General features: G+C 35.8%; 2 protein-coding genes and 1 pseudogene across 2 annotated transcripts; 1 reads left to right on the forward strand and 2 right to left on the reverse strand.

The window, feature by feature from the left end:
- Window positions 1-17,462: 17,462 nt before the first annotated feature.
- Window positions 17,463-20,245, forward strand: LOC137744277 ((-)-germacrene D synthase-like; annotated as a pseudogene).
- A 5,433-nt stretch (window positions 20,246-25,678) lies between these two features.
- On the reverse strand, window positions 25,679-26,422 carry LOC137744278 (LRR receptor-like serine/threonine-protein kinase EFR). The gene is made up of 2 exons (XM_068484133.1): window positions 26,150-26,422; window positions 25,679-26,032 (listed from the first exon to the last, which is right to left on the reverse strand). Exons 1-2 carry the CDS (start codon window positions 26,420-26,422, stop codon window positions 25,679-25,681), a joined length of 627 nt encoding a protein of 208 aa, XP_068340234.1.
- Window positions 26,423-32,442: 6,020 nt separating this feature from the next.
- LOC137744877 (auxin transporter-like protein 2) lies at window positions 32,443-38,159 on the reverse strand. The gene is made up of 9 exons (XM_068484686.1): window positions 37,454-38,159; window positions 37,020-37,230; window positions 36,754-36,939; window positions 36,553-36,665; window positions 36,270-36,453; window positions 35,768-35,865; window positions 34,737-34,944; window positions 34,263-34,520; window positions 32,443-33,023 (listed from the first exon to the last, which is right to left on the reverse strand). The coding sequence occupies exons 2-9, from the start codon at window positions 37,188-37,190 to the stop codon at window positions 32,799-32,801; spliced, it is 1,443 nt and encodes a 480-aa protein (XP_068340787.1). The 5' UTR covers window positions 37,191-37,230; window positions 37,454-38,159; the 3' UTR covers window positions 32,443-32,798.
- Window positions 38,160-57,967: the final 19,808 nt, after the last annotated feature.

Here is a 57,967-nt window from a genome sequence, read left to right on the forward strand (position 1 = left end):
ATATAAAATGATTGGACCTGAAGTTCCACCATTAAAAAAGATCAGACCTGAAGTTCCTTGATCATCATTATATAAAAACAATCAGACCCAAAGTTCCTTGATCAAATCAAAACCCCAAGTTTTTGAATCAACTGAGAGCATCGGTTCCTCAATTAAAATAAAATGACGTCCATAAGCACCTTAGTCCACAAACTATTAAATGAGAACCATAAGTTCCTTGATTCGTGTAAATGAGGATCATAAGTTTCTTAATCTATGTACAAATTAAGTATGGGTATGAATTCCAAAAATATGAACATAAGGGTTCTAATGATGCCGATTTTGAAAATAAATTTCGAGTACATATGAATAATGTTTTGACCTGAAGTTCAAAATATGAATAATGTTAAGAACTTGAAATTTTAACATTTTGTGTAGACTTATGTTATATGTATTATGAGTTCATTATCGTAATTTCCGTCATACCTGAATTTCTTCCTTTTGGGAATAGATAATGGTGAACTTAGCAAAACCCGATTTTGTGACCTTCAGCATCTTACACAAGAGATACTTTCATGAATTCATAATGCTTGAGAACTTATGTGGAAGCATATGATATTAAAAAATATCTATACTTAAAGGTTCATTGAATCATATTCATGGAAGGGTTCCCATATATAACAAGCTAAAGTAGAAGCTTTCTGACATATATAAAATCAAATGGGAGAAGAAAAAAAAAAAATACATGACTTACAAAAACAAACAAATTGGTCGCCCCCCGCGGCACGGGGGGGGGGGGGGGGGAAGAGAAAAAAAAAATTATACATACACATGAGTTACAAAAACAAACAATTTTTTTTTTTTGGGGGGGGGGGGGAGGGGTTTGGGGGGGTGCTTCACATAGGTTGCTCATGTAAAACCTCAGTACTTGGCAGTACCCCAGAAGAAGGAGGCACTAGAGATTGTGTAATACCCTGAAAATTTTAAAGATATGAATTAGATAATATAATTATGAATATGTGGAGAAAATAAAAAATAAATCGATTTATGGTTATGAAAATAGAATTGGGAATTTTAAAGTTTTATTTATGGAAATTATTATAATTTCCGTTGTAAATTTTATCGATACGTGGGAAAAGGGAAAAAATGCCCTAGTGGTATAACGTAGATATACGATGACGTATTTTAGTCTCATATATCTTGTCGTATTTCTTAGCATAAGTTGAATTTTTTGGTGAGCCAGGGCGATCGACTGCCACTTGCAGCGGCGGGTGTGGCGGCGCACGGCCAAGGAGCTGACATTGTGTTTTTATGTGAATTTCGTTATTCTAATTAAGCTTTTGAGACCTAACTGCTAAGGTTTGAATATTAATACGATTGCGGTATATGTTGGATTAAATGAATATATTCGGATTTGGTTTGAATTTTGGAAATGTGAACTACGAAGGGCTTGATCTCTGTTTAGGGTACGTAGGCAGTCTAACGAGATGTTAGATGCAGCCATAAAACAAGTAAGATTAAATAATCAAGAATTAATTTCTGTTAAGAAGTTGAGTTATTAGAAGTAAATTTTGATTAATAGAAAGCCTAGGCACATGTCTTATAAATTAATTAGGTTTATGTTTATGTTTATTGAGAGGGAGTTAAGAAATTTAAATAAAGAATCGTGATTTAAAATTCTGCGAAATAAAGCAAAGTTTTTGGGCCGTCACCAATATCATTTCCCCAAATTAATATTTTCAGGCCTGGGGTGTGACAAAATGGTATCAGAGCAAATGATCTTATTCTACGAGATGCACTATTCTTGAGTCTTATTGGTGTGAATTATGACATGCATTGTGGTTGCATTAATTCATATTTTTAGGAATAGAGTGGCATTCATGTTTTATATGTGAAATACATATATAAATTGTATTATGATTGTGGTGCCAATTTCCTTGGTAAATATGATAGTTTCGTTAATGGGAATTGTGATATGCGTTTATATTGCATTATTTCATAAGTTCTATGAGTATGATGAAAATTATGTGAAATGCATATATTGGGAATTATGATGCTTTGAATTGAATTGAATGGGAATAGGAAAATTTTAAAATATCGTATTCACGTTATAGCTTTGAAGATGAGCATTTGATTAAAGTTTTGAATTAATCTTGAATTGAATCGATATTAGGCTATGCATTATGAAAATGTTGAATGTTAAGGTGATTGTGAGGTGGATAAGTAGACAGAGAATTTGTATTATACCTGGCACTTGAGAAATTGAATTGGGCAAAAAGACCCGTGGATATAAGGGTGGATATATGAATTGGGCAAAAAGGCCTGTGGATGTAAGGGTGGACATGTGAGATTGGGCGAAAAAGGCCCGTGAATGTGAAATGGGGCGAGAAAGGCCCGAGAATGTGAAATGGGGCGAAAAAGGCCCGTGAATGTGAAATTGGGCGGAAAATGCCCGTAGATGTGAAAAAAATAAAATAAAAAAGGAAGAAGAGGAAGAAGAAAAAAGAAAGTGTGATGTGTAATGGCTAGGTATATTACAATCTTTTCCAACCTACTAGTCACTGATTGAAATAAAAGAAAATGATGGTGAAATCATTGTTCTGTCAATGATAAGTGTGGATAGAAATTTTAAAATGTTATGGCCAACGATAAATGTGGTTGGAAATGTTAATATTTATGGAAGATATGGTGATTTGTTGAAGGGGAATGAAATTATAAATTGTGATTATGGTTTGCCATTATAATGAGAATGGTGGGTGGATATGAATTAAATTTTTTAGTTCGTTTAATATAAATGCTTTCCCAACTGAGTTTCTTCGTCTGATGAAAAGAATTGACGAGAAAAGTTGATAATTATAAACTTGATTGGTTTGGTGATACATGAATTGATTGCATAATCTGTTTTGGTGAGAAATTGGGAACAAATTGGTTGAATTATTACCATCTTATTCATTGTGTTGGAGTATGTGAAAGTTTATAAAAATTGCTGTTGCACAACTCAACCAATAAATGATCTTAATATCGATGTTTGTCTTACCATCATAACCCTGATTCAAAACAAATTGGTTGAATGTGGCATGTTGACTAAAGTTTTTGTAAGAAAGAGAATAACTGCAAAATATGACATAGGTATGCTCTGAAAACAAAACTAAAGGAATGTCAAATTTGTTTTTTTTTTTTTTTTTGGGCAAAATAAGCATATAAGAGTTGATATGGAAATAATTTGATCAATGACTCATAATTCGGTTCATTTGTGATCACTTGGTATTCTTCTTTCCATTACCTAGTGATGTGATTGGAAATTCCAATAATTTTGGTTGGAATTTTGGAACTTGATTTGTCAATTTTAATGGTTGGTTGAAATTTTAATATTTATTTAGCCAACAAGACTTATGGCTTAAGGTTGATATTATTTTGCCAATGAATGTGGCTAGAAATTTTGAGAAAGAATCGTGGTTACGGCTATGTATAGCCAATGATGGTGGATGGTTTATCAATGATTGTAATTATTATGTTAGTATCTATCTAACCAATAGTAAATGTGGTTTGGCAATTTAGTAATTATTTTAAGTTACGAGGACAGTGGCATGATGTGGGTTCTTATTTTGCCCATGGGAATGGTTAATTTTTTTTAATATTTATTATGCCAATAAAGGTGACCGGAAATCTGAGACTGTGAGTAAGCATCACGATTACTATTCGTTGGTTTAATTATTTACGGAGCATGAATAAAATTGTAGATTGGGATTATAATTATATTCACCATAAAAGAAATAGTGGAATTAGTTTTAATTTCTTTTCGTAACTTGGTGGTTGAAATCTCAAGGACGAGATTTATTTTAATTTGGGGGGGGGGGGGGTGAATGTAATACCCTAAAAAATTTAAAGATATGAATTAGATAATATAATTATGAATATGTGGAGAAAATAAAAAATAAATCGATTTATGGTTAATAGAATTGGGAATTTTAAAGTTTTATTTTTGGAAATTATTATAATTTACGTCATAAATTTTATCGATACGTGGGAAAAGGGAAAAAATGCCCTAGTGGTATAATGTAGATATACGAGGACGTATTTTATTCTCACATATCTTGTCGTATTTCTTAGCATAAGTTGAATTTTCCGGTGAGCCGAAGCGGCCGACTGCCATTTGCGACGGCGCACTGCCAAGGAGCCAACATTGTGTTTTTATGCAAATTTCGTTATTCTAATTATGCTTTTGAGACCTAACTGCTAAGGTTTGAATATTAATACGATTGCGGTATATGTTAGATTAAATGAATATATTTGGATTTGGTTTGAATTTTGGAAATATGAACAACGAACGGCTTGATCCCTGTTTAGGGTACATAGGCAGTCTAACGAGATGTTAGATGCAGCCATAAAACAAGTAAGATTAAATGTAACATCCCACATCACCCAGGGGAGTGATCCTTATATGTAATTCCCATCCTTACCTAGCATGAGGCCTTTTGGGAGCTCACTGGCTTCGGGTTCTATGGGAACTCCGAAGTTAAGCGAGTAGTGCGTAAGAGCACTCCCATGATGGGTGACCCACTGGGAAGTTCTCATGTGAGTTCCCAGAAACAAAACCGTGAGGGCATGGTCGGGGCCCAAAATGGACAATATCGTGTTACGGTGGTGGAGCGGGCCCGGGATGTGGTCGACCCTGGGCCAAGATGTAACAATTTGGTATCAGAGCCTCACCCTGGCCATGGTGTGCCGACGAGGATGTCGATCCCTTAAGGGGGGTGGATTGTAACATCCCACATCACCCAAGGGAGTGATCTTTATATTTAATTCTCATCCCTACCTAGCACGAGGCCTTTTGGGAGCTCATTGGCTTTGGGTTCCATGGGAACTCCGAAGTTAAGCGAGTAGCACACGAGAGCACTCCCATGATGGGTGACCCAATGGGAAGTTCTCGTGTGAGTTCCCAGAAAGAAAACCGTGAAGGCGTGGTCAAGGCCCAAAGCGGACAATATTGTGCTACGGTGGTGGAGCGGGCCGGGATATGACATTAAATAATCAAGAATTAATTTATGTTACGAAGTTGAGTTATTAGAAGTAAATTTTGACTAATAGAAAGCCTAGGCACATGCCTTATAAATTAATTATGTTTATGTTTATTGAGAAGGAGTTAAGGAATTTAAATAAAGAATCGTGATTTAAAATTCTGCAAAATAAAGCAAAGTTTTTGGGTCATCACCAATATCATTTCCCTAAATTAATATTTTTGGGCCCGGGGCATGACAGATTGATCATGTGACACCCAAACACTTGGCAAAACACTAGAAGGGGAAGGCATCAGTTCCCTTCAGAATCTAGCCACGAATCTCTGCTGATCACTTTGAATCCAACTTTCAGATTTCTGCAGCTAGTCGAGTTTCTTTTCATGCTCATCGAGTAAATATTTGCAAGTTTGTGCAACTCTTTATTCTAATGCTTGAGCTCTTTAATTTCTTGTCCAAGACTTGTTACCTCAGTCATTAATGTTTCGGCTTGGCGACATCAAGCAAGTAGACGTTGGTCCATGTTGGATACAAAACCTGCACATTGAACAGTGAAAGTCAAAAAGTCTTGACCAGCCAATTCATCAGACCTCTTTGAAAGTATTCTTATATCTCTGGGAGTGAGACGGTTCCTAACTACTACTGTAACCGTTATATCATCCCTCGTCACAGAGCCTCCAACTATAAAAGCCATTAGAAGATAAAAAGAATGGGCACCATAGATTATCCTCATCCAACACTCAAATCTAAACAAAGGTTGGATGGGCAAGCCATTTTTAGAAATGATGAAAGAAAAGGGTTAGATAGAGTGAAATCTTAGAAATACAACAGAGACAATTTTCATAAGTAGGTAATTTTCAAATCGTGCATGTTGGATACAATTGATACATCTACAAAATGAGAGACAACACGACCACTTGTTCAAAAGTCGAAGAGACACTGCTCTCTAAATTTCAAAAGCCGGATTTTCCTAAATAAAGTTCGTCAACATTTTGCGGATGCAATCTCAGCTTTCTGGTATCAAGGAAACTTTGTCAAAATGTCTCTTGCAAAGTTAAAACGCGTAAAGTTCACTATTCCAACTACACCACTATTACCAACAAGTGTGGGTGACAAGGTCACAACCCAACCACTACCTACTATTGGGAAATCCCTATATATGTCGACATTCGTCCTCTATGGCAAAGCACACCTCCAAAACACCTAACTTATCTTCCATACCGATAATGCATATGCAACCAAACCTCTCAACATATTCAGTCTTCCTTATCTCGAATACCTTAGGTCCCTCGAAATGCCAAACTCATTTTCTTAGCAAGAAACCCCTTTTGATTACATCAGCATCAAATCTTTCTACTGTTTATCTTCAAGAGTAAAAGTATGTCATATCATCAAGGTCGAAAGCAAGAGTATCTCATATAATGCTTTTTCCCTGTCTTTTCCTTTGCCTGTGCTTTTACCTGCAAGACAAGGAGAAAGAAAGCAATCAGAGAACCTAAAATCAAACTTCTTGTCAGGAACCGACTGCCTAAAACCTTTCTCTGATTGCTTACCTTGCATTGCTCTCAAGTAGTCATCTTCAACTGTGGTTGGAGTCGAGTCTCAAGTCACCAACACTGCAGAATAATTTGTACATTATTGGCTCTTTACACTGAAGCTACCAAGCATGGATGGTTCACCAAGAAGTGATGGACCATCCAAAGGCAAAGGTTGCGCACTATTTCTACCGTGCAAGAGACTGAAGCAAAAGGATTAACGATGAGCCCATAGATGTCTAAAGGGAGAAAATTGGTGGCTGACTGAGTGAATGGAAGACCAAAGTTCAATGATGGGAATCCTATTCATGGCCCCAAAAAACACTACCAGTTTACATAATTCACATGATGTACAAAAAGGTAATGAAAATTTCTAATTGATTACAAGTTACAAAGATACCATACGAATTGAAGTCTCAGTCAGACTATCCATAAACTTGGCACTACTAAACTGTTGCATGCCCAAAGTATGTCAATCGCCACATGGATTCAAGTTCCAAAAGGATAATCCATGGACTCGACAATTTTTATATATCTCATCCTGAAGCATAATCAATGTGTAGGTTCCAATGATTCAACTCCTTAGAAGTGGAGATTAAAAATCCAAGCTGTATAATGCTCTAGAGAAGGTTATGATCCAAATTCTCCAACAATTCATCTAATAAGAAATGACTGTCAGAGAAGAGACAATGTGAAGCCCCTTAAGAGGCAAGGATATCCAAAGATTTAAAATGCTTATAAATATGCATGCACATGAGAATTATGGGATCAAGAATTGATGATTACCAATGTTAATTTTCATTTTACAGTTGCTACTAAACTCATCAATGAGCTGTGTTGATATTGAACCACATTCTTTTGTTTGTTGACTAAAAAGAAAAACTATTGGCAAAAATGGCCAAAATGGAGAAATGCAATTTCATTACAATATATTAAGAATGTGGAAAAATAGACCTATAATACAAATCGCCAAATGATGTTGAACCTAGAAGGTTACATATAGGCATTTGTAATATAGTGACATACACTCACACAATATGACACAAGGTTTCCAATTGAAACCTGAAATTGTAATACACTCCTGGAAACATGATTTCTTATACTGAAGCTTGTTCATTTCAGTAGAGAATTATACATATGCCCGAAGCATATCTCCACAAGTAAATCCCTCAAGTATACATAGAAGCAAGTTGCTCTGTATAAATTCCAAAGAAGCATGTGTCATGAAGTGTAGAAAATCCCCGAAGAATTCAAATTGCTTGAAAAAAGCCCTGAAAGGGTAAAGCAAATCTCTTGCAAGAGTTGATATTAGATCGGAACTCTTAAAGAGTCTAGAAAGATTATAAAGTGTTGAAAGGAATATTGTCTCGAGCTGCAGATCGAATAATATGCCAACACATATCTTATCCAAAATGTTTATGGTATTAAAAAACCATATGGATTGAAGATCATGAGTTGAATACTCAAATGATTAACCAATATTTAGACACTAAAAAAGATCATTCATTCTCGTGAGGGAAATGATGAATTGATATTTGGTCCAAGAGTATCATATCTTAGTCAAGTATATGCCATACTGTATTTAATACAATACACTAAGTCAGATGTTACATTTCCTGTGACGCAGAATACCAACATATGGTATTAGAATGAAGTAAAGTTTATCTTTTGATAACTCTAGGAAATTATAGACATGTGCTTATTCTATTCCAAAGAACTCACTAATAGCCAAGGTCTTATTGGGCAAGCAAAAATCTAAATATCTCTCTAGCCTGCATACAAATTGCTCTTAGAAATGATTTGTATTTACATATGGAAATAAATTAATCCTACAACGATCAAGGAAGCAACATTCATTGCCACATCTTCATATCTCTCAAAAATACAAAAGTTTGGTTAAAACCTGTGGCCATTAAAATTTGGAGCGCATGTGAACCACCTTCAGAAGCAAACATTCCAACTATCATGAATGGTATCAGATTACATCAACATAGTAATCAATTAGTTTAAAGATTGAAATCAGGGGGAGAAACTTATCAGACGGAGCATCCAAAACATATCAAGGTTTTAACGAGGCAACCAAAATTGACATATGGCCATCCAAGGGGGAGTGTTGTAATATAATATGTGGATGGCCCACATGAAAAGTTTGTTACTATTCATCCAAAGAAAAATCAAATGGATTATTATTCATATGAAGAAAAATGGATGGATTACTAGTTATGCATAGTATTTCACTATTTGAGGAAAGTTTGTAAAGTGAATAGTGTTGCTATAGTAATCTTTTGTCTATAAGATGAAAGCATACGGAGGAAGGAAGAAGTGAGAAGAAGAACAAGAAAAGATGAGAGAAAAACATATGGAGGAAAGAAAGAGGAGTTATGGAGGAAATGAAGAGAAAAGGAAAAAAGAGAGATGCGGAAGAAATTATCAGTGAGCCAGGCTAGGGAGAAAAGAGAAAATAGTGAGAGTTATTTTGTACTCCCATTATTTCAGATAATGAAAGAAAGTACTATTGCTGCTCCGAGGATGTAGGCACACTTGTTGAACCTCGTAAATATTGTGTCTTATTTACCTTATATTTCATTACACACATACCATCGACTTTACAACATTCAACTCTAATAGCACAATAGAACATACATATATAGGAGTTGGTGCTAGAACTCAGATAGAGTTTGGGCACAGGGTTTAACATTTATTGGCTCCTAGTGTTGCTTTCGGTCTTAGTGCCGCAAGATGGCTTGAGAAAAAAAGAGGATAAACTTGCCACTATTGGAAGCTGGGAACATATAGTGTTTTTGTTTGAGCATGTGTGTAAGTTGCGCATTAATCTAAATTCTAAAGAATGATCTCCCCTTCACCAATGATTTCACGCACAAAGTGATAATGCATATCTATATGCTTAGTCATCACATGATAAACCTGATACTTAGCCAAATAAATGGCATTCTGACTATCACAATGCATCTCCACCTACTTCTGATCAACCCCTAAATCTCTAATAAGTCCCTATATCCAAATGGCCTCCTATAGCTTCATGAACTACCATATATTCAACCTTTGTAGTAAATAAAGCAACAAACGATTGCAAAATTGACCTCCAACAAGTTGACCCTTTAGCCATAGTAAACATAGCTTGTAGTAGACTTCATTTTATCCAAGTCACTTGCATAATCTGAATTAACATAACCGACTACAAAGTTGCCAATACTAGAGTCATCACTCTCAAAGCATATACCAACAACTCTAGTACCATGGAGATACCTCAACAACCACTTAGCTACATGTCAATGCTCTGATAATGCATACATCGACTCACTATACCAATTGCATGAGCAATATCTGGTCTAGATCATACCATTGCATGCATCAAACTACCAACCAAATTAGCATACGATATATTTTTTCATTTGCAGATTCTCTTTATCAATTTTAGGACATTATAGAGAACTCAATTTTCAAGGTATTGCCTTTGATTCAAGCACACCAAACCTTTTTCTCTATCTCTAATGATCACCATGCCAATGATCTTCTTTGCTTCACTAAGATCGTTCATCTCAAACTCATTCTTCATTTACTTATTCAATTTCTCAATCTCTTTGACATTCTCTGAGGCAATCAACATATCACCAACATATTTCAACAAATAAATGAAATACCCATCTTGCAAGCTCTTGAAGTACACACAATGATTATATTGACTTCTAGAATAATTTTGGCTTCTCATAAGTTTATCAAACCTCAAATACCTTGGAGATTGCTTCAAGCCATAAAGTGATTTCTTCAACTTGCAAAACAAATTCTCTTTCCCATTCACCTTATACCCATCCGGTTGGAACATATTATCTCTTCATTCAAATCACCATGTAGGAAAGTCGTCTTCACATCAAGTTGCACAAGCTCAAGATCATATTGTGCAACAAAAGCTAACATAATACAAATTGAGGAGTGCTTCACAATCGGAAAAAATATTTCATTGTATTCAATGCCCTTTTTTGTGCATACCTTTAGCAACTAATCTTGCTTTGAATCTCACATTGTTTTTCTCATCAACACCTTTCTTCTTGGCATACACCCATTTACAACTGATATCTTTCTTACCCTTAGGCAATTTAGCTAACCCCCAAGTCTTGTCCTTCAAGAGAGAATTCATCTCATTACCCATGGCATTGTACCACTTCTCCTTTTCTTCACTCTCAAATTGGATGGTATCTTATAAGTGATAATAGGAAGAGCGAAAGCAACATAGTCACTAAACCGTGCTGGCTCAGGAAGTCTTCTTCAACATGATTCTCAACAAGCAAAATTTCTCGATTTTTTTCTTCCACCTTGACCTCCACCGTTTCTTGGCAAAAGAAAATTTCAGTCTTCATCATTGTAGCTTCTTTTCTAATGATTGCTTGACTCGTCCTTGCCAAATACAATTTGTAGAAATCGGAAAAGAATAGCTTAACAATTAGATGCTTCAACCAACGCCAAGTTTGGATAGGATACTTACCTTGCTCTCGCCTATGATCTTGTATTTGATCCCACCATAAATGAACATTAGCATCTAAACGGGAAGCAACCATCTTCACCATCTTTATCTCCGGAATTGCTCAACCCACAAGAGAAAACCTTCAATGTAATCACTTCCCAAAAAAATAAGAATATCTTCAACTCAACTAGATGAGGTTAGCTAGGGTCAATTCCCTCTACACATACCACATCTATTGCCTCGCAATCAACGTCTCTTAAGGTATATCTTCTCCCATGATCAGTCGCCACTAGAATAAGGCAAATCCCTACTTTGATACCAATTGATGCAAGACGAAGCAAGAAGGATACAAATGTAAGCCCTCGAAGAACACGATTTATGGAGTCAACTAGATTTTGATTGAAAACCCAAATGTTGTTTTGTTTACTTGAATGTTTTTTTTTTTAATTGAAAGATAATCACAAATGAGAAGCCAAATGGCTTGAAAAATCCTCAATCATAGAATTAAACATCCAGGCACAAATACATATAGACCTAGAAAAATCAAAACCAAAATTTACCCAAATTATAGGTTGCAGAGTGCGGATGTGCAGGCAGAGGGCTGCTAGAGGCAAGTACCTACAAATTCAAAACCAAATTTAGAAAAAAAATGATAGAAAAAATTTTGAAAATAAACTTCAACCTATCAAATTGGGTTGAGCGTATGAAGGTGATCTACACTCTTTAACATTCATCCAGAAAGTTATGTACTTCCCATGTCCATCTGCTCATTGGCTTTTTTGGTCGCCACTAGCAGTGACAAAAATCGAAGGCAAAGAAATAGTAGCAAATTAAAATTAAAGTTTCACATTATGTGGATCTGGTTAAAACTGGGTGTCTAAGCTTGGCAACCAAATAACCGATTGAAGAAGAAAATCCAAAAGACAATTAAAGAAATGTAGGGAAACAAATAAGTACCTTGTTGTCTCCTGAAGAACTCAATAGAAAACTGAATCTCTCTTTCCCCAATTTGGGTCCTGTTATGTCAGAGAAAGGAGAGAGTTAGAGAACGAGCAGTAAAGGATACTGAGAGAGTAGCCAAGAAAGGAAGACGAAGAAGAGTGGTTGTCGCCATCACTGGCAACCACTAGAGGTTGGCCGTCGGAGTCGGGGTGAAAGAGTAAGCAAAGGGGAACTGAAGACGATCGGAATGGGTGAGAATTGAGTGAAATAGGTTTTACAATTTGGGGTTTTGATATTATTTCTTCGGTATATTTTTATTTTTTATTTTAATATTATATGTGACGAGTGGCATAACGTGGCCTTCTCTTTTGTTATGTGATGAAATTTAAAGATTCGTCACATATTAACATTTCATTCAGCGGTAAAATTTCCTGCCCAATAGTTTGTGACGAATTCAAAAGTTTATGTGGCACAAAGTATTTTGATGTCTAGTGAAAATTATTATGTGACGATTTCTAAAAAAGCATCATTTATTTTACCCTAATGTGATAAATTTTTGCATGCCACAAAAAATTTCGTCACCTAATCCATGTTTTCTTGTATTGATTCGAGATGCATTGTAGTCAAACATCATCAAACTGATCTATTGCAAATCAAAAGATCAACTTGCTAATATTTTCACCAAGGCTCTTCCCAAAGATCGATTTTGTGCACTCAGAGAGAAGCTTGGAGTTAAACCAGCTACCAGCTTAGAAGGGAGTGTTGGAGCATAAACATGGTAGCTGGTTCAATCATTCAAGGTTGCAGAAATGAGTTCGAAATTGCTCTGAAGTGTTGGAGTAGGTGTTTATCAAATTGTGTATTGAACGGACAAGATTAAAACATCTTCATAGAGTGCATCTTGCCACGTGTCCATTTTGTTAGAAATTAAGTGTTGCACGTGTTCATAGTCACGGTGCTGTGATGAAATCACAACGGCTATAAAGCCGAGTTTGTAGTCGAGTTTGGTGTAATCAAATCCAACGTGAATTGAAGAGAGCAACGTACTCTCCTATTTGAATGTTCTTCTCTAATATTCTCTCTGCAAATCCAGTTCAATTTCTTGTTGAATTGATCACCATTTTCTAGATAAATCTAGCTCAAAATAGCTCAAACACTAACAGGAAGAGAGTTGGTGTTGACGTGGTTGCCGGTTAGATTTTTATATTTTTCTTTAAATTTTTCATTCTACCGACAGGTGACGATGAGGCTATCATCACTATGGCAGAATCTCCGGGTCCTCCGTCGTCCCCAACTGTGAATTCTCCATCACAAACGTTTTCTCTGCGTCCACGTTTCTCACCAAATGTTTTGGCCACATGGGTGAGTCAGTGATATAATGGAGAGTGGAGAGCACCGGGCCACGAATGAGTCAGCGATAAAATGGAGAGTGGGGAGCACCAGGCCATGAATTTCACACAAAGAATGGAAGGCATAGGTTTATGCCATAGGGCCACAGCCCACAAGTGGATTGAAAGGTGACATATTTTGAAAGTGGGATCAGGGAGAGTATCACTACCTAATCACGCACAAAAATGGAAGGCGTAGGTTTATGCCAAAGGGCCACAACCCACAAGTGGATTGAAAGGAGGAAATTTGGAAAAATAACCAAAATTTGGACCTCATATAGAATTACAACCACACTTCTAAGTTTATGATAATTATAACAAAAAATTAATCGGAAATTACTAATCTATCCTTACTAGCTTGAAACTTCTCTTTTGCTCTTAACTGTGAAAAAACTCGTTGGCGAAGCTGACCCGCAAGTCATTGAACACAGACGGTGGCTGCTGCCATGACTACGATGTCGAGCCCAGTCTCCGTCTACTTAAATCTTGCGGTTCTTCTCCCTAATACCTTACCGACGTTGAGCTTCCTCCCTGTTATGACCACCATGTAGGTTCCGTTCCGCAAGCTCGACCTCTGTGTCTTCGACACTCACTACAGCTCCGCCCCACCCCACCTTCCTCTATTTTTTTTCTCCAACACACAATATAGATCCATCCCCCCACCCATACCATGTGGGTTCCAGATGGCCACATGCCCCATAAAACCATCACAAAAAGTGGCCACAAACACCTTTTTTCTTGAATTATTTTCCACCCAGCTAGAAAAATTGATTAGAATTTTTCACCCAAAATTATAAATTAAAAAAATGAAAAAGGTTGGGAGAGAAGAAGATGATGATGAAGAATCAAGTCCAACAGCTATCCAATACCAGATATGATAATCAGAGATAAAACTTAGATGGAAAATTTTGAAAATTTAGAAGAAAACCCAATACAACTCAACAATCATTTAATTTAGATACGAGTTTAAGAAGTTAACTTGATAATTCTATGTTCTAATTCTACCAATTTCTTCCTCCTCCTAGTTTCTTCTCCTTTGAATACCCAGAAGGTAAAAGTTGAAGCTTTTTAAGACTAGAGATGGAAAGAAAAAAGGCAAAGAGAGATAGAGAGGCAAAAACGCGTGTGAAGTGAATGATCCAAGGTTCAGCTTTTCAATCGCAACTCCCCGTCGGAGCTGACTTGGATGGAGATTGGTTACAAGTGGGTTTAGTTAAACAACATATTAAGTATTCAGTGATTCAGGGTATAGTAGTACTTTTATATTAAATTTTTGTTATAGTTATCATAAAATTAAAATCATAGCTATAATTCTATAAGAGGAATAAATTTCGGTTATATTTTCAAATTTCCCTTTGAAAGGTGGCTTATTCTGAAATTGGGCTGATTGTGGGATCTGGGAGAGAATCACTACCTAATCACGCACAAAAATGGAAGGCATAGGTTTATGCCAAAGGGCCACAACCCACAAGTTGATTGAAAGGTGACTTATTTTGAAATTGGGCTGATTGTGGGACTTTACATGTGCAGGAAAAGAGTGAATCACATGTTTATATCAAAAAAATAATTGCTTAACAAGCCACTTCAGAAACTAGTTTTGTTTTTTGTGTTCATGTTTATTCATTATCTTAGTGGTTTGTGTTGTGTCGATTCATTAAGCAGATAAGTAATACAATTCAAACTTAAACTTGACCTATTAAAATAATTAGTGGTTACCAACAATCAACAAGGCAGAAAATGACTCTCTATCACAGTGGTGGTAAAGAGTGTTGTCCTTGCACCATAATATGGATTTGAACCTCGTCGGCTTCCTAATCTAACAAATCTATCAGTTGATAAAAAAAAATAAAAAAAAATCAACAAGGTTAAAATATCCAGCTATAAGCATGTACTGTAAAAAGTTATTTAAAAGAGCCATGTTTTTAACAGGTTGAAACGGATATATGTGGGTAACACTAAATCAGTTTGTCAGTTCATGTCACTAACAACTCCACCCGTTTCAACCTAAACCCATTAAACCTCAATCTAAATATTTAATTTTTCGTATCGTATTATTTTGTGTCGTATTTAATGGGTTGTGTGCGATATTGTCAAGACTACCTTGCGTCAAAAAAGAATTGAAATCCAACCACATAAGAGGCATAAATGTAATATTAAATTTTCATATTAATATGACCTTGACAGAAAATTAACTCAAAAAAAGTTCATACGTAAAAGGAAAAAAACAAAAAACAAAAAAACTATCACATATAAAAATCGAGTAATGTTAGGTAAATTAATTTAAACTACATTTTCAAATTATAAATATATGTCACTAATAAGAAATAAGCACGTTAATTAATACTTAAGAAATAATCTAATCATGTTACTTAGTATTACGGTCTAGTCATATTCCTCTTCACTTGTAAGTGAGAAGTTTTAGGTTCGATTCTCGTCAAAGGCGAATTTGAACTACATTATTGCTAATCCATTGTGAGGCTTAGCCCACTCCCCAACTCCTTAGTATAGAAAATATCGTTTGTTCAAAAAAAATAAAAAATAATAATCCAATCATCAACAATCTCATCATATGGTTTATAAAAAATGTTTTTAAGCCTTTAATGAGAATCTAATCTAAAACCTTTCACTTACAAACATAGAGAAATATCAATACACCGTAGTACGTAGCAAGAGAATCTCAACTTGATTTTGTAAAAAAGTAAACACAAAATACTATTCGGTTTCAACCAGCCCTATTTGTAAACACCACTTTCTAGACTCCCCGTATGTCTCTCTCATTTTGGTATGCCCAAATAGAGTTTCTCAAATGGATAGGGAGACAAATATTCTTTTTTGGGTCCTTTTGGGTTTGGTCCCTAATTGTTAGACTGAAATCTTGTTTGTTTAAATATTTTTATTAAGGTCCTTAGCATCATTTAAGAAATTTAACTCATGCATTTATGCATTTAATGTCCTACAAATTATGAAATTTGAACAAATTCAAATTATATTTTAAAAATATAATAAATACTTAAAAATTAATTTTAGAGTAATATTGTTCTTCACAAAAATTATAGCAAAAAATAATATACCCACATAATTATCAACATATTTTAAAAAATAACTATTGATATATTTTAAAACGTAAAATAAATACATATAATTTGTCACATCCCGCCCCAGGGCGGATCACTTCCCGGGCCCGCTCCACCACCGTAGCACGATATTGTCCGCTTTGGGCTTACCATTCCCTCACGGTTTTGTTTTTGAGAACTCACGAGCAACTTCCCAGTGGGTCACCCATCCTGGGATTGCTCTAGCCTCCTTCTCGCTTAACTTCGGAGTTCCTACGGAACCCGAAGCCAGTGAGCTCCCAAAAGGCCTCGTGCTAGGTAGGGATGGGAATATACATTTAAGGATCACTCCCTTGGGCGATGTGGGATGTCACATAATTAGCATGGGCATGTTTAGCAAAATTAAAAATGGGTACAAATACAAATAAAAGTTTAAAAATATGGGCACAAAAAGGAATTAATATATGGATACAAATTAAAACTGAAAGGAAAATTTAGTACAAATTAAAAAAAAAAGGGTTGCAAATTAAAAATGGATGCAAACTAAAAATAAAAATATATGATAAAAATTTTAGCTATAAATAAAAATATACCAAATATGACGTTTGTAACACTAATAAATATATTTGGAAATAAAAAATATTTTATTATTAAAATAATAATGACGTTTATTAAAATCTAAGGATATTGATAAAAAGTTAAAAAATAATAAAATTTTAATTAATGGAGTATGAAAAATAGGATGAAATCTAATTTTTTTTCCTTTTTTGTTTTTTATTGAAGGACCCACAAATAAAAGATCAGATTTGTGAAGAGCATTAGATAAGAATTTACGAGCAAGTGGTTTATCAAAAAAAAAAAAATTACTCAGTCATGATAAAAAATAAAAAATAAAAGTTAAACTACCACGATGACCGGTAAAAATTTCTATAAATATTTTTATTTATGTCCGTGCGCTGGCTAGCCAGCGATATTATAAATAGCGAAGTTATGAAACTCCTCAACCCGCACCAGCACTTGATACATAAAGCATTAACACTTGGATGCTTCAAGTTTGAAATCTTTGAAATATGTCTTCTGTCGAGGTTCCACTATCTCAATCTTCAAACCCAAATGACACTTTTAATGTTCATCGGCCTAAGCCTTCAGCCACTTTTTCTCCCAGCATCTGGGGCGACCATTTTCTGTCATATGCTTCTTTGGTAAGACTTCTTTCCTAGTGCAATAAACCATTAATTTGATCCCTACATTATTATTATTCGACTGAAAGTTAAATTTGTAATTAAAAAAAAAACAATGGGAACTTTAACTCATCAAGAATGCTAATTTCATCTCTATATGATTCAAAATCATCTTATCTAACTTTCCTTCCCTCAACATTGCAAACATGTAACGAATCTAACTACCAAAGTTAAATTTACACTTTAGAAATTGACAGCATAAGGGTTATGCGTTTTCTAATGTGTTACCAGATGTATAATTATCTTATAATGTAGTCTATATCTTTTGTATTTGGAAACCTCCTCATTCAAACATATCATAAAGGTTATGCTTTTCTTTTTTCTTAAATCAATGTGATCGTCCGGAGGAAATGGATGCTGAACTTGAACAACATGTACAAGAACTGAAGGAAGAAGTGAGAAGGATGCTAATGACATCGCTTGAAAATGTTTCACAAAAGCTGAACTTCATTGATGACATTCAGCGCTTAGGTGTGTCTTACCATTTTGGAAATGAGATTGAACAAATTTTACAAAAAATTCACGCAAACTCTTATGATTTGGATGACCTGTACACTGATGCTCTTCATTTTCGATTGCTTAGACAACAAGGTTATAACGTTTCATGCGGTAAGTACTCTAGGATGGTGGTCCTGGTCGTTTTCTTTTTTCTTGAGGTTCTGTATTTTCCATTTTGTTGGTCATGCAGATATATTCAACCAGTTCAAGGACGGTGATGGAAAATTCAAGGAATCACTGGTCGATGATATTGTAGGACTATTAAGCCTGTATGAAGCCACACAACTTTGGATACATGGAGAGGGGATACCAGATGTGGCACTAACCTTCACCACCACTCATCTTGAATCGGCTACAGACCGTTTAAGCTCCCCACTGGCGAAACCAGTAACCCATGCCTTAAATCAGCAGCTCCGAAAGGGTTTACCAAGGGTTGAAGCAAGGTACTACTTGTCTGTCTACCAGGAACTAAGAGAATCGCCTAATGAAACTCTCCTAACGTTCGCTAAGTTGGATTTCAACCGACTGTAACGAGTCCATCAGAAAGAACTAAACGAACTCACAAGGTTAATTAATTACTCAACCGACCATATATATCACTTGCTAAAGCGTTGAATTCTCCACCTCTAGCTACTATATAATTATGTTTGTAACTCAGATGGTGGAAGGATTTGGACGTGCCAAACAAGCTACCTTTTGTCAGAGACAGATTGGTTGAGGTCTATTTCTGCTGGAGTTTGTCAGTCTACATTGAGCCTCAATATTCCTTCGCTAGGAGGACATCATGCAAAGTTACTGCTATAACATCCATTATTGATGACTTTTATGATGCTTATGGAACATACGAAGAACTAGAGCTCTTTACTGAAGCCATCGAGAGGTACAAATATATAATTAGTTGGAAATCATCTTATATATATAAACTATCTAACATTACATCACCATCCAATCAAAGAGGAAAAACTAACCTATTTACACACAGCTGATTTATATTACCTGATCAGGTGGGATTTTTCAGCCATGGATCAACTACCAGAGTATATGAAAGTCTGCTATCGGGCGTTGTTGGATATATACAGTGAAATTCATGAAAAGCTGGCGCGTGAGGGCAAATTATATCACATGCACCATGCAAGAGAAGCGGTACTAATCCCCAATATATATGTGCTTAGTTTTGAGTCTAAAGTTGTTCAAGGCCCGAAAAACGTGCTGCAAATACTTCACAATATGAATAGAAGCAAATAATTATTTAGATATAGTATTTAGATATCAACATGAATTAACAGTAGAAATGATTAAGAATTATTATAAACTCATGATCTGGTATGTGTCGGATGAAAAAACTAGTTAGAGGCTACTTCAATGAAGCCAAATTGTTCCGCCAGAAGCACATACCATCACTGGATGAGTACATGCCTGTATCACTCGTGACCAGCGCCTACCCGTTTCTAATAACCACATCCTTTGTTGGAATGGAAGAAGCTGCAATAGACTCCTTTGATTGGTTGTTAACTTCACCTCAAGCAGTAAAGGCTGCATCAACAGTTGGCAGACTCATGAATGACATAGTGAACCACAAGATACTTAATCGTATATGTAAATAGTATTAATAAGTATTGTCGAATGTAAAAAGTCTCACACTAAAAACCTGACAGAATAAAATATAACTCATATTAAGTGGTTTTATTTCTAAATTGCACCAAACTCTTTTGTGACAAAACCTACACATGCTGGGTTAACAAGCACGACTATTATGATTGCATTAATACTTATATTAATGGTCCCTTTTTAACTTAATCCTCATGCCTGACTAGTTTGAGCAAAAGAAAGAACATTTTGTCTCAGCTGTGAACTGCTACATGAAGAAATATGGTGCCACAGAAGAAGAAGCGATAATCGAACTTCAAAGACAAGTTAATAATGCATGGAAGGATATAAACGAAGCGTGCCTCCGGCCTACAGCTGTCCCCATGCCCCTGCTAATTCGCTTTCTTAATTTTTCTCGGGTCCCTGATGTTGTGTACAAGTGTGAAGATAGCTACACTAATCCTGAGGGTGTGCTAAAAGATTTTATAGTTTCTACACTAGTGGAATCCGTGGCTCTACAAGCCTAAAATATCGACTTATTGTGATGTTTCTTTCAAAGTACAGTCTCCAGCCCCCAAGTTGCCTACAAAAAATAAGGAGCTACCATCCGTTAAGACTATAAAAATCTAATTTGGGTTGTTCGTTTGCTTTCCATATGATTTTATTATCAATAAAAGAACTTCGATGCAGTTGGGAATAAATCATATATTAATTATTCTCAAATAGCACACTAGAACATGCATGTACATCTGTTGGTGCTAAAACTTGGACAGAGCTTGGGCACATGGTTCAACATGTATTTTTCCCTTTTTTCTTTTTTCTTTTTTTTTTCTTTCTTTTTTTTTTTTTTTTTTTTTTTGATTTTTGGTTGTCTTAGTGTCACGAGATGGCTCCAGAGAAAGTGATAATAAGCGTGCTACTGTTGGAAATTGTCAACAAACAATGTTTGTGCTTGAACATGTGTGTAAGTTGTGCATTTAATTTGGCTTCTGAATCAAATGATTGTGCACCGAGTAGGACACTAGTTTAGTTAAGTTCTTTTTTGTGCCTCAAGCTAATGAGGGCTTAATATTTAGTGTCACTTCGTGTATACTTGCCTAAAAGGTAAATAAAAGCGAAATAGAAACTAAAACGGAAACAAAATGTTATCATTTCATAATGAATTACAAACGTTCACAAAAGTAAAATCTAGGCCCATGGGTTGAACTGAATAATTTGAAATGTAAATTGACTGGAAATGTAAAGAAAGCAGTAAAACTCTTGCAAGATTCAGGCCATGAAGGGCGAGATAATGCTAAAGAACTCCACCTAGATCACTGGTGTCAGATTGGACTTGGGACAAAACATGCCCCTCAAAGAGGAAATTAGGTTCGTTGGAATTTTACACCAACCGAATCGTACAATAGGGTGGCAGAGCTGTAAATGTTTTAGATATCAAGGATCATAGGCAGTGTTTGTTTGAAGAAAGGTTTCGAAATTGTAGTTGACGAGCTAAGAGAGTTTTGCTTAAGAGCAATTGGGTTGATTGAAGAGACTCAAGGTTTTGTTTAATCGTAGAGATTGAATTTGACGAAGGTCCAAACCCTTTGAACCTTCACATCTCCAAAGTCATTGAGTTTATGTGGTTTTATGTTTGAGCTTCGAGCCATTGGGCTTCACATCTCCAAAGTCGTTCTCCTTATGTAATTTTGTGTAATACACGTAAATCTTCCCCTTACACACAATGGTGTAGTCAAGATTTTCAAATAATGGGGTTGTAATATCAACCAAAAAAGCTTTATTGAGCCATTTCGTAGAGCAACTAGTAGGCACTACCAATTCCTGTCATGATATGTCGAAAGTTTATTTCAACATATGTTGACAACTACTATTATTTGTAGATGCTTGTCAAGGGTGGATGCATGATATTGTAGAGTAATGTTGAAGACTATCAAGGTTTTTCAACTAAAGTATTTAATCAAGCAATTGATGCGCACAACAGAGTCACACACAAGAATGGAAAAAAGGAAGACAAATATGATAGAAAAAATGAAAGTAGTAGAATATGGGGTTGTAATTTGGTTTGCCTTAGTTGTTTATAAGAGTAAAAAACAATACACAAACAAATATACATGGGGTCTTGAAGTTGTTGGAATCAAAGACAACTAATGACCCTATTCTGGCTCTGTCATTGCTTACACATGGCTAAACATCGCTGCACGTTTTATATGTTTGTGTTCTTTGTGCTGCAAATATTTCCCATATCCATCAAAACTGAATTGGTCTTTCTTCTTTAAGTGTGTTTGTTTGGCCTCTGGGACTGGACTAGACTGTACTTATTAATGTAATCTTATGTTTGGCCTAAGCTGGGAGCCTGGGACTAACCTAAGACTAAAAAGGACTTGTGTGGACTAGAGAGCTCGCTAGAAGTTCCTGACAAGACAAACCACGCGACTAGCTAAGACCATCCTGGCTTTAGCCCCTTCTGCTTCGTCCCTCTCATCTGCTTCTTCTAGGCTTCGTTCTTTTTAGATCTGGATGGGATTTGCTTCAATCTGCAGATCGTTGGAGGAAACAGGCATCATAGCGGCGATTTGCTTCGGGCGTTGTCGTGACCGTCATGGATGCCAAGCTCTTGCAAGTTTCAATTCCCAACGCTTCGGCCCACAACGCATCTAGGCCTCCAAGACCCACTCTCGATTCGAACAATTTTTTCCGACCAAATCCCTGAAGAAAACTGCTCCATCCTCTCCAAGTTTCTTCTTCTTCTGCAACCTCTCCCATTAGGTAAAGACGATTGTTTTCACCTTTTGTTCATCAATTTTTAATTTTTTATATTTTATATTTTATTTACATTGGTTGTTTGGTGCTATGAAGCTGCTGATTATGGTCATAAAAATTGGGAAATTCTAAATAATCAAAGTATATGGTTTTCTGAAAATATAGTAAATTGGGATTGTATATGGTTTTGCTGATTGCATAATGTTCTTGTAAAGAAGGTGGTTCTATAATGTGCATTAATTGGGAACGACAAATAGATCAGAACAATGTTCTTAGATCCCACATTTTACATGTTTTTCAAACTTTGTGGAACAAATGGCTTTCTGCTGTTTGGTTTTGGATATATATTTTTGGTAGGTTGAATTCGGATTCAGAAGTTAATGTGCTTGGTGTGTCATATGGTATGAATTCGATAGTTGGGAAGTGGCAAAGATAGTTTCTTTCGTTGATTTTATGGATTTCGTTGAAAATCGAGGTTTTCGGTTAGAAATTAAGTTGAAACTTGAAAATGAGTTGATTATTCTGAGATAACTTATTGTCATGATCGGATGTGTATGAAATGATTGTTAAATTTCAATGATCCTGAAAATTATGTGCTTGTTGTATTAGGATTTTGAGAAACTAGACTTTATGAAGCTCATAGCCTTAGCTCAAAGGGTATTGGACTAGTTATGGAATTGGGTAGAACGAGGTTCAAATCATTAGTAAATAAAACGAGTTCTGTTTCTGCAGGGTTCAGATTTTGGTGGTTCGATGGAATGCTTTCCTTTTGTTTATATATTCCCAGTTGTGCATGAATGCCACGTATGTTAGCTGTAATATTCTTTAATTGGTTCGTTGCAGTGAGTACTCCATGCAGCTCAATGCTTCTCGTATTAAAGTTCTTCAGTCTCAAAATGATGTGGTCAACTCCATGAAGGAGGCAGCATCCAAGGAGCTTCTGAATGTGAGAGCCAAGTAAAATGATAATTATGTGTCCTATGAGAAAAGTAAAATGATAATTCAAATTTTGATTAGAAAAGTAGTATTAAGGACAAAGAATTGCGTGCCCCAGTATGTGATGCTCTTATCTATTTCCTATCCAGTCCACAGTTTGATGCAGATGCAAGGCTTTGGATGCAGACGCAGGGCTTTTTATTAGAAAAGTAGTAGTAAGGACAAAGAATTTAGATGCAAATTCAGAGCTTTGGAGTTTGAGTGTTGTTTTGATAAATTATTAATAAATAAATCGAAAAGCTTGGAGCTAAATTAATTAATTGTTTGTCTATATATGTACTTTGCAATGACTCTGCAATGGCCGTAGTCCGGTGCACTGGGTTCAGTTGTTTGTTTTGGCTCAGTTGTTCGTTTTTGTTTAGTTGTTTAGTTATTTGGGCTGACTCAAATGGTTCTATTAATATACTTGTGACATATCAATGATGATCATCTGTGCAATTTAGGATTGAGAATATAATCATGCACATAAATATAAGCACGCAAAGATTATATCACACACAATTGCTTTGTAATTTTGGGTAAGATTGTATTCAGCCACCATTGACCACTGATTCTACAAACTGAGACCAAGTAATTTTGTATCTTTGTATCTTTGTGTAAGGCTTACTTCTTGTATTGACTGTGCTTTTACTTACCTTCCATTGACCAGTTAATCTGATTGTGACTCTTTAATCTGCAGGGGTAGGGATGGGCAACAGTTATGACGGGCGAGTAAACGCGGTTATTTACCCATAACCGTTTATGTTCATACCCGCATAACCATACCCATAATCGTGTGCCCATTTAATCATAACCGTTTAACCATTTAATCATAACCATTTACCCGTTCACCCGTTTTTGAATCCATTTATCTTTTTTTTTTATCCATTTACCCATTTTTCACCCGTCTACATGTTTTTTTTTTTTAACAACTTGCAAATTACAAAACAAAAATTTGTCGATTTTCGTTTTCTGACAATTAAATATCGTTATAGGTATATTTTTGCATGCATTTTCCTATTTTAATCATTTAAGTCCTGGTACAATTCCAATAATTGAAATAATAGTTTACAAAACGATATTTTTCTGCTACACTCAAACAAGTCTTTAATTATAATCCATATGATTACAAAGGAAAGTTTCTAAACACAAAAAATAGTCATTATCTTGAATACTAAATGATTCAAAACACACATAATCATTACAAGTGTATTTTAGAGTTTGCTCAATGGTCCTACTAATTTTAGGGTTTGCTCAATAGTCCTACTAATTTTCGAGTGCTACGATTTCGGATCCGCACAGGAGGTTTTGGTTGAAGGACAGGTCCAAGGTGTGGTGGGAGAATTTGGGCCACCCAGATGTTTCAGAGGAGTTTCGAAAGGCGTTTCGGATGATCAAGGGAACGTTCGACATGATATGCACGAAGAAGCTGGAGCCGGCGGTTTTCAAGAACACAATGATTACACGTGTATTTTAGAGTTTGCTCAATAGTCCTACTAATTTTAGATTTCGCTCAATAGTTTTTAAATTTTACATGTATTAAATTAAATGAGTAAATGGATACTTATTATAACCGCATATAATACCTATAACTGATGGATACTTGTTATAACCTCAGGTATTATAACGGGTAATACTCATAACCGTCCATTTAATTTTCATAAATAAACGGTTATCACATGTGTTAAGATATCACAACATAACGAATATAATGAATATAATTTCAATCTTATAATTATCTCCGAGTATGGAAACTTGACCTTCTATGCCGTACTCTGCAGTTAAATACATGTGTTAAGATATCACAACATAACGAATATAATTTCAATCTTATTCAAGAGTGTTCTGATACTTTCTTTTCAGAAGAAGAAATCTATTTTAATTTGGTTCAATAAAAATTTGGCTTGTTAATAAGTCAGTAGGAAGAAGGAAAAAAAAAAAAACGAGAGTGATAATGGCTCATACCTTGGAGGAATATAGCTTACGGAACCTTTCAACCCGACTGACATTGTTTGACTTTGAGAGGGGTCATTCGATGATTCCAAGAGGAACCTTGTTAGTCCAAAGTCACCAACATGCGCTACAATATCTTCATCAAGAAGAACATTGCTGGGCTTAAGATCTCAATGAACAACGGACATTTCATAGTAGTGGTGGAGATAATCTAATGCGGAAGCAACATCAATGGCAATATTCTGTCTTTGAATAAGGCTTAATCTCTTAATCTAAGATTGCTCGTCATCTCCAGGATACAACCAGGAGTCTAAACTTCCCTTTTCCTTGAACTCGAAAACTAGACTTTTGAAGTCATTTTCCAGATTATCAATGCTCGAGCATGCAGTTACGATCTTCAGAATATTACGGTGCCTTATACTTCTTAAAGCTTTGCATTCATCAATAAAACTCTTGAAAGCTCCTAGTTGTTGAAGGTTTAATACCTTAACAGCAACTATCGTTCCATCACTCGGGATCACTCCTTTGTAAACAGAACCAAAACTTCCCAAACCAATCGAATTATCCACAGAGAACCCATTAGTTGATGCCAAAAGTTCAAAATAAGAGACATCTAATTTCCAATCCTTAAAAGAATGTGAAGTGGCCAGTCCACCTCATAACGTTTTCACCTTCGAATAAGTAGCAATAAAGCATGATAGAGCAATTATAAATGCAAGTGCACAAGCTGTAGGGATAAATACATTTTGGCAATTCCCGAGACTCGGAGGTCTGCTTCCCTCAAACCTATTCCCCTCCATGAAGAGCCTTGTGACTGAAGTCAAGTTGCGTAGCGTCGATGGGATTGTCCCAGAAAATTGGTTAAGTTTTAAATACAGCCCCTGCAACTTCTGAAGCTTACCGATCACATCAGGGACACTACCACCAAGATAGTTTTGTTCCATTCCTAGATTGGTCAAGTTTACAAGATTTGCAATGCCGATAGGGATGCTTCCACGTATTAAATTTCCCCCCATTGTAAAAATTATCAGTTTCGTCGAAAGATTGGCTATGGACTCTGGCAATTCTCCTCCAAAACAATTACGACTAAAACCTAAAACCTCAAGATTAGTGCAATTAGCCAAGAAGCTGAGTGAATTCAGGTCACCTGTTTTCCCACTTCCCAGCCTATTGTCATCAAAGTTTAGTTTAAACAAGCTTCTCAGACAGCAGGGAGTTTCCCCGTGAGGCCACTTTCGGCAAAATTAAGAATTCGAAGTTTAGAAGCATTTGACAATGAAATGTTGACACCACCAGAAAATTTCTCAAGATTAGGAAGCGTAGTCCCCACATTTTGTGGGAGCTCTCCCTGCAGCTGGTTCTGAGTAAATGTTATATAGTATAACGACGATATATTATAGATTGGAATTTTCCCGCCGAAAGAATTCGAAGTCAGGTTGAGATGCTGCAGGCCTAATAGACGTCCGATTTCTTGAGGAATTTCACCGTGAAAGTTTTTGCCTATCAAGTTGATTCCAGTAAGATAAGTAAGATTACCGATCAAAGGCGGTACAGAGCCTACCAATTTTTGAGCTTTCCAAATTCAAGATCATAACTCTTTTTTTAGCATGGTTGCACGTAACGCCAACCCAACTGCACAAATAGATCGAATCATTCCATGAGTCCATGATATGGAGAGGATCTTCTGTTATTCTACTCTTGAAGTCCAGCAAAGTGAGGTGATCAGATTTGTTTCCGAATGCGGATTCTGGGCACGTGATCGTGCATAAGAGAAAGAACCCGGGAAGGAATTTAAACAAAAATTTCGTATAGCAAATATATGAAAGCTTCTTTTGTTGTAAATACTGAATACAGATTTCGTTTTGCTTTTATTTTTATTTTATTTTTTTATTGTGGTTTGTTTGTTGAATTCAGTGTTTTAAAGAGGAGTCTGCTTCTTCATTATTGGGTTCATTGAGGAGCAGTGGCGGATTCAAGATTTCAAATTTGGGGGGTCCCAATTATAAAGGTCAAAAAAATTATAGACAAAAATAACATTGAAAAACTAAATATAATACATTTCATTCAAAAATCATATGCAAAACAATATTACAAATTATAAAATCATAATTCAGGCTTTACGAGGTTTCATAAGTTACTAGGAGTACCTAAGTTATTGATTATCTAAAATGAACTACTAAATTTAAAACACCGGTCAAATAAAACTCTCCCCAAACTCCTACCATCTTTCTAACCCAACACACCATTTTTCTCTTTTACTAGTTTCCAAACATCCACCTTCTCTCTCACTAAGAACAAAGTTGCCATACTCCACCAACCGCCTCCCTCCCCATTCTCTCGAAACCATGGCAGCTCCACCCCCAAATTTCACCAACCCATGACAGATCATATCCATCTTACTAACCTTATAAAGGAAATTTCACCCATAAGAAAAATTACTAAGATGGTTGAAATAATTTGGAGAAATTTGGGCTTATGTACTGCCCCTGCTAGACGACAGAGAAAGGTTGGAGGAGAAGCGGGTGGCACCGACGGATGAGACCATGGCAGAAGCAAGGAGGAGAGAGGCAGGAAGGGTCCCTATTTTCTTTCTTCTCCGTGCGCGGTCATTTTCTTCGAGAAGAAGACAACCACTTTAACCTAACCTACAACCTGCATAGACCTCATGCTCAAGTACAAGGGGTTCTCGAAAAATTTATAGCAGTGATTTAGGATCGCCGTCGAGTCCTAGAACCTCCCAGGTCCCTACGTGGAACTGTCCTTGTTGAGGAGATTTGATTTTTCTTTAGGAAGCAGTTAATGTGATCTACATTTATTTCCTATCAGCAGGTCCATCCACCAGAGAAATTCTTAAGTGCGGCTCGTGGCCGTCCACGACTCACAAAACACCCCTACTTTTATCTTGATCCCATCCCTTCGTGTTTGGTCACCGTCGGTGTCCTGGACGGGCCAAGAATCACTCACTTGGGACGCACGCAAAAGCTCGATTAAGACGTGTTAGGAAACGTTAAGGCCTACCATTTACTCAATTTGCATCACAACTTCTCAGCTTCTCTCAAATAATTAATATGGCCAAGATATTTCTAGCTCATCCGAGGCTACCATTTTGTTAAGAGTTTTATAATTTCTGTACACATAATAGACATTATATCGAAATGGTACCAGCCGTACATAATTATAGAAGGATTTGGCAGAAATATGTAAAATTATCCCACCTAAATGATTATTCCAGAATAAACTAGAAAATAAGCCCGTACGTTGCATCAGGAACCAACTGTTTCAGGTGTAACTGCTTGAACAAGACACATTTAACCTGAATAAATTCAACACAATCATGAATAAACAAAGGAACACATGAGTGAATGAGATCGATAAGATAAGCAGCTTGGTTTTTATATATATTCAACTGAGCTAACATGTAAAGACATTGCACAATTAGTAGGAAGAAACTGAACGTTCTTGATCCCAAAGATATGGTTGCCAAAAAAATTCTGTTTCCATAACAAACAGAAGCAACATGCAGTTCACATGTATTTTGCCATTGTAGTTAAGATGGTAAAATATGTGTCCTGCAAGGCAGGCACCTATTTCAGCAGTTGATACAAAAACATAGAAAGTGTTCAGTACTTGTTCAAGTAGCTAATTTTCCAAGCACAAATGTTCAAAGCCAAAAATATGCAGAAGCCCTATTTCCATATGAAACAGAAGAAATAGAAGCAACATGCAGTTCACACATATTTTCCCCCTGCAATTAAGATGGCAAAATATATGTCCTACAGGCTAGGCACCTGTTTTAGCAATTACCAAAAAACAAAAAAAGTGATATGTTCTTGTTGTCAAGCACACATGTTCAAACCCAAAAAGGCGGAAAGAACGGAATCACACCCTCAAATGCACCAATGCAGATAACACACTAATGCCCTTTCATACAAATTGTAGGCCAAGATGTGCAAAAAACAATTGCATATTCCTTGAAGGAAAATTTCTAAGCCTTTGTTATATTATGTATTAAGGAGAACCAAACTATATCCCCCAACACTAAATTTGTTGGAGTCACAATCCCCTTGGAAGGGTTGTAAAACTCAAAAGCTTATTGTCCAAAACCAAAACAATTTGTACACGTGCAATATATGCCTTACACTGGAAAAACGTCTAAAATCAAATACAAATTTGTAAATCACGTACATATTTTGTTTTACATTTTTATAATCAAGTAGCAAATAAAATTACAAATTTTCAATAGCCAGAGAGCAGAAATTAAGATGCAGAGATATCCGAAAACATAAAATATACTGTATGGAAGCTAACCGTAAAGGTTTGTGAAGCAAACTACGGCATGAGCTTTCTCTTGAACAAATTGGAGGTACTTTAGCCTCTATTCCTCCTTTTCAGTCAAAACAATTACAAAAACATAGTAGCTTAACGAAAAAATGCATGATGAAATGGATAGTTTTCATGCAGAGAGAGAAAGAGAGTACTTTAAATTTTTTTATATAGTATGAGTTAACTATAAAAATATGTCTAGTATTATATCTTAGGTACATGTATAATAATGCACAATTTGATGTGTGCGTAAGTAAATCTTTTAGGATTGTCAACTAGCTTAAAACATATTGGAAAATAATCAAAAGAAAGCACTTTTAGTTGGTTAACTATTACAAACAATGGAAATTAGTATGAAAGTACCAAACTAACTCCCAATTAAGACAAAAAGCCTGCTTGACCAAGTTTAATAAACCAACACAGATGAATTTAGCTATCATTATTGTTTGTAGCTTCATCTTCCGTCTTTTCTTGACTTTCTCAATTTCTCTCACTACAATCTCATTCATCATTCACTGAATTCAGATTTCAGATATAAATAGAGGACGCCTTATTGACTCTAATCCTCATTAACCAAGCTTAAATGCTACTATTTTGCTCAAATTAAATAAATTGTACCCCTCTCCCCCATTTTCAGCGCAATTCACCACCTAAACAATGCAGTAAAAAACCAAAAGAAGGGATAAAAGATTGTTACCTATGGTTAAATTTATTTACAATGAAAGATGTTTTAGCTTTTTGAAAGAAGTTTTACAAGAAAAGTATAAAATGGGTGAATCAAACTCTTGGAGCTCTTTGAACCACTTTATGAGCCTAAATGGTACAATTGAAAATGAAGAGTGTAATCAAACTTCATGAGCCTAATTGAAACAAATTAAAGAGTAAAAACAACACCAGCCCTTGAGAAAAACACTCGATTAACGACTTGACACAATCTGTTGAATTCAAATTATCACAAAGTTCACAAGTTTTTTTTACCCGAAAATTCACAAGTTTTAGCCTTGTCAAAATGTAGAAGCCCTTGAGTTAGTTCGAAGTGTGGAGGGAGGTAGGATGATGGATTAAGATTAAAATAGGTTCAGCATTCGAATCGCACCGATGTAACCAAAAAAGTGTAAGACAATGGAAGTGCTAATGAAAAAAATTAGTAATTGGGCCCATGTTTTGCAAGCGGTACACTTATTGTTGGAGAAGTTAATGGGAGGACTTTGTTGTTTTCAGTAAATTGGATGATTTTGTGAATTAGTTTTCTTAAAAAACTTGAAGAACACTCAGACTAACAATGGTAGAAAAGCTTTGGAGTACGTTGCTCCCTTGTATTCCTCTTAGATTTGATTACAGAAGCAAATGGAACTCGCACGCGCACACATGCTGTGGTGATTCGAATAGGACAAGAAATAACCATTGGAATTTCACATGCTCAGCTCGTGTGAGAGTGCTCACGTGCTCCACACGGAACAACTTATAAACATAACAAACTAGGACAAATGGCACACTTTTCATCGTTTAGATATATAATTCTAGCCGTCTATTACAAATAGCTTATAAGATTTAAACATTCAAACTAAGAGCACTTCGTTTCAATCCGAGCTGCACTATGATGCACTCCGGTCCCTTTGATCTTCATCAGCAACATCCTAATCAACCTAGTTATAATTGGCTGTCTACTACTCATTTTGCTCCCTTGGATAACTCTTCCCACAACAACTTCATCTACAATGCCATTGAAACAAGTCTACTCTCTGCTTGCTTGATGCAATTTCGATTTGTTATGCCTTGTATCCCAAGGAATTTGACATCGATCAGGTGGGGAACGAATGAGATCTTCATAAGTATTTTATTTACGTTTTAATATAGAGACTCTTCGTAAGCATGGCATATGATGAAATGTGCTTTTTGCTAAAGCCAAATTCAAGCTTTTTGGCGCAGAAATCAGATATCCCACAAATTCCAAAATTGCTTCATGTGTCAGGTTAAAAAAGGTGAATTTGGATGGTACAACATCATATGGTTCTAAGTTCCGGTGAGGAGTGCGGCGCTTTAAACCAGTTCCTTTTATGAAATCATTCAAATATCTAATATAACAATTACACAAAATACACTATCAAATTATATCAATCAAACTTTTTATGTGGTCAATTAATCAAAAATTAATAAGAAGCTTAAAGTTTATTGAGTTGAAACATATCACAATCACTCATTATTCTATAAAAACAATAAAATATACCACAATGCGTGCATGATTGACTTGAAATACCGACAATGACATTTCTTTAAACGCAAATTTCTCTGTCGCTAAGAAGGTTGATCGAGCATGAGTCTCTTAAAGTGGGATCATGCATGGTTGCATGTTCACAAGTTCTATGAAGGATAAAGTACAAGGAAGTAAACAGTGCACGTGATATAGGGGAATCCAAGTGCAACCCATGTGAAAGTCGGAGGGTACACGCCCTATTCTTCCTCAAAACGAAATCTAAGGTCAATGGGAGCCCATTAAAACATGTCCACATACAGCTTTTGAGATCAACCACGTGTGAACGAAAACCAGACAAAGCCCATAACGTTGCCATTTTACAAGGCACTTTGGAAACATGCTAGTAATAATGGCAAATGAAGGCCATGACACGAGGAACAACAAAATCTTACAATATCTCACATAAAAAGCTGAAACACAGCAGAAAAATAAAAACTAAGATTCTACAACACAGCGATGTATGAAATTAACCTTTGGATTTACATGGTTAAATTTTGACATTTTTAATCCACCCGAAGATATAGGGCAAAAGAACCCAAAGAAGGAAAATACCTAAAAACATACATACATATATCGATTTAATTAGCCTATGCTTTAATAGGAATGGAATCATCACAAATCCACACACTATATTATAACTAATTTAACAAAAAATAGAAAAAGGAAAAAGACGAAAAAACAAAAAAACAAAAAAACAAAATCCGGCACACATGAAATGTAGGGGGAAATATTACGACTTCCCCATGTATGGTACAAATATGAAGATTGAGAATTTTCCGACTGGGGAGAGGGAGAGTTCTGGAGGATATGAAGATTTAGTGATGGGGAGGAGCTGCGGCTGCTAGTGGTGGTTTTGGAGGCTGGCACTGATAGCACTTGGCAAACAGCCCAAACGTGTCGACTTGTTTCACAAAGTTGGTCATGCTGGCCCAGCCACCGAACCCGAACCCAATCACCAGAACCCACACCACTATGAAGGAGTTGATCACGTACATGGCAGTCCAGCTTCGTAAAAAGAAAGGTGGCTTCTCTGCAGCATTCTGCAAAAACACAGTAAAAAATTAACCGAAATCAATAAACCTTGGTTTTTAAGAAAGAACACTGCTCTGACTTCTTACTGTTAGTTATTCTTTTTATGTGTAAACGCATCAACCTGTGAATGGTTTATATTGTAAGGATTCCGTGCCGGAAATTTTGATTTTGTTTCCTATAAACTGGAATCAAACTCACAGAAACCGGAAAATTTGAGTCCAATTGTTGAGTGTTTTACATATGGCCCGTGACATTTGGACTCTCACAACTGTCATCACTACATAAACAATATTATTGGAATACCTAGAACAAATAAGCCTTTCGAACAAGGAGCCAAGTATTTTCCGTCCGTAAAACTGAACAGGGTTTTTGGGTTTAGTTTAGGATCCTTAAAATAATAGGAAACCTAATGAAAATGGCTTAAAAACTTTGATTTTTAACGATAAGAACAAAATAAAGGGTAAAATGAATAGTACCAGGATTAGTGTAAAAATATGATTTTTCGTTAAAATGAACAGTACCTGAAGCTTTTCGTTAAAGTTCTCAATAATAAGTCTATAAAGATTAGGTTTTTTTTTTTTTTTTTACGTTCAAGTTGTATTTCACTTGGACCAAAGTCAGCACCAAAGTGACCTAACTGGAGAAGAAAAGAGGCCTAATCAATCAAACAGCTCACCGGAAGGCAGAGGTACAACTCTTCCAACTGTAGCGTATAACTAAACGAAAGGGACTTCCCACCTATCTCAATTCTTCTCTTAACATTTCCAAATCCAAGTATTAAATGATCTTTGTACACTTGCTGCCCTTCTCATCCCCACTGCAACTATTGAAATATGGGTATCCCCATCGCGTGTCCTGGTGGAGGTGCCCGCTCAAACTACAATGTCTAAAATACCCCCACTCAATCTAGATAACTACAAGTCGCCACTAGACAAATCACTTCATTATTCCCATGCTTGATAGTAGCACTACGTGACGGTGACATGGTAATCTAAGGTTACAAGTTCAGAAGTGTTGTCACTAGACTGACCTATCGAGATATCTCCACTCAAATCAGTAGAGGTAACCAGAAGTGTTGTCACTAGACAAAGAACCAAACCACTCGCGCAAGATTGTACGGTGGTACCACTACTGACCTTACATGATAACCAAGGGTTACAAGTTCCGATTCCTCTGAACTTGTGTGTAAGAATTACATTACGTGACATGACCAATCGGAGTTAGGATTAGGAGGATATATATTTTACCTGTCTGGCAGAAGCTTTTCTGTAGGTGAGCATATGAGCTAAAGATGGGATGATGTAGACGGTGAAGCTAACCAAGAGAGCCCCAACTGCAGAGTTGATGGGCCCAAAGAAGGGGAAGATTATCGCCAAGAACCAAATTGGGATCACAACTGGAAGCCTAGCAAGTGCCCTCAAGCAAATGCTCTTTGTACCATGCATGCCAATCACCTTCTCCCACACAAAGTACAATGGTGTACATGCAAACCCAAATGTTATAAACTGCAAAACAATTCCCCAAAAATAGATATAATGTCAGTTCGCTGTAAAAGGCATATCATTCATTAGGGCAATTTAGTAAGGAAAGTGATTTCTGCACACCATTTTATCTCCATGCCTACACTTGAATTTTTTTGTCCTTTGAATTGAATTACAAACAAACGTGTGACAAATCATTTCTCATCGATAATTTAGTGTATGAAATGATTAAGGTCAAACCTGATGGATGAGCATCAGTATAACGGCGGCGTCACGCCAGCCGTTTTTGGGGAGGAGAGAGAAGGCGTTGGAATGGTTCAGGAGCTCATCACCAAAAGCCCAGTAGACAGAGGTCGCAGAAGGAAGTGTTAGTGTGAAAACGTACAGTGTGGCATACAAGTAAATGGACTTGAATTTCTGTGGCTTCCACATGGCATGCATAATTTCCCTGCAACAATAAAAATCCCCCCCCACATTTCACTGATCAGATTCCCCTCACATTAAAAAGGATTTAGATTTCACGATTACTTTACTCCAATTTTATAGCAATTAAAAGGTCAACAGGCACATGGGGAACATTGTTATAAAAATTAAAAACCTAGAAAGTTGACCAAAGGGCCCCCTCAGGCCACATCTTACTATAGCTGTTATGCAACTAAATAAACAAATTTCCAAATCCCTATCATACAATAATATTATATGACAATTAGCCCAAACCATGAAGGATGATCAGTATCTTGAAACAATAAAACAGTATGCTCGATCAGTTATACTTAAATTTGAATTTCTTTTTTCATTTAGAATAGAGTTTAAAATTAAATATCGCATTGCAAAATAACATGTATTCCCTCTATGGTGAAACTAAAACCGAGGAGATAGAAGTGCCCAATGAATTTTCTGTGCAATTTTCCTAGAGAAATGGGGATTTCGGATGGGGGGAAAAAATTGTTCTTTCTCCAAAAGCAAAAACAAAAGTAGATGGGATGATTTTGTCCGGATCTCGAAAACCGAGATGCCGGCAAAAGCTGCAAAGAGAAGCCGTGTAGAAACATGTGAAAGAGTAGGAGAAAAGGGTAATTATAATAAAAAAAAAATTAACGAAAAACTTTCTTATTTTTACAGACAATCATATATTTACAATAAAAAATTAATTCTTATACTATTAATTTTATCTTTTATTTTATCTTTTTCATTAAAATTCAAAATTTTCAAATCATTTTCATTAACTTTCCTTCATAATAAAAAGTAAAAAATAGAAGGAAAATGCTTACACAGTAACAGCATGGCCACCGAACGTGTATAGTATGTTGGTGGCTCCGGTGAAATACAGCACTAGCTTTGTGGGAGCTGTGTGTATCACACCTTCAACCTGCACAGCAATTTCACCAAAAAGCATAAAGCTTTTACCTTTTTTTATACCGAAAACGTAAAGAGAAATAAAACATCTTTGGAAAGCTGGTAATAATAGTGACTGTTTTAAGAGATGAGGACCATTGGAGAACAACTTCTCACGCCAGCTGACGGTATCTCAAAGCTCTAACTAATCACGAGCTGATGGTATCTCTCAAAGCTCTAACTGATCACGCACTACAATGTGTGATATGCTTGAGATGCTAATGTCGTGACATCCCAAGAAACATGACAGTATCTCAAACAATTAGGCACTATACATGTGATAGTGTGTAATACACTTGAAATATCACTAAGTGACACCGGTAAAGTGACATGACATCCCAGTCTCCCAGATGTCGTGAGTTTTGATGGACTTATTACCTGGCCATGAACAACAGCTGCAATGGTCAAGTACCAGGCCGTGTAAGTGGTCATTCCAAGTCCGAGAAAAGACCAAATCCGATAGTTATGGAAAGAAGGTATGAAAACTGTGGTGGCACAGCAAGCTCCGAAGATGTAGGTCCAAGTCCTCTTGTCCAAATGGTCGTTTATGTAATATATGTTACTGCTCCAATCAAAAAGCAGTAAAAGTGAGACATAACCCAGGTGAGATTTGATGGATTTGACGGTAAAATATATAGAAAAATAAGTAAAAAAAATTCACCTTGCACAAGCAATTAGCTGGATGACAGATCCAAAGAGGAGGAAAGTGCAGTTGAAAGCAAGCCCCACGGCTTTCCAGTAGGGGCCAAGCAACCCATCAAGAACTTCAAACCACTGCAACGAAAACATGGGATTTTAATTTAGGTTTATTTTATCACGCACACTTTCACTTTAATGCATTTTGGTGGACACCACGACGAACCTGAATAACGTGGTTCTTGAAGTTAACGTTCTCTTTCTCCTTCCGGTTTCTGTACTCCATGTACAGCACACTGATCAGATAAGCCGTCCAGCTTCCGAGGATTCCGTAGAATAGCTGCAGCAAGATGCCGGATAGAAACCCCAGCTGGGAGAACGAGTACGGCAGTGTCAAAAGCACTTGCGCCACCTGCAAAAGCCAGATGTAGTTAGAATCAGAAACTTCGTGAAACAACAAATCGAGAAAGCACTTTCTGGAGATGGGCTTACTTGATTGGAAGCGCAGCTGAACCAGGCGTCCCAAACGGAGCCTCCATGCCAGAGGAAGTTCTTGACATTAAACATGGAGGTGTTTTCGTCATCGTTTTCTTGGAGATGATCTTCTTTTCCTTCGTGGTCATTGGAGACTATTGCTTCCTCTGCTTGCTTCTGAGCCAACATTGTTCTCGGAACGCAACGTCTAAAATAAATCCAGGTAGATCTGAAACATATATAAAGACAGTAAATAAGACGAATTAAAAAGTTAAACCGAAAAGGGAAGTACAACATCAAAACGCACCCCCAGAAATAGAAAGCCATAAGAACCCCAGATCCAAAATCCCAGAAGAAAATTCCTTCCAAATTTTAATAAGACCGGTACTTCCACAGAATTTAAGTACAAAAAAGAAAACCCAGATTACAAAATTTGGGTTAAAGTCCCATACCTTGCTTGAATGTCACTTTCTCGATCTATGACTTTTTTTTGGGCAATGGATAAAGGGAGGGACTTGTAATTTAAATGCAGAGTTGATGGTGAGTCCGGTTTTTAAGAATTCTCCATTCCAAGAATTGGCAGCAGAGACGAAAGAGATTGAGTGGCCGGCCTTAAATGATTTAACAACAAAATCTGCAGCGAAAGATCTCTCTTTCTCTCTCTGTTTCTCTTTCTCTAGGTAGCTGCTACTTCTGCTTCTGCTTCTGTGTAACTTGTGAAAAAAGCCAGACTTTAATGCGCCACCAATTTGGTCAGAGTGCCGAATACGAAGACGGCGAGGAGCCCTCAAAAGCAGGAAAAAAGCAAAAAACACAATCACTTATGGAGAAAGTGCTCCAGAGGGTGCTGGCGAAGAAGAAAAGACCTTTTCGCTCCTATTCTAGTAAATGCATATACACTAAGCAATAAATATATTTTGCTATGCAATGTCTCTTTCCGTCTCCTTTGGATTAGAGAGAGGAAGAGAGAGGAGAGATGGAGGACCAGGAGAGAGAGTGTAAAAGGGAGAGGTGAAAGAGACGAAGCTCCCCAAATTCCCTGTATTCCAATAAGGATTCGATTCTTGGGGTGACAGAGAATTTGGATGGAGATCAAAGCGAAGAAGCGAGTGAGACGTTGTTCTGATCAGAAAGGACTGAGGGGCTCCATTAAACAATGCACCTTCCCTTTTATAGCCTCCCGGAGAATCGCTTCAACGGCTAAGATTGTATTTTAATCAATTTCATACCAAAAATAATACAAGAAAAATTCAACTTGTGGATGTATTCAATTAGAAGTTTAGAAAAGTTTACAAATTTATACATTATTTTAAAGGAAACTTTAACGAAAAGCTTTCGATACTATTCATTTTACTCTTTATTTTGTCCTTATCGTTAAAACTCAAAGTTTGTAAGTCGTTTTTATTAATTTTCCTTATTTTAAATGAATTTATAGAAGTTTACAGGTATTCAATCAAGATTTTAAAGAGTTTTATAAAAAAATTTAAAAATAGAAATGTATTCATTTTAAATTGAGTAATGCTAGGGAGACTTCTCCCCTCTCCCCATGAGATTTCGAAAGAATTGAATCAAAATTTTACATGAAATCTCTACAAATCAATTAAACTCCATAAAAATTCATAGATTTATAAATCTATTAAAATATCTTTAATTCCCAATTGAATACACCTTCCTAAATGTGTACGTAAAATTTTGGGTAAATTACATAAAACTACCTCAACTATTGGATTTGCAAAGTCATACCTTCAGTTGTCTGTCAATTTCTCTGTTAAATATTGACATAGCTTGAGACAGGGGACACTTTCTATTAAAAAATTATTTAAATATTAAAATAAAATAAAATACAATTATTTAAATATTTTTATAAAAAGAAGGTGGGACCCACCCACCTTCTTCCTATCCCCCCCACCTTCTTCCTATCCCCCCCCCCCCCCCCCCCCCCCCCCCAACCTTCTTCATATCTCATTCCCCGTTCATCAGCCGTTCAACGACACCAATCCCATCAAAGCTCAAACAAAAAATCAAACCCAATCCAAAATCAAATCTCATCATTCCACCCCCAGAACCCCCAAAAATCAAATCCAAAACCAAAATTTCATGACCTCCGAACCCATCAAGAATAAAATCGCATCCCACCTTCCTGAGCCATCACCATTCTGGGTTGTCAACAGAACAAATCGCATTCTGGGTCGTCAACGCCGATGTCATCTGCATCGCCCTCCTACGACTTGATCCTAAGCCGTCTACATATTCTCCGTCATTCTGTAAACCCTTCTGGCGTATGTGTTTTTCCTATGTGGGCCTCGAACCCGGACCTGGTCACTTCCGCATTGGCCTCTCGCTCTTCCATTCTTTGCTCTAGGTGTGGAGATTGGAATAGAACAGAGAAGACTGGAAGAGAAGGGGGAAAGACCGAGAGAGAAAAGGGGAGAGGTGTGGGGAGGTTAGTGGAAGAGGAGGATGAAGATGAAGGGGAGGGGGAAGAGCGCCATGGGAGGGAGGATGAGATGGAGGAAGAGAGGGCACGCGGCGGTGGGGTTTTGGAGTGAAGGGAAGAAGGGTGGGGGGGGGGACGGGTAGGATAGGAAAAAGGTGGATGGGTCCCACCTTCTTTCTATAAAAATATTTAAATAATTGTATTTAAATTTTTTTTAAATATTTGATTAATTTTTTTAATAGAAAGTGGGTCACGTTTCAAGTCACGTCAGCATTTTACAAAGGAATTGATAAACAACTGACGAAAGGTATAACATTGCAACAAATTCAAAGATAAGGTATGACATTGAAATTTTTTAAAGACGGGGTATGAAACTGTGACTGGCCCAATAGTTGAGGTAGTTTTATGTAATTTACCCTAAAATTTTCTAAACTAAATGACAAGGAAGTTGAGGATTAGAGTATTACTTAAGGGTTTAATTAACGTACTAATTTATTATTGGTGACTCATTATTTAGTTTGCAATTTATTTGTCTACCTAGTTTATTCTTGGTGACTCATTATTTAGTTTGCAATTTATTTGTCTACCTAACATTACTCTTTCAAATTTCAAACTAGTTCGCATATGTACACAGTTATGATTGAAAGTATTTTAACAGTTAAACGACTTAAATGGATTTAGAGGAATTTTATAATGTTTTATAGACTTTATGCAATCTGGCCTCAACTCCTAAGATTTCTAATGATTTCTCCCAAATTCACATAACTATATGGCACTCCATCAGACTCCATGAGTTTACTATTCTTCAAGAAAATTTCAAATCTCAATTGAATACACCACTATAGTGTACAATTATTTGTTGCATTTCTTTTCGTTTTTCATATTGCAAAAATAATTACATTCTAGAATATAAACAACACCACTTCAAAAGAATTGACAAAATAAAATATTTGTTAAATGTGTGTTTATTGACATTTCAAAATAGTTGATATGCGCTCATACTATAAGAGCATTTCCATTGATTGCCTTTGGCAAGGACAAGAGCAAGAGGAATGCAATTACTCGATCAACCTCCAGCAAGCCGAAAGAAATGAGGGCAAGTGATGGGGCAAGCCATGCCTGCCTAAATGATTGTACAATTTAAGTTCAGCCTTCCACCAACAGACATGGCTATCATCAGCATGACGTAAGCCACGATCTTTTCATTTTTTACAACTCACGTGTGCAACTTGTGGAGCCTGAAATAATCCTAAAAAATCTTAGAGGCAACATGTTAACTTTTGCTCAAGAAAGACAAGATAGCCCTCATTAAATGGGCAGGCTTCTTAGATACTCTCACACGCAGCTCAACAACCCTAAAGGTCTAAGCAACTGAATACGATTACCTACAGCTCACCTGCTTATGGTAAGGAAAAGTCAAAGCATTAAAGATAAGGATTAATTACCCAAATCCGATCTTTAATAAATTCCCAATTGAAGATTGACTTCATTCAAGTAAGTAATCCATAATTAAATCAATTAGGGATATTTACACCTTTATCCCAAGATATTATTTCATATTTAATATCTTGAAAATATTCTCTCCATAGACTTTGGCCAATAGAATGCCGCCATGTGTAGGGTAAAAACCCTACACCATGGTCAGCCCTCTCCCCCTATATATATCTCAAATTCTATCAAATTTTAGTAAACTTTTGCTACCCTAAAAGCCCTAAACATATTTGCTTTTCAAAGAAACTAACTTAGGCATCAGAGATCCATTGGCCTAATCCCCCCTCCACCTCGTGGGCGCATGAGGCTTAGGTATTTGACCAAAGGTGTTGATTGTTTTGCAGGTGCATTTTCATCAAAGCAAGAGAAGGTAGAAATTTACATTGACATAACCCACATGCAGAATTAGGGCGTGAGTCAACAAAACCTGCAGTGATATGTTCCCTGTTGCAGTAGCTTCAACAAAAGAGCCCAACAGCTCTATGACGTGGTGCAGTGAGAGTTGTTAGATTTTCAATTACCTGATGATTTGGGTTTTCAACAAAAAAAATTGAAAAAGTTATCGTTGTGCCACGTGGCACATTATGGTGTGTCAGGTTCAACAGTAAGAAAACAAGGAAAACATTTAATTTTAGTTATTTTATAAGTACCCAACTATTTTCTTCATTCTCAATACAACAACTCTTCAGGAAAAAAAAAAATACAACAACTCAATATCATTTTCCTACAAACTCATATTTTTTCAACTTTCCAAATCCGCTTGTTACCAAAAAAATTGAGTGGTAGAACAAATTGGTTGATCGGGGAAGATGTTGCTTCACTTTATGACACGATCACGGGAAATGAGATGACGATGCAATAAATGTGGAAAAAGATTCATGCATAATTTTTCAATCATCCAATGCACATCTCAGTCCAAGCAATCTCTATCAAGTACTCAAGTAAGTACAAACATCTACATAAAGAGTTGAAATCTTGACCAAAATCCCTAACAAAAGCTGAAGCAATTTATGGAAGTGGCAATAATCTAGCCAATGAGGTAATAATATTTTATTATTAATGAATTTCAAATGTAATCAATATGTTTTTTTTTTTTAGTAACTACTAATCATTCACACATCACAAATGTTGGAAAGTTGGAAGCAAACTCTGAAAGACAAATTATGTCATAAGTTGGATGCCTTAGCACCACGCATATGCCCTAGGTTATAAGCTACTGATATGCCCTAGCACCACGCATATGCCATAGGGAGTGGACTAAGCCTCACAATGGGCTAGCCATAATAATGTGGTTCAAATTTGATTTTTGCGAGAATCAAATCAAAGGCCTCTCACTTACAAGTGAAGAAGAATACCGCTAGATCATAGTACTAAGTGGCTTAACATCGTACTTAGTTATATTAAGTTAGAATTCGCAGTTTATTTTTAATTAATTATGCTTGTTGTAATACTATGTTTTGCTTTGTATTTGAAATTAAACTATCGGAGTTAAGTAGGGAGTTTTATTTTCAATGAACAAACTGACAAAGTTCACACTTAAACACACTTACAAGCATTGTTCTAAAAATCTCCACCTAGGCGCTAAGTGGCTTGCATTGTCACGATTCGTCCCTAGGCATATAAAAATTATGAAAGTGCACTTAGACCCGCTTAGGTGTTGGCCTAGCCCGCCTAGGCGCCCGTTTATCCCGCTTAAAGTAGCTTAAGTTGCAACTTTCACTTAGACAGAAAATCGATAACTTTCATTTTGTCTTTTATTTTGACAACAAAATGTAAGAAACTTGTTAAATACTTGGATGAAGACTCATTATATGTTTGTTCCCCATGTTTTCGATATGTTCTAATAATTTACAATCTATAGTACCATTTTATTTTGCAATTGATGTATCAAAATATAATTATTTGTTTTTTTTAGTATAATATTTAATAAATTTACTTAAATCCGCCTATTCCACCCAAACCCCAGCACGCCGCCCAACTAGCGACTAGTGTATTTTAGAACCTTACTTACAAGGCCTAATATATATTTGTGAAGATGGAGATAGAGGAGTATGGGTTATGATCGGAGGTGATTGGGGGACTGAATTTATAGGTTCACAACTTGTTAATTAATTATTAAATTATTAGACCTATTTCTAATTCTTTTTTATTTAGTTAGACTTATGGGTCCATTTATGTGCCACATCAGCACATAACTAAAATTTGACTTAATTACGACGGAAAGTCCACATTGATTTGAGACATCTATTTTAGGACTACATTGATCATTTTTTTTATTTTAGGGACCATCTTGATGGTGTGGGTCAATTTCATGGACCATTTGTGATTAAAAAAAAAAAAAAAAAACTTGTGATACCCATTTATGTGCTAAATCAACACATAACGAATTTTTGACAAAATTATGATGGAATGATCACATTGTTTCGTATCCCTTATTTTCATGGACTAAATTGATTAATTTTTCAATTTCAGAGATCATCTTAATAGTGTAAGTCAATTTCAAAGACCATTTGTGATATAACCCTATTTTTAATAATGGGCAGCACATTTTTTTTTTGGTCAAAGAGATTCATTAAAAAATGAGCGAGAGGTACAAAACTATTATAAAAGACCTAAGACCATCTCTAAAGGAGATGTCAAATATGTCAAATAAGATTAAAAAATATTTAGATGTGCTCCAATGGATATGTCATATATGATGTGGCATGTGAGTCATTTGACTTCTTATTTTCTAGTTGCCTTTTTTGACAGCAAACAAAGGAGTCAAATATATTTAATTGAATTTTTTAACACATGGGTCACATTAACAACAATAGAATAAAAACTAAAATTAATTTTGATCATTTTTTAAGGGAAACTAATGAAAAATGGCTTGAAACTTTGAGTTTTAATAATAAGGACAAAATAAAGGGTAAAGTGAATAATGTAAAAATGTAATTTTTTGTTAAAGTGAATAGTACCAAGAGTTTTTCTTTAAAGTTCCCTATTTTTTAATAGTTAATGTAACTCTAGGCCCAATAAAATAATAAATATTTGACATATTCATTGAAAAAGAAGAGAATTTAGTACTTGTATTCAATTTGTCACATCAGCCATCAAATAAAATTTTGACATATTATATTTGACATTTTCTTTAAAAATGCTCTAAACAACACACAGCTGAAGTTAGCAAGGACAAGGAAAACAGAGCACCATATGGTCAGGGAAGGAAAAAACATGATTATGATTTGTGCTTTTATTTTTCTTTGTATGACTCAGCCGTCTCGCGCACAAGTCTTAGCGACCAAGTCGGCTTGAGTCGTCCAAGCGGAGCCGTTGTGACTAGGTCGGCTTCCCGCGCGCATGAAGTGATGAACTCCAAACCCCACTTCCCGCCGGCTCATGATTGAAAAATCTCTCCTGGGCATTTTGATCCGACGGCTGGTAGAGGCCCACTATTGTTACCTGGTCCCACCTCATCACTACGTCCGTTTTCCTTCTTATGATTCAAGCTTTAATGAATTTCATAATTTATCAAACATAAAAGATATATATATTTTTTTTTTGAACCAAAAAAGATATATATTTATATATCTATATAAATATAGGATTATATTAAAATAAACCCTAGAGGCGCCGCTTCCCTTGCCAAACCCAGATCCTCCAAATCAAGTCTATCTTCAGTTGCCGGCCCTTACTCTTGGGTGGGGTCGGTAGCAACCTTATCTCCCCTTCCTTTTTCTCTTTCTCCTTCTTCCCTAAGCCCCATCTTCTTCCTTTTCTTTTTCTTTGGCTCCTATTTTCTTGTTGATATGCTTTGAGCTTGTCACATTTTCCTTGAGCTTTTGTCTCAATGTTTGGCAATCTTGTTGCAGATCTGAGTTTCACGTTTTTTCCTTCCCAAATTGCTGTTTCCAGTCACGAGCTCCTGCCCACTTAATTCGACTATTTGGCTCCTCGTGCTTCTTCTCTATAGACTTTGGTTGGAGGCGTGCCTTGGGTTTCAATGACTACTAAAGTGCATTTCGTACTATTTGGTAGGATTATTGAAGCGTTTTTTGTGCGGGTGGCTTGCCCACCCACATTTTCCGTTCATCCTTTCAGTTCGTTGGTTCTTCTTACCAATGGCGGCAGCTTGGCGATGGTGGTGCGGCTGTTTTGGTGGAAGAGACTATTTTTTCGTTTTCAAATCTAGGGTTTTCAATTTAGGCTTTATCTTGGGCTCAATTTTGAGGCTTGTTTACTTTACTTTTGTAATAGGCTGCACTTTTACTGGACTCTCTTCAGACTAACTTCACTTTGTATTAGTGTGTTTGATCTTTAATGAAATTTAGTTATTTGACCAAAAAAAAAATATATATATATATAGGATTATATTGCCTTTTGTGAAATCTTTGGTTCTTGTATATTTGGACATGATTTTATTCCTTCTCAGCCGATCTACGTCCTATTTGTCAATCGTCATAATATTACTTTACTAAAACCAAAACTTTCTCTACTGTTGTACGTAATGTGACTGTCCCGAGCACGTAACCAAATTTGCCAAACTTCATAAATATTGTATTTTTTTTTTTTATATTTCATTATACACATATCCTCAATTTCATAACATCAAGTCATATATTAACAACCTTATAAAATTAACAAAGTCTATCTCTATCATTATTTGCGAAAAAATTCTTATCAATCTAGGCCAACATATGGCCTCACGAATAGCCCGTCTCTAGCGCATTTACTGCCATGAACTCTCGAGGGCTTTTTTCAATACACTATAACTTATTGTTATTATCACTTTAAAATTTTTATTTTGCACTCTAAACTTTTTATATTTAAAAAAAAAATACACTTGTAAGAAGTGTAAAATAATTTTTTTTAAATGGCAATAGCAATTCCCAAACAAATCTATGAAATTAGAACTGGACTGTTTCCGTAAGGGTTAGCACAATCATGCAAAAAATCTTTGGAAAAAGCATCCAAATGGTGGAAGGCCGGAGAAGAATAATATAAATTTAGCTTAATTATTTCGAAACCCTTCAAATAAAATAAAAATAGTTGGGAAAGAAATGATGACATCAATATTATTAACAACTAAATTCTAAAACAAAAGGGATTTAATTGTCCACAAGTTGGCTATGGAAAACTATTTGCGAGTCTTTGTTCTTCTGCATGTTTTATGTACATCTAATAATTCTTAGTTACTTTCCTTCATTTGGCCTGACATTCTTAAATATACTTTTAGTTAATTGCAAGTCAAAAAGGAAAAAGTGGAAAAGCAAAGATACTATCAACAAAGAGAGTAAAAAGTAAAAAAACAAACAATATTACAATTTTAGTGATTCTTATTCCCATATAAGATGCTGCCTCGTTTTTAACTCACGTAAATATCGAGTTCAACAACAACAAACAACAACTAAATCTTATCTATTAAATGGGTCGGTTGTATGAATTATACAAAGTCACTACTTGGTTTTGCGTCAAACCTTTCATTAGCTCTAAGTACTTCATATCTCTTTTTAAAGTCTCTTTCCAAGTCTTCTTAGGCCTTTATCTACCCATTTTGCCTTGAGTCTCTATCTCATAGTCACATCAACTAACCAGAGCATTTGTAGGTGTTTGGCTCACATGTCCAAACAACCTTAATCGGTTTTCTCTCATCTTATCGTCAATTGAGTGTCCCTACTTTTCCTCAGATATTCTTGTCCTTAATCTTATTCTTTCTCGTGTGCCCACACATCCAACAAAACATTCTTATCTCTCTTACATTCAATTTTGAGAAATACCCAGAAATAGGACAATTTCTTAATCTTGGGATAGAAATAGGACATTTTGAATATGCATACGCCATGCACAACAATCGGATATAAATATGATTTTTTCTACACCTCGAAATGACTTAATTACCTTTGTATATAAATGGTATTTTTGTCCTATTTTCTGATTTTTCTCTCTATTCTCTCTCCCTCTCTTTTCTCTCACTTCTCCTTCATGCACTCTCTTTCCCATTCTTACTGTGCACACACAATGCACTGTTATCCTGACCAACATCATCCAAATCGAAGCCACCAACAATTTCATCTCGTCCTCACGAGTCCAAAACACCTAGCATTGTCACGAATCTCATCCCCGATCGTTGGGATCGAAACTCAAGCAGGCCGCAAGTTTTCTAGCCATTTTCCGGCAACATGAAAAACAATCAAGGCTTGAGACCACCACCACTGGACTCGCATCGAGGGTGGGAACAAAGCCCAGTCATTAAATGCTAGTGTTTTGTTAGATGAATTTTTCAAGATTTGCTCACAGTATGTACACGACATGCACATGATATGCTCACAAATTTAAGCCAACCCAAAAACCAGAGCTCACATATTTTTTTTTTTCGAAATCAGAAAAATGACATCATCACCTGTGATGTTACCACTATATACATTATTTGCACACTATATGCATATCATATGTATAGTACATGCATATCATATGCACAGAAATGGAGATCGAGCGACGAGCTATTTTTCGCATTAATAAGAAACTTTAATGGCAACCTATTGGTATAGTGGATACAATCAATACATAATTGTTATGTATATAAGGTTACAGTGGCAGTTTGAAAAGTCGTGTTACGTATATCAATCACCGCTTAAACCGTGCATGTGGAAAACATGATATTCGTTGTCATTATTTCATGGACTCGCATGATCCTTAACATCCTCTAAGTTTTTTCTTAATTTTGTTTTTTACCGAGGCCAACTAGGTTGTGGTCCTACTCACTGAATTTTAGGGCACAACATAAGTGCATAATAACTAGTGAACATTCTTGCTTCTTATATTACAATGTAGCCATCTACATCACATGCACATTACAGAAAAAATTTCAAAATTTTTTGCAATTGGACATTTGAACGAGAAATTGTTCCATCCCAGTTTTGTAGCACATCAAAACTTGAAATTTATTCCACAACCCATAAGCCCCAACATGAAACACAAACCCTAATTTAACTTCTAAGTATTAATTCATCTAATTTCGAAGAGAGTGCAGTCCAAAGAAAGGTGAGAAGAGTGAGCTGGGTTTTGGGTTGACCTCATACCTCTGATTTTGAACAAATGTATGCGAGAGAGAGGTGAGAAGAGAGTTGGGTTTTGTACCATATTTTCTATTTTGGCCGGAAAGTTACATTTTTTATGGCAATTGAAGCTTTGGCGGGCATAGTAAGGTAGGGTGTTTAGTTCCAAGTTCATTCATCAATGATTTATAGAATAAATGGGTTATTTGTAAGATGAATTAATACTTAGAAGTTAAATTAGGGTTTGTGGTTCATGTTGGGGCTTATGGGTTGTGGAATAAATTTCAAGTTTTGACATGCTACAAAATTGGGATGGAACAATTTCTGGTTCAAGTGTCCAATTGCAAACATTTGTGAAATTTTTTCCATAATGTGCATATGGTGTGTATGGCTACATTTTAATATGAAAAGTGGGAATGTTCACTAGTTATGATGCACATAGGGTGTGCCCTGGAATTTAGCGAGTATGACCACAACCTAGTTGGTCTCAGTGAAAAAAAAATTAAGAAAAAGCTTAGAGGACGTTAAGGATCATGCGTGTCCATGAAATAATGACAACGAGTATCATGTTTAACACGTGCACAGTTAAGCGGTGATTGATATTCGTAACAAGACTTTTCAAACTGCCACTATAATCTTATATATGTAGCAATTCTGTTTTAATTGTATCCAATATACCAATAGTTCACCGTTAAAGTTTCTTATTAATGTGAAAAATAGCTCGTTGCTTGATCTTCAGTTCTGTGCATATCATGTGCATGTACTGTATATATTATGACTATGTGGTGTGCATATAGTGTATATGGTTATCACGCCCTGGTCCTGACATACATCCAGGATCAACACGTGACGTCAATATTTGCATGTCTAACATACCCCATCCCCAGGATATGTACAAAGCACCACTCAAGGTTCGAATTGCGTAATAATTTTCATATATTTTATGGTTGCATCTAACCTTATTGTTAGACTGCCTACGTGCCCTAAATAGGGATCAAGCCATGTTCACCATTCACTACACTTGAACATTCATCGCATATCTCACTACGTCTCAACATAATACCACAATTCAAACATGTAGCACCTCAAGGAATATTTAACGAAGCACATAATATTCTCTAGTCATCTTGCCATTCACCCACACAAATGCATTCCAACACCATCCAATAATCACACCAATCAATAACACATACAATACACCAAAATGTAGGGCTAAAGCGACACAGTTTGGCCGAAGCCTACATCTCTGAAGTTGAAATCGAATCCAAGGAACCAACAAGTCAAATGATGCGATTTCGGACCATTCAATGAAATTCATCAACATCGGGTTCTGGACCACTCAATGGAACCAAAACACCAAATGGGATTTCGGACCACTCAACGGAATCGTGGAATATAAGGGATTCTGAACCTCTCAATGAAATTCGAGTGGATATGATTCCGAACCACTCAACAAAATCGCGAAGTACAATGCATATCGAACCACTCCATGAAATCCAAGATGGATACGATTCCGAACCACTCAACGAAATCACGGATCACAAGGAATTCCAGATCACTCAACGGAATCCAAACGGACCAGGGAACCGGACCACTCAACGGAACTTCAGCGAAAACCTAGTTCCGGGTCACCTAACGGAATCGAACGGAAGTCCAAGAAATATAGCAACGCTCGAAGAACAAGATATGAAATAAGTACTCAAAATACAAAAGCTCAACGAAACAAGAAATGGAATAATGATATGCTATGTGAACAAGTCTCGAAGCAACAAACTCCATGACAATGGGTTAATGGTCTACTCCTAGCCCTCACATTTCATCACATCAGGCTAAACATACAAATCAACCACACTCCACAACAAGTTCAATACACAAGTCAAATCTCGTAAAATAAACAAGCATACTACAATGTGATGTCATCTGTAAATAAATTGAGGTGCACTTCAATCGAGGAAGACACATCATCATGATGAACCCAATAAGCTCTGTGAAATTTCAACAACACTCTAAGCTCAATGACACGCTAGAAGAACTTGGGCTAGTTCACTAAAAAGTCAACCGTCAATCTAGATCGAGGGTAGGGTCCACAACCTTAGTAACCTAATTTGAAATATCCGCCCATCAGATTTTTGATCCGTGACTTCCCAAAAGTCTTAGTCTTCTAGAACAACATACTAATATTTCATTACGATCCAACGGTCGGATCTCCGCCAATTACAAATTCAAGTGTCGGTCAACGTTTGATTTACAAACTTAGAAATTCAATTCGAGAAGATCCATAGGTCGGATTCCTAATCTGATAGTTTTTAATGTCCTCAAATATTACGTACTATAACATATAAAAGTTTGGTGCCGATCCAACGATCAGATCGTCAATTCATATAATGAGCCCGTGGCGACCAACTAGGTGGTTAACTACGAAACTATATTAAAACCTCAGACTTTCACTAAACAGATGTAAAATATGGAATCGCAGCATCCAAATTAGCCTAGGATGGTTAGGTGGGGTCTCGGTCCATGCGCCACCGCGTGAGGCGGTTGACCGCCCTTACTCGCCGGAAAATTCAACTATTTCCAAAAATTACCAAATTTTATAGGCATGTAGCTCTCAATAAGGGAAATAATTTTTCTACTTGGGCCAAAGTCCAATTCGACCAGAAAAAGCCTGAAATCTCCTTTGGACTGTCGGAAACCTTAAGAATGGGTGTGCTTCGATTCGATCTCTATATGCACTTCATTGCCTCCACCATTACTTGGGAGTCTAATGGTGGTGGTTATCAATAGTAATATTGTCGTAATCATCAGAAAATGAGAAAACTCGCCGGAAACCCTCGACATTTTGTGGCTTCGACTTGGAAAAATGAGTGAGAAAATGGAATATCTAACAACACCAAGATGTTGGTCTCGTCACGAGCTTTCTATGGACACCAAGATCACCCAAAACGGAAGTTAGATGAGGGAGATGTGGCCGGGTCAAAAATGGTTGTTTATGGATCCATAAATGGGTCAAAACGACCCAACTCAATCTCTCATTTCCCCTCCTTGCTCTCTCTCCCGATTGGTCCTGGATCCCTCATTTTCTCTCCCGCAACTATCATCTTCCCCTATCTCTTGCTGCCATTTGGCAGCTTTTTTTTTTTTTTTTTTTTTTTTTTTTTTCTCCTCTTATTGGTCTTTTCCCAAATTAGTAGGAACCCCTAAAAATATTAAATCCCTATTTTATTTAAGAAATTTCTAACGTCCATAACTTCTCTTTTCTCATCCCAATTCACGAATGGCCTTCGCCTATGTGCATGGGGTTGAGCTCAATTCGAAAACATTAAGAGTGACCCCTGAAGGTCTACGGATTTAAATAATTATTTTTAAAATTTCAAACTTTGTAATTAAGTAATTAAAATATAAAATTAATATAAATTCCCAAAAATAATATAAAATCTCCTTAATACAAATATAGTTTGCAATAATGAAATTCAGGAACGGGATTTCACAATGGTGGTTACGTCATAGGTGATGACATCATTTTCTTGATTTCGAAAAGAGAGTTGTGAGCTCTGGTTTTTGGGTTGGTTCAGATCTGTGAGTATATCATGTTCATGTTGTGTACATACAGTGAGCTAATCTTGAAAAATTCATCCAATAAAACACTAGCATTTAATGACTGGTCTTTGTTCCCACCCACAATGCAAGTCCAGTGGTGGTGGTCTCGAGCCTCAGTTGTTTGTTATGTTGCCGGAAATGGTTGAAAAACTCCCAGCCTGCTTGAGGTGCGATCCTAACGATAGGGGATGAGATTCGTGACAAGGCTAGGAGTTTTGGACTTATAAGGTTGAGATGAAACTAATGGTGGCTTCGATTTGGACGGTGTTGGTCGAGATGACAGTGCACCGTATGTGCACAGTGAGAAGGGGAGAGAAAGTACATGAGGGGGAAAGTGAGAGAAGATGGAGGAAATGAGAGAGAATAGAGAGAGAAAAATCAGAAAATGGGAGGAAATAACCCATTTATATATGGGTGTTTTAATAATTTCGATTTTGTGCATGGTTATGAAGGAAGCATACTAGGACTAGAGTAGTCCTAGGCCTACCTTCACTTGTAAAAATAAGATTAGTATTATACCTTGCTTTGCAACCCTTCTCAACACTTTAAACAAATCCAATCATTATCTATTTTTAATCAACAAATTCCATCCCAAAATTAAGTATAATATTTTAAATCGTCATTGATCACAAATCAATAACATTTAAATTAAACCCATCATTCACTTTTATTTTAAAAAAATTCTTTCACTTACACATTGGCAGAGTTATTCCCTTATTCTTCTTGAATTTCATATATTTAACCATTCCAAATCTCAAATTTATTGAATAAAGAACGATAAGGTTTGTAAAACTCTATTATCCTCTATAAAACATTTGTTTCTTTCTATCCAACCTCTTACTTGAGTTTTAGGATTTGCAAATTTTTAGTAATTCTCTCTTTTGAATTTAATAATTCTTTCAATAGTATAGATGACATCATGCGGTCTCAAAATATGAAATTCATTGAGGATAATTATGATTACCATGAATAGATAAAATTATCTATGGATATGTTAATTTTGACTATTTAATTATTTGGATGTAATATTATGTTGTTTTGCATTTGTAATTTTATAACCACTATTCGTTTTTTCTTCTTCTATACTTGTGTGAGGCCCCTTCTCACAAGAAATCCTAGCTCCACCACTGTGCATGGTGTGCATGGCCGGTTTGTCCTATTTTTTACCCAACATTAAGAAATTGTCCCATTTTTGGGTATTTCCCTTCATTTTTTCCACATGTTGATTTTTGACCGCTGAACATTTTGTCCTATAAAGCATTGCTAGCCTTATTGTCATCCTTTAAAATTTTCCCTTGAGTTTTAGTGGCGTACAACAATCGTACAACACAGTCGATGCACTCTTCAATTTCATCCATCCATTTGGTATTTTATAGTTAAGATCTCCATTTATTCTCCGTTCGTTTACAAGATGATCCAAGATGGCGAAAGCCTTCACTCTTTGGTAGTTCTTGATCTCAAATCCTCACTCGTATCTCATTTGGACCCCCACTCCCATTGAAGTTGCACTCCATATACTCTATCTTTGTCCTACTTAGGCAAAGACTTTTAGATTCCAACATTTCCTCCAAATGTTAAGCTTCACATTTACACCACCCTGTGTTTCATTTATCAGTACTATATCATCTACAAAAGCATATATCAAGGGATATCATCTTGAATATGTCATGTTAACTCGTTCATTACCCATGCAAAAAGGTAAGGACGTAAATGTCAAGTTTAATGTTAATTATTATGTTTGGCTCATCATGTGACTTAACAAAATTCTCCTCAAAATTAAAATATCAATTTACAAGAAAAACTATAAAATATTATAGATACATTTTTATAAATTGTCGTTAGTCTACTCTCAACAAAGCACAACTTAGTATCAAACTTACTATTGTCCTTGCATATTTAGTGGATCCCGTAATGATAGATTCATTATGAACGAACCCCATTGTGACAGATTCATCATGAACGTAATGATGATAATCTATGCATGCACGTAAATTTAACTGGATCCATATTTCGGGTTCAAAGTTACGTCTTTTCCTAAATTATTGTATAGTTTCGAACTCTTTTCATCTCCTTAATAATAATAAATTTTAACATAACTTTATGTCCCTCCTACTTAGTATTATTAGTTCAGATCGATAGTCACATTTCCTAACCAAATATATTGGATTCGATCACCGAAAAAAAAAAAAAAAAGAATTTTTGTTATTAACTAAAAATTATGTACACCAAGAAAAATATTTATTCAATTGTTTTACCTTTTGCCTTTTCATAGGTCCTGATAATTACGTTTTTCTAGCTTAATAGATTTAAAGAATCAAAAGCCAATGGATTCAATTGGCACACTCGTTTTGTTGATAATTGGAGCTTCAAGCTTTCTAGTATTTCTTTACATCCTTTCATGTAATTAATTTTCTTTTCTTATGTTGTTAATTGAGATCATAATGTAATCATCAACTAGTTTAGTGGAGCTTAGTTTTGGCCTAGCTATAGTACTTTCTCGGAAGAACATGCCTTTTTCATCAACGTCTTTGTAAAAAGCTAATGTCCAATCTTAAATATATAGGCAAAGTAGAAGGTCCTGGAACTATAGGGTTTGAGTGGGGGTCAATACAAATTAGCCGAACATGGAGAAAATGCCTCTAAATGTGTCCATGGTTGGTGCATTTAGGAGGCACTCAATGCCTCCACACTCACCCCTTTAGCCTTGCACTTTTATGGAAGGTCATATGAGTTATACCTTGACCCTTCACATCAAAGTTTAGTCATTAAGGACCTTCATTTTTTTTAGTAAGATCCAATAATGCACTCAGGGCCGGTTCATTGATTTCGAAGGCCCTGTGCGGGCAAATAAATTGAGGCCATTTTTATATAAAAAATAAAAACATCATAATTTTGAGAAAAACGAAGAACTGAAAATATTTAATGCCTTTCAATGCTCAAGACAAGCACGAAGAACTTATTAGAATACAACATGAATTTTTTGGGTTGAATCTATGACTTCACATATTTTTCGAAACATTTGTGGAATAACTTTAGATTGAGACACTTCCTTAACAACCTATTGCATAAAGACTTTGTGATTGTTCAACAAAATAATTAGGAGACCATCAAGAAATTTTTTACAATGTTAACTTGCTTTTAAAGTGAGCACTTCCATCATTGTTGGATTGACGGGTTCAAATCTAAGATAATGTTTACATGGATTATAATTCATAAGCCACCGAATTGTGTTTTCACTGAATGCTAACTCTTACTTAGATGTAATCAAATTACCGATTAAGTGTGTCATTGTTTTCGTCTTCTGATACTAGTCATGATGGTGACCAAAGAAATGATGAAATGCCTATGTGAGCTTCCTGATCTCCGAAATGGTGGATTGCTGTGATGAAAAGCAAATCCCGTTTCTAGAAAGAAAAAAGGGATTGAGTGTGTCATTGTTTAGTCGGTTTATTGGCAATTTATTTTTATTTGTTCGGGGGAAAATCCTGAGATCAAAGGTCTAATAAACAATAATTATTGAATTGATTTGTTTTCTTCCAAAATATGCTTTTTTTTTTTTGTTAAACGATAAATTTTATTAGATTAAATGTTAAATGCAAAGGCTCAGTATCTTTCCATTGTTGTGGTAAAATACCACTTGCCAAAATATGCTCTCAATAAGTAAGAACTACTTGGAATGTATTAATTGGGCAAGTGATATGTAATCGGTCTAAGATAGGGTTTATGAAGTAGTGTACGTTGGTAAGGTTTAGTATCCAAAGTTTAAGAAGAATATTACGCTTTAATAATTGATGTTGAATGACCAAATGAATAAAGCGAATTTGGATAACCAGACCTAGTGCTTAATTGGTATATAATATATAAATATGGACCCCTCAAAAGAAACAGACCTCTCATGAAAGTATTTAGGCCACCATATATTATTTGTACCAAACCGTCAAGTCTTGGTCCCTCCTCCCTCGCATACCAACACCATCAACTTCAACCCCATAAATGACTACCTACCAAGATAATCCCTCAAGCCCTCTAAATTTCACCCCTTTTAGTATGGACTAGAGATTCAATTCCAGTTTACAATTCGATCGAATTCACTCATGTGCCCAATTCAAATTAAGTTGAAAGATAAATCAAATTTGGTGTCTATGATGTAAAGTGTGGTCTCGGCTTCTATAATGTTTAAGAATAATATTATTCACATCAAATTTATGCATCAAATTTGCGCACTAAATGATGTGGCACCAATCAAATTTGTGCTTTAACTCAAGTTAGAATTTGACTGGTAGTTGTAATCAAATGGTGTATCCGTGTATGTAACACCGCCGAAATTCTTAAGGTAATTTTAAAATTCGACTACACACACTACGCCAGTAGATGGTGTATAAAAGTTTTTCCCAATTTCTTAATAAGGGGATGAATGGATTTGCCTAACCTAGTATCTGTACATCTTTTCAATGGAAAAGTAGGTTAAAACAAGCAAACATCATCTTCCTTTCTTTTCCTTAGGCCATCTCCAACCGAAGGGTCCAGAGGGCCGAAAATAGCCCGAAAACCGTCTCCAACCGAGGGTTAGGCCAGAGGGCTCTGGAATCTGAGTGAGCCCCATGGAATCGGAGAGGGCTAGAGGGCTGGAGGGCTGGCTGCATGCAGCCAGCTCGGGGCTGGCCATTTTTTTTTTGCTTATGTTGGATTTCCTGTCGGTTATAACCGACAGGAATACATTTGTATTACTAATATAAATGTATTACTGTCGGTTATAACCGACAGGAATTCTTTGAATATTTTTTTAACAGTTTTATTAATTTTTTTTATTTACAAAAATTTTCCTATAACTTCTATTTTTCATATATATTTTTTTTAATTCTATTTTTTTTTTCCTATAACTTTTATTTTATAAATTTATTTCATTTTTTTTTAATTTTATTTTTTCCTATAACTTCTATTTCACAAAATTTGTTTCATATTTTTTTTAATTCTATTTTTTTCTATAACCTCCTAAGCCATTATACAACATTAAATTAAATTAAGTAACATGAAACAACATTAAACAATATTAATAACATTAACCAACATAAAAATTATACAACATAAAAAAAAAAAAATTTAACAACATGAAACTTAAACAACATTTAAGTTGTAGTTTTTAAATAATAAATTATGTTTGACCCTTGATTGGAGACCGTTTTTTGTGACAGGGCTAAAACGAGTTTTCTGGCCCTCTGGCTCTCGGTTGGAGACGGAGGCAAATATGACCCTATACTGTTCATTAAAATATTAATATCTTGGAGAATCTTGGAGGGCCAGAGGGTTAAAATGAACTCTCTGCCCAGCATTTCTTCTCCTGTTTTAATTTTTACACCAGCATTTCTTCTCCTGTACGACTGTGCTCAAGCGTACTGTCTAAACCACATGGATCATGTTCGATGGGAGCTAATTAAGCTCTAATACAGGGCCCATTCCACAAGATTTGGCTGTTCCATTATTTTTTAAACATGTGAAATGATTACCGAGAAACGCCCGATTCTCCTCCCATGTGAAATGGACTTATTTTCTTTTGTAATTAAAGGTGGCGAATCTTCTTTACCTTGTTATTGCAAGCTCTAAAATTATTTTAATATACACATATATTCAGTCCTAATTCAGAACATAAACTATATCAATCTGTTATGTATGTGATAAGTTTCATCTGTGTAAGTTTATGTGACGAACTCCGCATGTGTAAATTTATTTTACACTGTCAGTTTCAAGCTCGAATAAAAAATAATTAAAAAAAAAAAGGACATCCAGTAGTTAATATTCAGTATTTTATTTCACGTTAAATCTCTATAATAATGAATCCTAAGCGAAATTTCATAAACTTCTTTCTTATGTGATATTGTCATGCTATCGATCATATGACGATGACATGACAGCAATTGCTAAACATTGTTATTCTTGATTATGTTTTGAACTAATTTAACGTTAAACGGTCAAAGGTCCTCCGCCAGCTGCCATGCACGTGTGTAACATGCAGTCCAATGTTGGGTGCGTACTTAAAAGTAGTGAAACTTCTCTTCTTGATTTGAAACGAAACCCTTTTTCCACTAGCAAGTAAAGTTGCGTATGAAAATGCATGTACTAGCTAATCAAAATAAATCGGCATAAGACACGAATATTATCAATCAATCAATCACTTAGATAAAAATTCAAGTTTCGTGTCTAATTCTACTACTCAAAATGAATATTATAAGTACACACTATTTTTTTTATTAAACATTTGTATTTAATTTAATTTTTATTCTTTTGATTCATTGAATCTAATTAGAAAGATAAAGAAGAATGTAAAAATTGAGAAAAATAGTAAGTGATTATCATGTCTCACCAAAGCAGTCATCCAACGTGATTGATCTCCATACACTAATATGTCA

This window comes from Pyrus communis, chromosome 9, assembly GCF_963583255.1.
Source record: "Pyrus communis chromosome 9, drPyrComm1.1, whole genome shotgun sequence".
Taxonomy (NCBI): domain Eukaryota; kingdom Viridiplantae; phylum Streptophyta; class Magnoliopsida; order Rosales; family Rosaceae; genus Pyrus; species Pyrus communis.

Coding starts and splice junctions, on each gene's coding strand:
- LOC137744278 (XM_068484133.1), bottom strand. CDS start 26,422: ATGGGGGGAAATTTAATACGTGGAAGCATCCCTATCGGCATTGCAAAT. Junction 26,033..26,149: donor GTCTCGGGAATTGCCAAAAT/GTATTTATCCCT, acceptor CATTCTTTTAAG/GATTGGAAATTAGATGTCTC.
- LOC137744877 (XM_068484686.1), bottom strand. CDS start 37,190: ATGTTGGCTCAGAAGCAAGCAGAGGAAGCAATAGTCTCCAATGACCAC. Junction 36,454..36,552: donor CAGCTAATTGCTTGTGCAAG/GTGAATTTTTTT, acceptor TGATTGGAGCAG/TAACATATATTACATAAACG. Junction 34,521..34,736: donor TACTGATGCTCATCCATCAG/GTTTGACCTTAA, acceptor ATTGTTTTGCAG/TTTATAACATTTGGGTTTGC.